General features: G+C 46.6%; 3 protein-coding genes across 5 annotated transcripts; 1 reads left to right on the forward strand and 2 right to left on the reverse strand.

Moving 5' to 3' along the window:
- Positions 1-13,481: 13,481 nt before the first annotated feature.
- C2H19orf12 (chromosome 2 C19orf12 homolog) lies at positions 13,482-18,562 on the reverse strand. The gene is made up of 3 exons (XM_077288711.1): positions 18,268-18,562; positions 15,328-15,495; positions 13,482-15,247 (listed from the first exon to the last, which is right to left on the reverse strand). The coding sequence occupies exons 1-3, from the start codon at positions 18,362-18,364 to the stop codon at positions 14,982-14,984; spliced, it is 531 nt and encodes a 176-aa protein (XP_077144826.1). The 5' UTR covers positions 18,365-18,562; the 3' UTR covers positions 13,482-14,981.
- Positions 18,563-23,932: 5,370 nt separating this feature from the next.
- LOC143807312 (uncharacterized protein F13E9.13, mitochondrial-like) lies at positions 23,933-51,189 on the reverse strand. Of its 3 annotated transcripts, none has more exons than XM_077288714.1 (7): positions 51,170-51,189; positions 32,053-32,128; positions 31,858-31,970; positions 29,229-29,409; positions 24,749-24,899; positions 24,481-24,608; positions 23,933-24,247 (listed from the first exon to the last, which is right to left on the reverse strand). In XM_077288714.1, the coding sequence occupies exons 2-7, from the start codon at positions 32,123-32,125 to the stop codon at positions 24,057-24,059; spliced, it is 837 nt and encodes a 278-aa protein (XP_077144829.1). In that variant the 5' UTR covers positions 32,126-32,128; positions 51,170-51,189; the 3' UTR covers positions 23,933-24,056. The 3 variants fall into 3 exon arrangements, with proteins under 3 accessions (XP_077144829.1, XP_077144830.1, XP_077144828.1); XM_077288715.1 differs by lacking the exon at positions 51,170-51,189 and adding an exon at positions 33,060-33,174 and having other exon boundaries at positions 31,888-31,970; XM_077288713.1 differs by lacking the exon at positions 51,170-51,189 and adding an exon at positions 33,060-33,174.
- Positions 33,167-40,371, forward strand: CCNE1 (cyclin E1). Its single transcript, XM_077288712.1, has 12 exons — positions 33,167-33,595; positions 34,070-34,112; positions 34,192-34,267; positions 34,347-34,421; positions 36,787-36,935; positions 37,101-37,236; positions 37,453-37,599; positions 37,784-37,879; positions 37,970-38,104; positions 38,993-39,104; positions 39,389-39,549; positions 39,922-40,371. The coding sequence occupies exons 2-12, from the start codon at positions 34,108-34,110 to the stop codon at positions 40,027-40,029; spliced, it is 1,200 nt and encodes a 399-aa protein (XP_077144827.1). The 5' UTR covers positions 33,167-33,595; positions 34,070-34,107; the 3' UTR covers positions 40,030-40,371.
- Positions 51,190-72,089: the final 20,900 nt, after the last annotated feature.

A 72,089-nucleotide genomic window follows, 5' to 3' on the forward strand; every position in this document is an offset into this window, starting at 1 on the left:
TCGGTCCTTCTCCACAATCTTCCTCAGGGTCCGGTCACCTCTTCTCGTTGTACAGCGTTTTCTGCCACATTGTTTCCTTCCAACAGACTTACCATTGAGGTGCCTTGATACAGCACTCTGGGAACAGCCTATTTGTTGAGAAATTTCTTTCTGGGTCTTACCCTCTTGCTTGAGGGTGTCAATGATGGCCTTCTTGACATCTGTCAGGTCGCTAGTCTTACCCATGATGGGGGTTTTGAGTAATGAACCAGGCAGGGAGTTTTTAAAAGCCTCAGGTATCTTTTGCATGTGTTTAGAGTTAATTAGTTGATTCAGAAGATTAGGGTAATAGGTCATTTAGAGAACCTTTTCTTGATATGCTAATTTATTGAGACAGGTTTTTTGGGTTATCAGGAGTTGTAGGCCAAAATCATCAGTATTAAAACAATAAAAGACCTGACAAATTTCAGTTGGTGGATAATGAATCTATAATATATGAAAGTTTAATTGTAATCATTACATTATGGTAAATAATGAAATTTAACACTATATGCTAATTTTTTTAGAAGGACCTGTACTGACAGACATGTGACACATTGCACACAGTGGGACGTTCTGTCACTAAGCATGGGATTTATGAAGGGAATTTCTTGCACCAAAATTTTTTAGGGGCTTCATCACAAAAGGGGGTGAATACATGTGCACATGCCAATTTTTAGTTATTTGATACTATTAATTTAACCCTTTCACGACATGCGCCGTACTATTACTGCGCATGTCGTGTCTCTCCCTTTGATGTGAGTTCCGGCGCTGAGCCCGCATCAAAGTCGCGACATGTCAGCTGTTTTGTACAGCTGACATGTGCGCGCAATAACGGCGGGTGAAATCGCTATTCACCCGCCGCTATTAACCTGTTAAATGCCGCTGTCAAACGCTGACAGCGGCATTTAACTACGGCTTCAGGCCGTGCGGCCGGAAATGAGCGCATCGCCGACCCCTGTCACATGATCGGGGGTCGACGATGTGTCAGGACAGTAACCATAGAGGTCCTTGAGACCTCTGGTTACTGATGCCGGCCTGCTGTGAGCGCCCCCCTGTGGTCGGCGCTCACAGCACACCTGCAATTCAGCTACATAGCAGCGATCTGATGATCACTGCTATGTAGCTGAGCCAATCAAGATGTGCCAGCTTCTAGCCTCTCATGGAGGCTATTGAAGCATGGCACAAGTAAAAAAAAAAAAGTTTTTAAAAATATGAAAAAAATATAAAAAAATATAAAAGTTTAGAACACCCCCCTTTCACCCCATCCTAAATAAAACAATAAAAAAAATCAAACCTACACGTATTTGGTATCGCCGCGTTCAGAATCGCCCAATCTATCATTAAAAAAAAAGCATTAACCTGATCGCTAAACAGCGTAGCGAAAAAAAAATTAGAAACGCCAGAATAACGTTATTTTGGTCGCCGCGACATTGCATTAAAATGCAATAACGGGCGATCAAAAGAACGTATCTGCACAAAAGTGACATTATTAAAAACGTCAGCTCGGCACGCAAAAAATAAGCCCTCACCCGACCCCAGGTCACGAAAAATGGAGACGCTTCGGGTATCGGAAAATGGCACTTTTTTTTTTTTTTTTTTTTAAAGCAAAGTTTTGAATTTTTTTTCACCACTTGGATAAAAAATAAACTAGACATGTTACGTGTCTATGAACTCGTAATGACCTGGAGAATCATAACGGCAGGTTAGTTTTAGCATTTAGTGAACCTAGCAAAAAAGCCAAACAAAAAACAAGTGTGAGATTGCACTTTTTTTGCAATTTCACCGCACTTGGAATTTTTTTGCCGTTTTCTAGTAAAAAACATGGTAAAACCAATGGCGTCCTTCAAAAGTACAACTCGTCCTGCAAAAAAAAAGCCCTCACATGGCCATATTGACGGAAAAATAAAAAACTCATGGCTCTGGGAAGGAGGGAAGTGAAAAACGAAAATGCAAAAAACAAAAAGGGCTGCGACTTGAAGGGGTTAATGTATGCCTATATTTTTCTTACTTCACCAACTTAGACTATTCAGTGCTGATGCGTCACACACAAATCAGATTACAAGAATATTTACACACAGGTTGTAGTGTAACAAAATAAATAAAAATCCAAGGGGGTGAATACTTTTGCAAGTCACTGTACAGATATAAAATACTGTCAGCAAATGCATATTTTCACACCGGGGTCCAGGGATTCTCCACACTTGCACTGAACGGTTCTTTTTCCATCAGGGACAAATTCCGTGCAGGTTGGCGGATGCTTCCAGTGCTGCACCTTCCTGCTATCTACATTTCTCTGTTGTGCAACTTCCTGCAAACTTTTCAGAAAAAGGGCTTTTTTTCCCTTCTTTTGGTTTGGTTTCACAATATTTGCAACGTTGTAATTTTTGCCCCCACTATGGAAACAATGTAAGGTCGCTGTCTTCTCAATGCTACAAGATAAGAAACTTTGTGACCACTTATAAGAAAAATCTGCTCCTTTCTCTACTTCTGAGCCATTGTTCTCGTTGTTAACTCCTCATTCACTCTGGAAATATTACTAAAATCCATCCAATATGGACTACCAGCTCACTATGGATCAGATTACAGCTGCACATTGAAGTCTATGGCGAAGGGAGCAGCAGAGTGAGGTATAGACAGACTTCCTGCTGCTGCTTTCTAATAAGTGTTTCACAGCTACACTGCTTAGTACTGTACGATGTCATTCATGCTGTTGCTTTCTAGTGTTTTATCTAGTCCCATAGCTGGATTCACAACTACACTGCTTAGTATGATGTCTTCCACCCTGATTTTTCTAGTAAGTGTTGATATAATGCGAGAGCTGGATTCATAGTTACACTGCTTAATACTGCTGTATGATGACATCCATTTTATTGGTATCTAAGGCTATGTCTCCACGTTCAGGATGGCCGGCGGTATCGCCGCAGCGGCGAAGCCGCTCGGCGCTAAGCCCCGCCCCCTTTCTGGGACGCGATCATGCCGGATGTGTTAACTCTTCACATCCGGGATGATCGCTCCCATAGGGCCCTGTGATATGCCTTGCGGGGACGCTGCGTCCCCGCAAGGTGTACGGACATGCTGCGATCTGAAAAGACGCGCAGCATGTCCGGAGTCGCAGGGCCGCCGCGTGCGGGTTTCCACGCATAGTGGAGATGGGATTTCATAAAATCCCCTCCACTATGCTGGAACATCTGGACGCTGCTTGTTTGACGCTGCAGCTCTGCGCAGCGTCAAACAAGCAGCGTTTCCTGACCGTGGAAACATACCCTAATAAGTATTTTGTCTCACTCTAGTTCTGGATCCACAGCTATACTGCGTAGTCCTGTTGCATAGATAATATCATACCGCAGTGTAACTGTGAATCCAGCTTTGGTATGAGATAATCACTTATAGCGAAGTAACGGCATAGATGACATCATACTGTTGCTTTCTAATAAGTGTTTATCTAATCCCAAAGCTGGATTTTCAGCCGCACTGCTTAATACTGCTGTATGATTTCATCCACGCTGTTACTTCCAGATAAGTATTTTGTCTCCAATGCTGGATTCACAGTTACTCAGCTTTGTACTACTGTAAAATGTCCTCCATGCTGCTGCTTAACATGTGCTAAATAGAGAAGATCTAGTCCACCCTCTATTAGAGCATGAAGGTAAGAAAAGGGGGCTTAATATAATTGGTCAATACTATTACAAAGGGTGGAGTAAAGGGAGGGTGGTCACCAGAGGCTGATATGTCCAGTAAGTGGTTGCACTACTATTATCTCCATATAGGGGGCACCATTTCTATTATCCACTCAGTAACAACTAGCACACACATCTAAGGGTAGAAGACGTCCAGGTGACGTTATCCATCAGGTATAGAAGTAGAACAGTCCACCCGACGGCATGGTCTGCGGTGGGAGAGGAATGTCGGTCTCTGCACAATAGATTGCTCTGTGTCCCTGAGATGTGTGGGATTTCTGCTGAGAACACATTATGCACAGTGATGTAGCACGCCGGCTCCTTGTGGTTCAGGCTGCATGATGGCATTCGGTGCACTCTATGGCGCTACTATGAAGGTGCAGAACAGCTGCACCCATGGCTGAGCACCGAGCCGTGCCACTGCGCTGCAATGACAGGCAGACAATAGAGGAGAAGGGAGGCGACAGGACAATCAGCACCACTGTCACGTGGATTTGTTCCATTCACGTCAACGGAAACACATTTTAAAGGGATATTCCCATCTTGTAAGGTAACAGCATATCACCGCAATATGTTACCAAATTGTCAACATTAGGGGGCGCTCTGTCACGGTCCAGAGAATAAAGGGTGTGCTGCACCACCTCCTGCACTGCCACTTCACTGCAAAGGTTGGAAGCGCCGCCATGGATGGAAAACTTTAAATGGAAGTAAGCTCTAGGTTAGTGGGGTCCAATAGGTGAGGCCCACACTATCCGCAAGTATCGGCATGCCCCGCAATCCGGCAGCGCTATACGAGAGAAATCCCCTTTAAGAAGAGGGCAGCGCCAACTGATGACTTTAGCCCATAATTAGAAATGTCTGTAAAGGGGCGATGCACCCTTTATCATTAAAGGGATAATGTATCATAGTCATTAAAGGGGAAACACATGCCAAATCATTAAAGGGGTAATGAATCTAAAATCATTAAAGGGGCACTGCACCCCAAATCATTAAGGGGTAATGCACCCCAAATAATTAAAGGCGCAATGCACCTCAAATCATTAAATGGGCAATGCACCTCAAATCATTAAAGGGGTAATGTAGCTAAAATCATTAAAGGGGCAATGCACGCCACATCTTTAAAGGAGTAAGCAAGGCACGCCAAACCATTAAGGGGTAATGCACCCCAAATCATTAAATGGGCAAAGCACCCCAAATCATTAAAGGGGTAATGCACACCAAATAAACGAAGGGTCAATGCACCCGAAATCATGTGGCCACTAATGGAATCACAATGTGGACACAACCCTTTGCGACAATGTAGTGACGTTACTGGAAGTCCTATGTAAACCCTACACTTTCCATTCTCACCAGATGTCCCGCCTGCTGACTCCCTCTGCCTATACGCACATTCTTGGCACTGATGCGATTGCACTACATACCTCATAACATTGTTGGATTGTTTGCTCAGTCCGGTCACATTCAGGTTTATTTGCACAGAAAGATTGAGAAGTGCAGCCCCAAAATCTGTACACGGAGCAATAACATTAAGAAAGGCTCCATGCAGCCGATGATGGAGCCCCGCGGCCGAATGCCAGACCTTTACCGTCACTGTCAGGAATGTTTTCACTGGTTCTAAAAAAAAATTAAAATATGCAGCAGATATAACAGGTTTCCGTATATAAATATAGTGCTACATATTGCTTCCTTTCCTACACAGGAAATCCCCGGATTCACGATGTCACGTTCCGGGAATAATAAAGGGTGATTCCCAACATAAAGGTGACGCACAATATATACACAACCGTGCCGCCATAATAGTGACAATAGCGCCAGAAAATCGGCACCCCCCGCTGGCAATCTGATGTTACTGCAGTGCTGCTGGGTCAGCTGATGCAGGTGGTGACCACTCCCACCATCCTTTAAAAGGTCACTTGATGCATCAGCTGACTGTGGTGATACAGGGCCTTTCTGAAGACCATCCTAGGAGGAGCAGCTCCCTGGTGTCAGCCATGTCTGGTGATTGGAGTCCAGTTGCTGTTATTATCTGCGGTGTGGAGCTTAGCAGCGGGGTCCATAAGCTAAGTGTGGTGTTTGTATTACCTTGTCCCTTTGGTGATTGTCACTTCCCCCTGTGTGTATTATCTGCAGAGGTGAGTCTAGTGCTCCTTACTGGCCAGTGTACTAGCCAGAGCAGTAATAAGTGACTACTAGGGAAGAGGTATCCTGATGGCGGGGGGAAGGACCCGCATAGGGCATTAGAGGAGTGCAGGGACAGGCTCAGGTTTGAGCTCAGGTGGTGACCATTCTCCATTCCTTATGTGTAGGGCCTTCCTCTCACCTTTTCCATCTCGTTAGTGAGTTGTGCTGTCCGTTGACCGATGGGTCGGGTCACACGTGACACAATAGTGCTATAGACTGAGTCCACAACAGATATAATCCAGCACATAAGGCTTCTTTCACACTAGCGTCGGGCTCGGCCCGTCGCAGTACGTCGGGCCGAGGTCCCCGACGCTAGCGCTGTCTCCGGCGCACAACGGGGGCAGCGGATGCATTTTTCCAGCGCATCCGCTGCCCCATTGTGAGGTGCGGGGAAGTGCGGGGAGGTGGGGGCGGAGTTCCGGCCGCACATGCGCGGTCGGAAAAAGCGGACCGTCGGGAGCAAAAAACGTTACATGTAACGTTTTTTGGTCCCGACGGTCCGCCACAGCACGGTGCAACCGTCGCACGACGGTTGCGACGTGTGGCAATGCGTCGCAAATGCGTCGCTAATGTTAGTCAATGCTGAAAAAACGCATCCTGCAAGCACTTTTGCAGGATGCGTTTTTTCGGCAAAACGACGCATTTGCGACGTATTGCAGTTAACGCTAGTGTGAAAGTAGCCTAAGTGTATCATAATGTGCCAGTGTCAGCAGTATCATTTAGTTATATCCTTGTACATAGGGAGCAGTATTATAGTAGTTATATTTTTGTACATAGGAACAGTATTATAGTAGTTATATTCTTGTACATAGGGAGCAGTATCATAGTAGTTATATTCTTGTACATAGGGAGCAGTATTATAGTAGTTATACTCTTGTACATAGGGGCAGTATTATAGTAGCTATATTATTGTACATAGGGGGCAGTATTATAGTAGTTATATTCTTGTATATAGGAGCAGTATTATAGTAGTCATATTCTTGTACATAGGGGCAGTATTATAGTAGTTATATTCTTGCACATAGGAGCAGTATTATAGTAGTTATATTCTTGTACATAGGGAGCAGTATTATAGTAGCTATATTATAGTACATAGGGGGCAGTATTATAGTAGTTATATTGTACATAGGGGCAAGTATTATAGTAGTTATATTCTTGTACATAGGAGCAGTATTATAGTAGTTATATTCTTGCACATAGGGAGCAGTATTATAGTAGCTATATTATTGTACATAGGGGGCAGTATTATAGTAGTTATATTCTTGTACATAGGAGCAGTATTATAGTAGTTATATTCTTGTACATAGGGGCAGTATTATAGTAGTTATATTCTTGTATATAGGAGCAGTATTATAGTAGTTATATTCTTGTACATAGGAGTAGTATACTAGTTATATTCTTGTACATAGGAGCAGTATTATAGTAGTTATATTCTTGTACATAGGGGCAAGTATTATAGTAGTTATATTCTTGTACATAGGAGTAGTATTATAGTAGTTATATTCTTGCACATAGGGGCAGTATTATAGTAGTTATATTCTTGTACATAGGGGCAGTATTATACTAGTTATAATCTTGTACATAGGAGCAGTATTATAGTAGTTATATTCTTGTACATAGGGGGCAGTATTATAGTAGTTATATTCTTGTACATAGGAGCAGTATTATAGTAGTTATATTCTTGTACATAGGAGCAGTATTATAGAGTTATATTCTTGTACATATGGGCAGTATTATAGTAGTTATATTCTTGTACATAGGAGCAGTATTATAGTAGTTATATTCTTGTACATAGGAGCAGTATTCTAGGAGTTCTATTCTTGTACATAGGGGCAGTATTATAGTATATTCTTGTACATAGGAGCAGTATTATAGTAGTTATAATCTTGTACATAGGGGCAGTATTATAGTAGTTATATTCTTGTACATAGGGGCAGTATTATAGTACTTATATTCTTGTACATAGGGGCAGTATTATAGTAGTTATATTCTTGTACATAGGGGCAGTATTATAGTAGTTATATTCTTGTACATAGGAGCAGTATTATAGTAGTTATATTCTTGTACATAGGAGCAGTATTATAGTAGTTATATTCCTGTACATAGGGGCAGTAGTATAGTAGTTATATTCTTGTACATAGGAGCAGTATTATAGTAGTTATATTCTTGTACATAGGGAGCAGTATTATAGTAGTTATATTCTTGTACATAGGGGCAGTATTATAGTATATTCTTGTACATAGGGGCAGTATTATAGTAGTTATATTCTTGTACATAGGCGACAGTGTTATATTAGTTATATTCTTGTACATAAGGAGCAAATTATAGCTTTTTTTTTTGCCATAATATTGGCTCTATAATTTTTACCACGACTGAGAAACAATCTTTGCCCCCTCTATGATTATATCAGTCGTTACCGCTGTATATCTGCTCTTCTCTGGTCAGGATCTTGATCAGGTCAGTAATGTTGTTTTGCAGAGATTTGGCTGGAATTAGATGTCACAAGGTCTGCTCTGTGAAACAGATTTTGGCTGCTTTGGCTTAGGCTCTGCGCCAGAGCAGCTTCATTCTGAGAATTTAGTGTACAAAAAAATATATATATAATCAGTAAAACATCCTGCAGCAGCCGACACTGACGAATCCCACAGAGGATTGGAAGGATTAGTACAAGATGTTAACCCTGTTTTCCTGGGCAGGAATTACAAAAATTAGGCTCACACTTTTATTTAAAGTGATGCCTCTCCTTTCTTCCTGAAAGTAACGATCTGAGAGATATAAAGTTATGAAAAGCCAATCCTTTAGTTGTCAATAATTCATGCCCCCCATCTCCCCTCGAAACAAGACCTAATTGTGTGTAACCCCTTGTCGCCCACTTGCTTGTAACGTCTGTGCCCAATAAAGAGATACCGTAGATAATACCAAAGATGGAATATATATATATATATATATATGTATATATATATATATACTAGCTGTACTACCCGGCTTCGCCCGGGTTAATGACTGCTGTTAGCAAAATAGAATGTGTTAACAAAAATTTATTCTGCACACAAAAACCACAAAACAAATAGATAGAAATGTAATTATTAAAAGGCAAAAACTAAGCAAATAGAAGCATTTCACAACATATATTAGCTTTGTTATACTGAGAATGTCTTTGTTGCCTATATTAACCAATCAGAGCTCAGGTTAATTAACTGTAGCAAAATAGAAGCTGAGCTGTGATTGGTTGCTATTGGCAGCCTGATAAATCCCCAGCCAACAGGAAGCCCTCCCCCCTGGCAGTATATATTAGCTCACACATACACATAATAGACAGGTCATGTGACTGACAGCTGCCGTATTTCCTATATGGTACATTTGTTGCTCTTGTAGTTTGCTTATTAATCAGATTTTTATTTTTGAAGGACAATACCAGACTTGTGTGTGTTTTAGGGCGAGTTTTATGTGTCAAGTTGTGTGTGTTGAGTTGCGTGTGGCGACATGCATGTAGCGACTTTTGTGAGATGAGTTTTGTGTGGCGACATGCGTGTAGCAACATTTTGTGTGTTGAGTTGCATGTGACAGGTTAGTGTAGCAAGTTGTGTGCAGCAAGATTTGTGCATGGCGAGTTTTGCGCGTGGCGAGTTTTATGTGTGGTGCATTTTGAGTATGTGCAAGTTTTGTGTGAGGCAACTTTTGCATGTGGTGCAACTTTTGTACATGTGGCAATTTTTCTGTGTGTGCAAGTTTTGCATGAGGTGAGTTTTCCATGAGGTGAGTTTTGCACGTGTGGCGAGTTTTGCGTGAGCCTAGTTTTGCATATGGCGAGTTTTGCATGTAGCGAGTTTTGAGTGGTGACTTTTGTGTTTCGACTTTTATGTGGCGAGGTTGGTGTGTGTGTGTGGTGAAATGTGTGCTGAGGGTGGTATATGTGTTCAAGCACGTGGTAGTGTGTGGCGCATTTTGTGTTTGTGTTCATATCCCCGTGTGTGGTGAGTATCCCATGTCGGGGCCCCACCTTAGCAACTGTACGGTATATACTCTTTGTCTCCATCGCTCTCATTCTTTAAGTCCTCATTGTTCACATCTGGCAGCTGTCAATTTTCCTCCAACACTTTTCCCTTCACTTTTTCCCCATTATGTAGATAGGAGCAAAATTGTTTGGTGAATTGGAACGCGCGGGGTTAAAATTTCACCTCACAACATAGCCTATGACGCTCTCGGGGTCCAGACGTGTGACTGTGCAAAATTTTGTGGCTGTAGCTGCGACGGTACAGATGCCAATCCCGGACATACACACATACATACATACACACATTCAGCTTTATATATTAGATATACCTGTATGTAATCTCCTGTATATAGTATATACCTGTGTGTCATCTCACCTATATATAGTATATATCTGTGTGTCATCTCCTGTATATAGTATATACCTGTATGTCATCTCCTCCTATACATAGCATATACCTGTGTCATCTCCTCCTGTATATACTATATACCTGTAGGTAATCTGCTCCTGTATATAGTATATACCTGTGTGTCATCTCCTCCTGTATATAGTATATACCTGTATGTCATCTCCTCCTGTATGTAGTATGTACCTGTATGTCATCTCCTCCTCTATATAGTATATACCTGTGTGTCATCTCTCCTGTATATAGTATATATCTGTGTGTCATCTCCTCCTGTATATAGTATATACCTGTGTGTCATCTCCCCTGTAAATAGTATATACCTGTGTGTCATCTCCTGTATATAGTATATAGCTGTATGCCATCTCCTCCTGTATTAGCCCTCGTTCACACGTTATTTGGTCAGTATTTTTACCTCAGTATTTGTAAGCTAAAATGGCAGCCTGATAAATCCCCAGCCAACAGTAAGCCCACCCCCTGGCAGTATATATTAGCTCACACATACACATAATAGACTGGTCATGTGACTGACAGCTGCCGGATTCCTATATGGTACATTTGTTGCTCTTGTAGTTTGTCTGCTTATTAATCAGATTTTTATTTTTGAAGGATACCAGACTTGTGTGTGTTTTAGGGCGAGTTTCGTGTGTCAAGTTGTGTGTGTTGAGTTGCGTGTGGCGACATGCATGTAGGGACTTTTGTGAGATGAGTTTTGTGTGGCGACATGCGTGTAGCAACTTTTTGTGTGTCGAGTTGCATGTGACAGGTTAGTGTAGCAAGTTGTGTGCAGCAAGTTTTGCGCATGGCGAGTTTTGCGCGTGGCGAGTTTTATGTGTGGTGCCTTTTGAGTATGTGCAAGTTTTGTGTGAGGCAACTTTTGCATGTGTTGCAACTTTTGTGCATGTGGCAATTTTTCTGCGTGTGGCAATTTTTCTGCGTGTGCAAGTTTTGCGTGTGGCGAGTTTTGCACGTGTGGCGAGTTTTGCATGTGGAGAGTTTTGCGCGTGGCGAGTTTTGAGCGGCGACTTTTGTGTTTCTACTTTTATGTGGCGAGGTTGGTGTATGTGTGGTGAAATGTGCACTGAGGGTGGTATATGTGTTCGAGCACGTGGTAGTGTGTGGCGCATTTTGTGTGTGTGTTCATATCCCCGTGGTGGTGTGATTATCCCATGTTGGGGCCCCACCTTAGCAACTGTACAGTATATACTCTTTGGTGCCATCGCTGTCATTCTTTAAGTCCCCCTTGTTCACATCTGGCAGCTGTTAATTTGCCTCCAACACTTTTCCTTTCATTTTTTCCCCATTATGTAGATAGGGGCAAAATTGTTTGGTGACTTGGAAAGCGCGGGGTTAAAATTTCACCTCACAATATAGCTTTGACGCTCTCAGGGTCCAGACGTGTGACTGTGCAAAATTTTGTGCCTGTAGCTGCGACGCCTCCAACACTTTTCCTTTCACTTTTTCCCCATTATGTAGATAGGGGCAAAATTGTTTGGTGAATTGGAAAGCGCGGGGTTAAAATTTCACCTCACAACATAGCCTATGACGCTCTCGGGGTCCAGACGTGTGACTGTGCAAAATTTTGTGGCTGTAGCTGCTACGGTTCAGATGCCAATCCCGGACATACATACATACATACATACATACACACACACACACATTCAGCTTTATATATTAGATATATATATATATATATATATATATACACATATTATGCAGAAAACAGGGCATTTTCTTGGCTTCTACAGACCCCATAGCTGTGCCTAAAACTACAGAATTGTATGGTGGTTGCCCTACTTGGTTAAGCTTCCCTTAAAAGGTAGAAGTAACCTAAGGTCATGAATAGTGATGAGCGAATATACTCGTTACTCTAGATTTCCCGAGCACGCTCGGGTGTCCGCCTAGTATTTGTAAGTACTCGGGAGATTTAGTTTTCTTCACCTCAACTGAATGATTTACATCTGTTAGCCAGCTTGATTACATGTGTGGATTCCCTAGCAACCAGGCAACCCCCACATGTACTCAGCCTGGCTATTAGCTGTAAATCATTCAGCTGAGGTAACGAAAACTAAATTTCTGAGCACTAAAAAATACTCGGAGGACACCCGAGCGTGCTTGGGAAATCTCAAGTAACGAGTATATTCGCTCATGACTAGTCATGAAGGATGTTTGGCAGACATCACATGAACATTTATGCAACAGTAAAGATATGGGGTAGTTATGGACCCCATTACAGTACCATTTAATGTGTGATGGTTTCCATACATGGTAAATCCTATTTAATAAGTTGTGGAAGAGGTATCCCATAGGGTCATCAGGTCATTTAATTGAGGGGCATAACCCAGAGCGATAAAGAAATTCTGGAGAAAAAATAAAATATATATTTTTTATTTTTTTTTAGGCCAAGAAAAAAGACGATTTGATAAATTGCTTCAAAAACATTTGATTTTGCTTTGCTGTCTTCTTGAGGGTTAACCATAAATATGTTAATTTCCCAAAAAAAAAAAAAAAAAAAGAGAATTCGCCCCATCTGCCGCGCTCCGCTGAGACCCGAGCTCATAAATGACAGCAAAACAGATGGTTTGCGTTTTACAAACAGCGAGCGGACTGTCCCGAGGACGGTGACTGTGCTGCGGTTGGCGATTTTCTTTTTTTATTTGCTGTTTCCAAGACGACTGTTCCTCACAAGCAGCTCTGGCGCTGAACAGCTGGACGGATATTTAGGAGCTGTGTGCGCCCAGTGCCAGAACTCCTATCCAGCACCGCGGATCTCTCCGGGCAGATGCTGAATACACGGGAAGACGACGGGAATGATAAATGTTTACAAATTGCAATTTGTATGGTTGATTTTGTTATGTCAGTCCCAAAAGAAGAAATTTTCCAGAGTTTTGTGTCGCTGATTCACCGCCTCATCCAGGATTGCAGTTTCATTTTAATACTGCAGTACCAGGCATGGCCTATTGATAAAAGTGGCGCTATTGCGGAAAGATCAGGCAATTCTGCTTTTTTGTTGATTGTTTTTGTTCTAGTACTTTCAAACCTAATTTTCCATTATTAATTTGACGAGCCCCATTTTGGTCAATGGGACCCTCATGATTTGCTCGATATAGCTAGCATGGCACGGTTATCAGATAGTAACCTACAAAAAAATATTAGTTTTGTTATTTTATTTTACCAGAAATCTACAAACATACAAGCAGACACGTGAGGAATAAAATTCTCATTTTATTAACAGAAACTGTTATAAATCCTTCACAAAGAGAATAAATTATTACACACAAAAAATAAGGCCGTTCATGGTGTCCAGATAATGAGATCAACCTTCACTCCAGTCAAAAATACTATTAATTAAAAAAAACAACACACAGCTAAAATCCACATCCAGAGAGGATACGAAGAGTGTCACTTTCTTCGAAGGACCTACTTTAATAAGATAGGTGTAATACTCTGCTTCACCTGCGGTGACACTGTAGAGAAACTGAATATCTGCTGACAGGTTCCAGCACAGGCGATCACAGTTATCAGCTTATTGTTGAGATGCACTCCTAAGAAAAAGGGGATGGTCGAAAGTGGATAATGCCTATAGGAAAGCTCTGATTGTAGCCCGTTTGTCCAGAATGATTGTTACGGTGCACAAAGACAGCTAGGGCATTGCAAAAATAGCACCCCCAGTGGTGAAACACTATAAACTTAATTTCTCTTCCAGCCCAAGAGCAGTGCTTTAATTTTCAGCTCCTAGGGGGAGGGGTTACAAGTAGGAACCGCCCCTGCTTATGTTTAAAGTCTGCGGTTTTCTGAAACAGTGTGATATATTATAATATACGGTCAAAAAAAGAATTAAAAAAAAAAAAAGGAAAGATGAGGATAATATTACAGGAAACGTCTGAGAAGGCAGCAGAGGTCTCCCTGCCTCTCTGTAATACATAGCGACAAGGAACTAGTCCCGATCATGGCTCAGGTGGGAGAAGCCCTGCACAAATGTATGAAGAGCAGCAGCAGCATAGTCTGAGGTTTAAAGGGGGTCGTCCTCCTCACCTGACAACCTCCTTCCATATATTCCGTTAGGACAAAGAGGTGTTAGCTTTAGGTGTGGGTCCCCCCCCCAAAATAGATTACATTGGGGAAGGTGGCGTGTAATAAAATATTTAATTATTATTAATGTCAGTCTCCAGCATTAACCCCTACTAGTCTGGATCCGGTCTCAAAAATAGGGCCTGGCACCGGGGCATGCTGGTTGTTGTAGTGTCTCCAATGTTTTAACACTAGCTGCTTGAGGTATGGTATAAATACAGGTCTACAAGTCATGCGTGAGAGGCTCTGGTCACTAAGAGGTTAAAGGCAGATAGTCAGAAACTATTAAAATTCCTTTAATCCAGAAAAAGACGCTAATACGTCGTTATGTATCAAGTTTAGAAGATTTCTGATAATCCAGACCATTTTATACAAGACTCCGGAGTAAAGGAATTGCACCTGTATGAGACCCCGGCGGTTTTATCACGTCCTTAGCACACAGCAATCACTCGAATACCCATATAAATACTCCGAGACACAGCAATATGAAGTCATTTCTGTCAGTTGCATATTGTCCTATCTTGTGCCATGTACAGCGCCCCCCCCGGTGGCAGATTGCACTCAGCAAGGTACTATTGCATCAGTCATCATCCTAATTATGTCCGTGCCGGTCACGTGAGCGCCACTCGATATTCTAGTCCCCGTACTGGATTTCGGCTTTCAGCTCCTGAGACACATAACTGATGAGCGCTGCTGCCACCTGCTGCTGTAACGCGGCATTGCCGGACACCAGCATGATGAGGTGCGTTGCGTCCGTCCAGTCCAGGTTTCGGATGATGGCGAAGATCTGCTCGCACAGTCTCTGCTGCTGCACGGGCGGCAGCTCCAGCAGGATCTGAGGGATGGGCCTGAACTGACCGTTCGTCATCCAGGCTCCTAGGACGCCCCCTAGAGCGCCGCCTGCAAAACACAAGTAAAAGAGTCATAGTCAGTATGAGAATGTGAACATCAGGGTGGCCAACCCCAAATCTGCACCTTACCCACAGCGATCCCTGGGGGGCCTCCTAATAATCCCCCCACAAAGGCTCCAGCGCCAGCGACCACGGCCCCCCTGGCAGAATGCTTGATGGCCGCCTTCATTTTCTGCTCCGTCGCCAGGTGGCACAAAAGGCGCAAGATGTCGTCCACGTTCACCGGCATTTTCAGGCCTGCAACAGTAAGACAATGGTGACAAGATACAGAACAGGAGGAGCCCCCCTACAGGCCGTCATGTGCAATGCTTCCCAATGGCTGTCAGCCTGATCTGCATTAAAGGGGCGTGATGGACACACGAGTTATGGAGGTCCGGCACCGGGCAGCTCCATCAGCACAGAGTCATTGTCACAGCAATGCTCAGTACACCGCGCAGTGGCCGATCTCAGGTACTGCATGGAATCACAGCTGCAGTACCAACAACGGCCACTGCGCGGTGTCTGAACTCTTCACTGGGTACGTCTGCTGCTGGGAAGTAGGGCCAATCAGATACCGATAAAGAACCTAGGGTTGGTCAGCCTTATCCCAGCATTAGACAATCCCTTTAACCCCTTTCTCTACTCGGACAGAATAGTACGCCAATGTCAGTATCCACGCTTTGAGGTGGGCTCCGGCGGTGAGCTTTTTTTTTTTACCACTTAGATACAAAAGAACCTAGACATGTTTGGTGTCTGTGAACTCATAATGACCTGTAGAACCATAATGGCAGCTTAGTTTCATCATTTAGTGAACCTAGCAGAAAACCGAATCAAACAAAAAAGTGTGGGATTGCAGTTTTTTTTGCAATTTCATCGCCCTTCAAATTTTTTTCCAGTTTTCTAGTACACGACATGGTGAAATCAATGGTATCGTTCAAAAGTACAACTCGTCCCGCAAAAAATAAGCCCTCACATGGCCATATTGATGGAAAAATAAAAAAGTTATGGCTCTGGGAAGGAGGGGAGCGAAAAACGCAAAAAGCTCCGGGGGTGAAAGGGTTAAGGCCACATTCGCTTTGAGATTTCTAAAGAAGGTCATATATATGAAGGGCGCGAGTCACATGACCAGCGCCAGCACAAGGCATGATGGGACAGCGCGATGCTGATCTCCACCCTCCGTCATCTGCCTTATCTCACAGGAGGGAAATCCCGGCCACGACACTGCGGGGAGGACAAGGTCCAAATCAGCCCGAAGAGGGGGGGAGATCAGCAGCTGCCAGATCCTATACCCCCGGGGGGACACAGGAGACCCCCACATACCTCATAGGCCCAACAACACCCCGGGGGGACACAGGAGACCCCCCACATACCTCATAGGCCCAACAACACCCAGAGGGGACGCAGGAGACCCCCCATACATCACAGGCCCCACAACACCCAGGGGGGACGCAGGAGACCCCCCATACATCACAGGCCCCACAACACCCAGGGGGGACGCAGGAGACCCCCCATACATCACAGGCCCCACAACACCCAGGGGGGACGCAGGAGACCCCCCCATACATCACAGGCCCCACAACACCCAGGGGGGACGCAGGAGACCCCCCATACATCACAGGCCCCACAACACCCAGGGGGGACGCAGGAGACCCCCCATACATCACAGGCCCCACAACACCCAGGGGGGACGCAGGAGACCCCCCCATACATCACAGGCCCCACAACACCCAGGGGGGACGCAGGAGACCCCCCCATACATCACAGGCCCCACAACACCCAGGGGGGACGCAGGAGACCCCCCCATACATCACAGGCCCCACAACACCCAGGGGGGACGCAGGAGACCCCCACATACATCACAGGCCCCACTACACCCAGGGGGATGCAGGAGACCCCCACATACATCACAGGCCCCACAACACCCAGGGGGGACGCAGGAGACCCCCCATACATCACAGGCCCCACAACACCCAGGGGGGACGCAGGAGACCCCCCATACATCACAGGCCCCACAACACCCAGGGGGGACACAGGAGACCCCCACATACATCACAGGCCCCACAACACCCAGGGGGACGCAGGAGACCCCCACATACCTCACAGGCCCAACAACACCCAGGGGGACGCAGGAGACCCCCACATACATCACAGGCCCCACAACACCCAGGGGGGACGCAGGAGACCCCCACATACCTCACAGGCCCCACAACACCCAGGGGGGACACAGGAGACCCCCACATACATCACAGGCCCCACAACACCCAGGGGGGACACAGGAGACCCCCACATACATCACAGGCCCCACAACACCCAGGGGGGACGCTGGAGACCCCCACATACATCACAGGCCCCACAACACCCAGGGGGGACGCAGGAGACCCCCACATACATCACAGGCCCCACAACACCCAGGGGGGACGCAGGAGACCCCCACATACATCACAGGCCCCACAACACCCAGGGGGGACGCAGGAGACCCCCACATACCTCACAGGCCCCACAACACCCAGGGGGGACACAGGAGACCCCCACATACATCACAGGCCCCACAACACCCAGGGGGACGCTGGAGACCCCCACATACATCACAGGCCCCACAACACCCAGGGGGACGCAGGAGACCCCCACATACATCACAGGCCCCACAACACCCAGGGGGACGCAGGAGACCCCCACATACATCACAGGCCCCACAACACCCAGGGGGACGCAGGAGACCCCCACATACATCACAGGCCCCACAACACCCAGGGGGACGCTGGAGACCCCCACATACATCACAGGCCCCACAACACCCAGGGGGGGACGCAGGAGACCCCCTGCCCCCTGAATATATAAACTCTCAGAGCCGAAAAATCAGGATCCAGGTCAGATAAAAGCAGCAAAGACAAAAAAAACCGCAGGAGGAGAATTGAGGAACAATGTCCCAGGTGAGAAGGGGTTAATGGAGGAAATGCAGAAGACACACAAGTCTCAGCATACCCAGAGAGACAGTGCTGGGACTTCTGGTCCTCGGCGCTCTGCACTCACCGTCACCCCGGTCCGATGTCTGACACCTTGTATCTGATGACAGCAGACACCCGACCATGTGACAGCAGAACGGGGCGGGGCTAAGCCTCACAGACATGCCATTGGTTAATAAACTCAAATGGCGGGACAGAAAACGTCACTTCTGGTTACAACGAAATTGACGTCATGACGGTGGCCCGAGAGGAAATACTAATATTTAGCTCTGACAATCGTATTTCACTCCCGAGTCCCGATAATGAGACACTGGACGGAGCTCCACAGGCGGACTGTACCGGAGCGGAGCTGCAGCAACTGTATACAGCAGGAAGGTGACAGTGCCGTGCGCCGATAGGCTGAACACAAACATGTCAATTGGCTGAAAAACTTTGGTAGCCGTCGCCTCCCGCATTGAAATTCTTCTAACTGATTTCACAGATGTCGCCCGCTAGTGGTTAGAGAGTGGAACTACTGTTCAGACAGATCTGGATAAACTGTGCGCCTATTATACAGTATAGCAGAATAGTGAGTGCAGCTCTGGAGTATAATACAGGATGTAACTCAGGATCAGTAATGTAATGTATGTACACAGTGACTACACCAGCAGAATAGTGAGTGCAGCTCTGGAGTATAATACAGGATGTAACTCAGGATCAGTAATGTATGTACACAGTGACTACACCAGCAGAATAGTGAGTGCAGCTCTGGAGTATAATACAGGATGTAACTCAGGATCAGTAATGTAATGTATGTACACAGTGACTGCACCAGCAGAATAGTGAGTGCAGCTCTGGGGTATAATACAGGATGTAACTCAGGATCAGTAATGTAATGTATGTACACAGTGACTGCACCAGCAGAATAGTGAGTGCAGCTCTGGGGTATAATACAGGATGTAACTCAGGATCAGTAATGTAATGTATGTACACAGTGACTGCATCAGCAGAATAGTGAGTGCAGCTCTGGAGTATAATACAGGGTGTAGCTCAGGATCAGTAATGTAATGTATGTACACAGTGACTGCACCAGCAGAATAGTGAGTGCAGCTCTGGGGTATAATACAGGAGGTAACTCAGGATCAGTAATGTAATGCATGTACACAGTGACTGCACCAGCAGAATAGTGAGTGCAGCTCTGGGGTATAATACAGGATGTAACTCAGGACCAGTAATGTAATGTATGTACACAGTGACTGCACCAGCAGGATAGTGAGTGAAGCTCTGGGGTATAATACAGGATGTAACTCAGGATCAGTAATGTAATGTATGTACACAGTGACTGCACTGGCAGAATAGTGAGTGCAGCTCTGGAGTGTAATACAGGATGTAACTCAGGATCAGTAATGTATGTACATAGTAACTGCACCAGCAGAATAGTGAGTGCAGCTCTGGAGTATAATACAGGAGGTAGCTCAGGATCAGTAATGTAATGTATGTACACAGTGACTACACCAGCAGGATAGTGAGTGCAGCTCTGGGGTATAATACAGGATGTAACTCAGGATCAGTAATGTATGTACACAGTGACTGCACCAGCAGAATAGTGAGTGCAGCTCTGAGGTATAATACAGGATGTAACTCAGGATCAGTAATGTAATGTATGTACACAGTGACTGCACCAGCAGAATAGTGAGTGCACCTATGGAGTATAATACAGGAGGTAACTCAGGATCAGTAATGTATGTACATAGTAACTGCACCAGCAGAATAGTGAGTGCAGCTCTGGGGTATAATACAGGATGTAACTCAGGATCAGTAATGTATGTACATAGTAACTGCACCAGCAGAATAGTGAGTGCAGCTCTGGAGTATAATACAGGATGTAACTCAGGATCAGTAATGTATGTACATAGTAACTGCACCAGCAGAATAGTGAGTGCAGCTCTGGAGTATAATACAGGAGGTAGCTCAGGATCAGTAATGTAATGTATGTACACAGTGACTACACCAGCAGGATAGTGAGTGAAGCTCTGGGGTATAATACAGGATGTAACTCAGGATCAGTAATGTAATGTATGAACACAGTGACTGCACCAGCAGAATAGTGAGTGCAGCTCTGGAGTGTAATACAGGATGTAACTCAGGATCAGTAATGTATGTACACAGTGACTGCACCAGCAGAATAGTGAGTGCAGCTCTGGAGTGTAATACAGGATGTAACTCAGGATCAGTAATGTATGTACACAGTGACTGCACCAGCAGAATAGTGAGTGCAGCTCTGGAGTATAATACAGGATGTAACTCAGGATCAGTAATGTAATGTATGTACACAGTGACAGCACCAGCAGAATAGTGAGTGCAGCTCTGGGGTATAATACAGGATGTAACTCAGGATCAGTAATGTATGTACACAGTGACTGCACCAGCAGAATAGTGAGTGCACCTATGGAGTATAATACAGGAGGTAACTCAGGATCAGTAATGTATGTACATAGTAACTGCACCAGCAGAATAGTGAGTGCAGCTCTGGGGTATAATACAGGATGTAACTCAGGATCAGTAATGTATGTACATAGTAACTGCACCAGCAGAATAGTGAGTGCAGCTCTGGAGTATAATACAGGATGTAACTCAGGATCAGTAATGTATGTACATAGTAACTGCACCAGCAGAATAGTGAGTGCAGCTCTGGAGTATAATACAGGAGGTAGCTCAGGATCAGTAATGTAATGTATGTACACAGTGACTACACCAGCAGGATAGTGAGTGAAGCTCTGGGGTATAATACAGGATGTAACTCAGGATCAGTAATGTAATGTATGAACACAGTGACTGCACCAGCAGAATAGTGAGTGCAGCTCTGGAGTGTAATACAGGATGTAACTCAGGATCAGTAATGTATGTACACAGTGACTGCACCAGCAGAATAGTGAGTGCAGCTCTGGAGTGTAATACAGGATGTAACTCAGGATCAGTAATGTATGTACACAGTGACTGCACCAGCAGAATAGTGAGTGCAGCTCTGGGGTATAATACAGGATGTAACTCAGGATCAGTAATGTAATGTATGTACAGATAGACTGCACCAGCAGAATAGTGAGTGCAGCTCTGGAGTGTAATACAGGATGTAACTCAGGATCAGTAATGTATGTACACAGTGACTGCACCAGCAGAATAGTGAGTGCAGCTCTGGAGTGTAATACAGGATGTAACTCAGGATCAGTAATGTATGTACACAGTGACTGCACCAGCAGAATAGTGAGTGCAGCTCTGGAGTATAATACAGGATGTAACTCAGGATCAGTAATGTAATGTATGTACACAGTGACAGCACCAGCAGAATAGTGAGTGCAGCTCTGGGGTATAATACAGGATGTAACTCAGGATCAGTAATGTATGTACACAGTGACTGCACCAGCAGAATAGTGAGTGCACCTATGGAGTATAATACAGGAGGTAACTCAGGATCAGTAATGTAATGTATGTACATAGTAACTGCACCAGCAGAATAGTGAGTGCAGCTCTGGGGTATAATACAGGATGTAACTCAGGATCAGTAATGTATGTACATAGTAACTGCACCAGCAGAATAGTGAGTGCAGCTCTGGAGTATAATACAGGATGTAACTCAGGATCAGTAATGTATGTACATAGTAACTGCACCAGCAGAATAGTGAGTGCAGCTCTGGAGTATAATACAGGAGGTAGCTCAGGATCAGTAATGTAATGTATGTACACAGTGACTACACCAGCAGGATAGTGAGTGAAGCTCTGGGGTATAATACAGGATGTAACTCAGGATCAGTAATGTAATGTATGAACACAGTGACTGCACCAGCAGAATAGTGAGTGCAGCTCTGGAGTGTAATACAGGATGTAACTCAGGATCAGTAATGTATGTACACAGTGACTGCACCAGCAGAATAGTGAGTGCAGCTCTGGAGTGTAATACAGGATGTAACTCAGGATCAGTAATGTATGTACACAGTGACTGCACCAGCAGAATAGTGAGTGCAGCTCTGGGGTATAATACAGGATGTAACTCAGGATCAGTAATGTAATGTATGTACACAGTGACTGCACCAGCAGAATAGTGAGTGCAGCTCTGGGGTATAATACAGGATGTAACTCAGGATCAGTAATGTAATGTATGTACACAGTGACTGCACCAGCAGAATAGTGAGTGCAGCTCTGGAGTATAATACAGGAGGTAACTCAGGATCAGTAATGTATGTACATAGTAACTGCACCAGCAGAATAGTGAGTGCAGCTCTGGAGTATAATACAGGAGGTAGCTCAGGGTCAGTAATGTAATGTATGTACACAGTGACTGCACCAGCAGAATAGTGAGTGCAGCTCTGGAATATACCCAGTGAGTTGTTTTCCCCAGTATCTGTTGTTTCGGACTGTGTGTCTATGATGGTGTCAGTTGTTAGTGATTGTCGTGGTGGTTGTTAGTAATAGTGGTGGTTGTTAGTGATGGTGGTGGTTGTTGGTGATGGTTGTTAGTGGTGGTTGGTGATGGTTGTTACTAGTGATTGTTGGTGATGATGGTTGTTAGTGATGATGGTGGTTGACGGTGGTGGTTGTTAGTGGTGGTTATGATGGTGGTTGTTAGTGATGGTGGTGGTTGTTGGTGATGGTGGTTTTTAGTGATTTTGGTTGTTAGTGATCGTGGTTTTTAGTGGTAGATGTTGGTGGTGGTTGTTGGCGATAGTGGTGGTTGTTAGTGATGATGGTGGTTTAGTGGTGGTTGTCTGTGATGATGGTGGATGTTAGTGATGATGGAGGTTGTTAGTGATGATGGTGACGGTTGTTAGTGGTGGTGTTAGTAATGATGGTGGGTGGTGCTGGTTGTTGGTGATGGTGGTTAGTGATGATGGTGGTTTTTAGTGGTGGTTGTTAGTGATGATGGTGGTTTTTAGTGGTGGCGGTTGTTGTTAATGATGGTGATGGTTAGTGATGATGGTTGTTAGTGGTGGTTGTTAGTGATGATGGTAGTTGGTGGTAGTTGTTAGTGATGGTGGTGGTTGGTAGTGGTTGTTGGTAATGATGGTGGTTGTTGGTGATGCTGGTGGTTGTTAGTGATGATGGCGGTTGTTAGTGATGGTTGTTAGTGATGATGGTAGTTGGTGATGGGGGTGGCGGTTGTTAGTGGTGGTGGTTGTTAGTGATGGTGGCGGTTGTTGTTAATGATGATGGTGGTTGTTGGTCGCCTCCATGCTCTGTACCATACTGTGCAGTCTCTAGTTTGGGCACAGGTTGATGCTCCATGGGGACATTGTCCTGGTAGAATTCCTGAAGACATCCGTCCCTCAGCTCCTCACCCGGAGGTGATTGTCGGCTGGCTCTGCCCCCGGTCCGGTCACACCGGTACATATTAATGGTGGTCCTGTCCCGCACTTTACTCAGGGCTGAGATGACCCCTGGGACCCATCGCTGCCATCAGGGTGGGTGTGAAGTTTTCATTACCGGGGATCAGATGTCTCCTGAAAGAATCAGAGAGTGGAGGACTGAGCCGATGTGACGGGAATGTCCCCTAATATCCGCTGGTCACAGGGCGTGATACTGTGGAGACACCAGAGATGTCGGGGTGGCGCTATTTTTTTTTTTTTTTTAAGGCCGATCTATTTCTGTAATCCTGGATTAACCCTTTAATATCGCTCTGCAGTGACCACCGACAGATTTACTAGAAGATAGAACCACGATTGATAATTTGTATCTAAAGTCATAAAACAAACACAAACATATTCAACAGTTTAATATTTATTTTTCTAGTGAAAAATATATATGTATATATAAAATAAATCTGATTTGTATAAAGTGAGAGATAAAAATGTATTGGGGGCATCACCCCACCAGTAGGGGGCAACATCAGCCCCGCAGCTCGCTGATCCTCTCCATGAACGCCACCACTCTGTCATAGTCAACGCTCTTCCTCCAGTCGCCGCCATGTTTGAAGTGGGAGCCGACGATCATGGCGCTGGCCTCCGCGTATGTCTCCACATTGTCCAGCGTCACCCCAGATCCGACGAGCGCGGGGATGCGGACGGAGCGCTGCACCTCTAGGATGCAAAGAAAAGGGTCAGAAAACAACTTTTTCCCACAATTTTCAAAGCCTCCTGAGAATCTGCCACTGATACTTCTCACAGCTGGGAGTTTGTTACAATGTATCAGCGCAGGGAAAGTGCAAAACACAAGAGAACGTCACTGGACAGTCGGGTTGTATCTGCGCTGATGCAATAGTAGCGAAGCCCCAGCTGTGAGGCAGCAGCTGTCATTGATCCCCGTACTCCACCTTTCAGTTCCGCCGGATCGGCTTCTTGCCCGGTCGTAACTCCAGTCAGTATGACGCCATCCGCTAAGAAGAACTCCGCCGCCCTCGCCATCTCCGAGATCGAGACGTCAGCCGTCACGGCGTGGGAGCTGAGAACAGACATTGCCTTAAAGGGGCCATCCGAAAAAATTAGCCGCACAACGCTCTCATAGTTTTTTTCCTTTTTTCAGGATCTCCGCTTGCTGTAAACAATCTGGTTGCGGGTCACCCACCGTCCGCTCACACTGACCTGTGCTTCTTCTTAATGTCGGCAAAGACCTGGATGTGTTCAGCACCGATCTCCTTGCGATAACGCAGCAGATCCCCGGCGCAGGCGTTCACCAGGCCTTCATCAGCAACGTGAGAGAAGACAAAGCCCTCGGCTCGGATGAAGTCCAGCCCTGCACCACAGCAAAGATCAGGGGTCAGCTGGGAGTCACGTACCTGGGGGTCCTGGTCTGAGAGGGGTGGTCACCCAGATTTCCCAGGAGTAGATATAATAGGGAGGCGGTGGAGGGTCAATAGCACATGAGCGGGGTCACCATCATCATCGGACCGAGCCCTGATCTATCAGCTGAATGATTTGTTCCAATGTATCAGGAGGAAGACTGTCTGCAGGACGAGGTCAAGATGGGCTCTCACCCTCCAAATGTAAGCCAAACTGCCTAGGTTTGCCATCGAGGAAACTGGGAAAGCTGGGTTACAGCCTAGGTTTGCCATTGAGGAAACTGGGAAAGCTGGGTTACAGTACTAGGTTTGCCATTGAGGATACTGGGAAGGCTGGGTTACAGCCTAGGTTTGCCATTGAGGAGACTGGGAAAGCTGGGTTACAGTACTAGGTTTGCCATTGAGGAAACTGGGAAAGCTGGGTTACAGTACTAGGTTTGCATTGAAGATACTGGGAAAGCTGGGTTACAGCCTAGGTTTGCCTTTGAGGAAACTGGGAAAGCTGGGTTACAGTACTAGGTTTGCATTGAGGATACTGGGAAAGCTGGGTTACAGTACTAGGTTTGCATTGAGGATACTGGGAAAGCTGGGTTACAGCCTAGGTTTGCCATTGAGGAAACTGGGAAAGCTGGGTTACAGTACTAGGTTTGCATTGAGGATACTGGGAAAGCTGGGTTACAGTACTAGGTTTGCATTGAGGATACTGGGAAAGCTGGGTTACAGTACTAGGTTTGCCATTGAGGAAACTGAGAAAGCTGAGTTACAGCCTAGGTTTACCATTGATGATACTGGGAAAGCTGGGTTACAGCCTAGGTTTACCAATGAGGATACTGGGAAAGCTGGGTTACAGCCTAGGTTTACCATTGATGATACTGGGAAAGCTGGGTTACAGCCTAGGTTTGCATTGAGGGAAAGCTGGGATAAAACTAACCCCCACTAACACCCCCCATTTCAAGCTACAAAGTGGAAAAACAATGGGTAAACGTGGATTCACTCTGCGCTGCTGAATAACTGGAAGTCCGGGCATATTATCAATATAAATTGTGATTTTTTTACTCATTCTGTGTCATTTTGTGGTGTTTCCTGATGAAGTCTTAGAACTTTGAAATGCGTTGAATGAATAAAACCCACAATTTATATTGATAATACGCCCGGACTTCCAGTTATTCAGCAGCGCAGAGTGAATCCACATTTACCCATTGGTTTTCCCTTCGGTTGGTCATCATTGGACCTGTGGATCTGCTGCAGAGAATACGTCTATAAGCTAAATTTTAGCTCCATCTGATGAGTTCAATTAAATCATTTTAAACCACTAGCTGAAGAGCCCGGCGTTGCCCGAGCATAGTAACCAACTGTTGTTAGCTATAGCAAATTATAATGATTATCCTCCATCCCATGCCCATATACCCATCACACACATCCTCCATCTCATAGTCCTGTGCCCATATACCCATCATACACATCCTCCATCCCATAGTCCCGTGTCCATATACCCATCACACATCGTTCATCGCATAGTCCTGTGCCCATATTCCCATCATACATATCCTCCATCCCATAGTCCCATGCCCATATTCCCATCATACACATCCTCCATCCCATAGTCCCGTGCCTGTATACCCATCACACACATCCTCCATCCCATAGTCCCGTGCCTGTATACCCATCACACACATCCTCCATCCCATAGTCCCGTGCCTGTATACCCATCACACATCCTCCATCCTGTAGTCCCGTGCCTGTATACCCATCACACACATCCTCCATCCCATAGTCCCGTGCCTGAATACCCATCACACACATCCTCCATCCCATAGTCCCGTGCCTGTATACCCATCACACACATCCTCCATCCCATAGTCCCGTGCCTGTATACCCATCACACATCCTCCATCCCGTAGTCCCGTGCCTGTATACCCATCACACACATCCTCCATCCCATAGTCCCGTGCCTGTATACCCATCACACACATCCTCCATCCCATAGTCCCGTGCCTGTATACCCATCACACACATCCTCCATCCCATAGTCCCGTGCCTGTATACCCATCACACATCCTCCATCCTGTAGTCCCGTGCCTGTATACCCATCACACACATCCTCCATCCCATAGTCCCGTGCCTGAATACCCATCACACACATCCTCCATCCCATAGTCCCGTGCCTGTATACCCATCACACACATCCTCCATCCCATAGTCCCGTGCCTGTATACCCATCACACATCCTCCATCCCGTAGTCCCGTGCCTGTATACCCATCACACACATCCTCCATCCCATAGTCCCGTGCCTGTATACCCATCACACACATCCTCCATCCCATAGTCCCGTGCCCGTATACCCATCACACATCCTCCATCCCATAGTCCCGTGCCCATATTCCCATCGCACACATCCTCCATCCCATAATCCTGTGCCCATATTCCCATCATACACATCCTCCATCCCATAATCCTGTGCCCATATTCCCATACATATTCTCCATCCCATAGTCCCATGCCCATATACCCATTATGACATCATCTTCGCCATGGCAACCATTATGACATAACCGTCACCACTGCAACGTATTATGACATCATCGTCGATACATACACTCGTTTGTATATAAACTGGTCAAAAAAATAAAGGGAACACTTGGAAACAACAGAATATAACTCCAAGTAAATCAAACTTCTGTGAAATCAAACTGTCCACTTAGGAAGCAACACTGATTGACAATCAATTTCACATGCTGTTGTGCAAATGGAATAGACAACAGATGGAAATTATTTGCAATTATAAAGACACCCTCAATAAAGGAGTGGTTCTGCAGGTGGGGACCACAGACCACATCTCAGTACCAATGCTTTCTGGCTGATGTTTTGGTCACTTTTGAATGTTGGTTGTTCTTTCACACTCGAGGTAGCCTGAGACGGACTCTACAACCCACACAAGTGGCTCAGGTAGTGCAGCTCATCCAGGATGGCACATCAATGCGAGATGTGGCAAGAAGGTTTGCTGTGTCTGTCAACATAGTGTCCAGAGGCTGGAGGCGCTACCAGGAGACAGGCCAGTACACCAGGGGAGATGGAGGGGGCTGTAGGAGGGCAACAACCCAGCAGCAGGACCGCTACCTCAGACTTTCTGCAAGGAAAAGCACTACCAGAGCCCTGCGAAATGACCTACAGCAGGCCACAAATGTGCATGTGTCTACACAAACGGTTAGAAACCGACTCCATGAGGATGGTCTGAGGGCCCGACAGATGGGGGTTGTGCTTACAGCCCAACACTGTGCAGGACACTTGGTATTTGCCACAGAACACCTGGATTGGCAAATTCGCCACTGGCGCCCTGTGCTCTTCACAGATGAAAGCAGGTTCACACTGAGCACATGTGACAGACGTGACAGAGTCTGGAGATGCTGTGGAGAGCAATCTGCTGCCTGCAACATCCTTCAGCATGACCGGTTTGGCAGTAGGTCAGTAATGGTGTGGGGTGGCATTTCTTTGGAGGGCTGCACAGCCCTCCATGTGCTCGCCAGAGGTAGCCTGACTGCCATTAGGTACCGAGATGAGATCTTCAGACCCCTTGTGAGACCATATGCTGGTGTGGTTGGCCCTGGGTTCCTCCTAATGCAGGACAATGCCAGACCTCATGTGGCTGGAGTGTGGCAGCCGTTCCTGCAAGATGAAGGCATGGAAGCTATGGACTGGCCTGCCCGTTCCCCAGACTGGATTCTGATTGAACAAATCTGTGACATCATGTCTCGCACCATCCACCAACGTCACATTGAACCACAGACTGTCCAGGAGTTGGCGGATGCTTTAGTCCTGGTCTGTGAGGAGAACCCTCAGGAGACCATCCGCTGCCTCATCAGGAGCATACCCAGTCATTGTAGGAAGGTCATACAGGCACGTGGAGGCCACACACACTACTGAGCATCATTTCCTTGTCTTGAGACATTTCCACTGAAGTTGGATCAGCCTGTAATTTGATTTTCCACTGATTATCATTCCAAATCCATGATGTTAATTTTGATTTACATTGATAATTTTTATGTTTTATTGGTCTCAACACATTCCACTATGTAGTGAAATATTTTATTCAGTGATATCGAGGATGTAGGATTTTAGTGTTCCCTTTATTTTTTTGAGCAGTGTATACAGATTTGTATCCCAGATAAGACCCTATTTGCACTATTTTCTCCAGCAGCACTTATAAGCTACAAAGTGGATGATACCCAGCTTTCCATGGCTTCTGAATGCACACAATGGACATACTTCTCTCACTGATGTTTACCTGCCGCCAGTGCAACCGCCAGGGCCTGCTGATTGCCGCAAGCGAGAACCTGAACACCGAGAGGGAGTCGTGGGCATGTCTGCCTGACCGCGGCACAGACAGCGGCCATGGATGCTGTAACCTCCGGTCCGATATGAAGGGTGTACGGGACGTCATTCATGTTCTCCACTATCAGGCCATCCTGATAAGAGAAAAATCCCCGATTTCAGTGACCGCTCAAACAATCCACAGTGCAGGTCACTCTCCAATGTCACAGTCACTGCACCACTGATCAACAAACAGATAGATGCCAAGCAGAGTGAAACGCCAGCAAAGGGGTGATGTCTACTGCTTAGAGTTACAAAGGATTGCTATGCTCATTTCTGCTGAGATGGTGCTATAGTGTTCTGCAGAGATACATGGTAAGATCCTGTCTGCAGCCACCACTAGGGGGAGCTCCCTGTATACAGAGATACATGATAAGATCCTGTCTGCAGCCACCACTAGGGGGAGCTCCCTGTATACAGATACATGATAAGATCCTGTCTGCAGCCACCACTAGGGGGAGCTCCCTGTATACAGAGCTACATGGTAAGATCCTCTCTGCAGTCACCACTAGGGGGAGCTCCCTGTATACAGAGATACATGATAATACCCTGTCTGCAGTCACCACTAGGGGGAGCTCCCTGTATACAGAGATACATGATAAGATCCTGTCTGCAGCCACCACTAGGGGGAGCTCCCTGTATACAGATACATGATAAGATCCTGTCTGCAGTCACCACTAGGGGGAGCACCCTGTATACAGACATACATGATAAGACCCTGTCTGCAGCCACCACTAGGGGGAGCACCCTGTATACAGACATACATGATAAGACCCTGTCTGCAGCCACCACTAGGGGGAGCTCCCTGTATACAGAGATACATGGTAAGATCCTGTCTGCAGCCACCACTAGGGGGAGCTCCCTGTATACAGAGATACATAAGATCCTGTCTAAAGTCACCACTAGGGGGAGCTCCCTGTATACAGAGATACATGATAAGATCCTGTCTGCAGTCACCACTAGTGGGAGCTCCCTGTATACAGAGATACATGGTAAGATCCTGTCTGCAGTCACCACTAGGGGGAGCTCCCTGTATACAGAGATACATGATAAGATCCTGTCTGCAGCCACCACTAGGGGGAGCTCCCTGTATACAGAGATACATGATAAGATCCTGTCTGCAGCCACCACTAGGGGGAGCTCCCTGTATACAGACATACATGATAAGATCCCATCTGCAGCCACCACTAGGGGGAGCTACCCGTATACAGACATACATAAGATCCTGTCTGCAGCCACCACTAGGGGGAGCTCCCTGTATACAGAGATACATAAGATCCTGTCTGCAGCCACCACTAGGGGGAGCTCCCTGTATACAGAGATACATGGTAAGATCCTGTCTGCAGCCACCACTAGGGGGAGCTCCCTGTATACAGAGATACATGGTAAGATCCTGTCTGCAGCCACCACTAGGGGGAGCTCCCTGTATACAGATACATGATAAGATCCTGTCTGCAGTCACCACTAGGGGGAGCTCCCTGTATACAGACATACATGATAAGATCCTGTCTGCAATCACCACTAGTGGGAGCTCCCTGTATACAGAGATACATAAGATCCTGTCTGCAATCACCACTAGGGGGAGCTCCCTGTATACAGAGATACATGATAAGATCCTGTCTGCAGCCGCCACTAGGGGGAGCTCCCTGTATACAGAGATACATGATAAGATCCTGTCTGCAGCCACCACTAGGGGGAGCTCCCTGTATACAGAGATACATAAGATCCTGCCTGCAGCCACCACTAGGGGGAGCTCCCTGTATACAGAAATACATGATAAGATCCTGTCTGCAGCCACCACTAGGGGGAGCTCCCTGTATACAGAGATACATGATAAGATTATGTATACAGAGCTACAATATAACTTGATGCTATGGGATTGTACAGTGAACAAGTTTTATATTAACTGAAAAAAAAGAAAAGCTTTGAAGACTTTTCAGTGAAGGATAGATTTAGGGCCCCTTCACACTGGTCGATTCTGCTACGATTACGACGCATTTGCGTCATATTCGACATCGCAGTACGAGCTCGTAGCCAGCGGTCACACTCTACGATGTTAACGCTTTTTCTGACGTAGTTGCGATGTGAACGTCACGCGTCGCAATCGTACGCTACCCTTCACACCGCCATAGTCCTACGACTCCGAGCGTGACGTATTACCAGCATGGGCGTGCTAAAACGTCACGCCCAATCAGGAGACAGGTATGCGGAAGCCCAACCCACGTAGTCGCATTACGAGCTCGTATGACCGCCGTCACATACTACGATTTCGACCGCCACAGCGAGACATTTACGACGAAAGAAAGTTCTGCTCTTTCTTTCACATCGTACGATGCTGGGCTGCGTCGCAGATCGTAACGCCATGTCACACTTTGCAACCTCGGAACGAGGACGGATAAACGTCACAAATCGAACGCTCGTTCAGACTTTGATTGCACAGTGTGAAGGGGCCCTTAGAGGAGCGAGGTTGTTAGTTAGCAGGGAAGGTGTCCATACCAGTCTCCAATGTCATCTGAAGATGGCGAGGAATGTAAACATGTCACCTGAATAACAAAAGACAAGGCATTGCTTACAATCCCAGCCTTCCTGTAGACCTCTGCCTCCTTACACGCCTGCTCCACGACCTGCCCCACAGGTAATGTACAGCCTGGCGATCCTATTCATCAGGACAATAGACAATAGATATTAGCATAACAATAAAAAAATTAGCATCACAGCCCCCCAGCCTGGACGCCCACCTGGTAAAGCTTTCAGATGCACCATGCCTATGACAATGGACCTCCACCTTCCAAAGAGTTGCAAAAACGTCATTGCCTACAATAAATAAATACAGAATTTGGATCTCACTGGTTCCCACAGCAAAAAACTGTAATGAATCCATTCGTTGGGCAAATACTTGTCAGCCCAAAGTGTGGGAATAGTGGGGGATGATCAGTGCTGCGGGGGCTTCAAAAGGGGGTGAATGATCCAATATTAGAAGGTATGGGGACCCCTATATTTCAAGAAGGGCTCCACTTCCTTCAAGTATACCCCCAGATAAGAAGGGGAGGGGGTCACAGTACATTTGTAGACCTGAAATTCCAGTCTCAGGAGGTAACATTGGTGTTTTTGCTTTCTCTGTCTTATCTCCGGCTATCAAGGTGACTCTCCTTGGCCCAGGACAGAACTGAAACAAACGCACATGAATAATAAGCTCAGATCTGGTCCAAACTGATTTTGGACAAAATCCTACGTGTGAAAACTTTCACTACAAGGACCTGCACAGAGCCCCCAATCCCAGAAAAGGCAGAAAAGGTCTGTGTGCCTGCGGGAGATCGTCCGTGTGACATCCGTTTTTGTACTGCAATCAAATAGTTTCCCGGGGTGATAATTGGAGTTTATAGGCAGAAAGTAGAGGCCACCTGGCGGGTGCACATATACATATATATATATATATATATATATATGTATACGCACGCACATAGAATAGTGCAGCCCTCCTGAACTACAAAACGCTGGTGTGAACAAGCCCTAAGCCTGAGGAGCCGTTTCGCAGATTAACCCTTAATAATCCTTGATTCCATCTCCTTTGTTTTTCAGCCCCATTAATCTGTGTTAGGAAATGTGATCAGAGCTGAAAGCTTAGAGCATGAGTGGAATGGAGGGGGCCCGGAGTCCTGCGTGACACCGTGGGAGGAGGATCAGGGGGAGATACAATGTATCAGGCTGTAGACCGCGGTATAAGTGATAGAATCTCTCCCCTCACCCCAATATTCCGGGACCCCCGGCTCCTCGCTGTTTACATCCAGCAGCCCACGTGTTCTGCCCACTTCCAGGTTCCTGTCCCGCCTCCCCCACTCCACGCCCTGGGCGCCAGTCCCTCCCTGCGATCCCCGGTCCCGGCTGCCAGTGTTTATAACGGGGGAGGCCGGGGATTGCCTGAATAGCCCCCCGAAAAGCCCATAACGCCTGATGCTCACCCCCAAGGACCGGTGCCCCCCATTTTCTAGATTTAGCTCCACTTCTTTTTCTGGGGCTTTACCTGCTTCTTAGGGGGTCTCCTGCCTGCCCCCCAGCTTCTCTTAGGGGCACACCATTACCTGCTGGTCTGTAGCCACCATGCAGCTGTGCAGTCATTCTCCATGAGACCCCCTATTTCTCTGGTGCCCCCCACTTTTCTGCCCTTTTAAACTAATATATTTATTTTTCCCTTTTAATTCAGACTTTTTACTAACTTGCCCCCTCGATTACCGAAGTAAAAGCCGCCCCCCTTGCTCAGCATCCTGCACCCCAACATCTGTGGTAAGTTCTTGGTACGGATTTTACACTTTTAGGGGGTCCCCATAGTTTATTTGGGTGGGGGGTGCTAACTTGTTATATGGGGGTCTCCAGTAAAGAGCTGCCTGGTTGCTGTGCATGTGGCAATGTAGGCCTCACCAGGCTTGAAATGGTTAATGCTTAGACCCTGCCAAAGGGGATAGCCCTGCTGGCCTTATCTATTGGCATGCAAGAGGGTCAATTTTGCAAATGAGGGGGGTGGGGGGTGAAAATCACGCCCTCCTCTCCTCCTGTATAAACTTTGCAGCCATTCTCCAGCTTGGCTCACTTTTTTGGGGGGCTATGTAGGAGGCCAGCACTTTGGATTAAGGCTCTGGTGAAGGCAATGTCCTGAGATCCAGCTGCCCAGCACAGAACTTCTGCACTTTCACCCTTCTTACCTGAGACCCCAGCTGCCCCTAAATGTAAATATTCTCCCCCTGCTTCTCTTAATTTCAGCTACAACTCCTGCTAAGTCCACCCCTGGGACGCCCACTATGAGGTAGGTGCAGAGCCCCCCATCCAGTCCTGCACCCCCCCCTCCTGTGACATATTTATTAATATTTTATTATTAATTTCAGTAAATGCATAAAAGAAAATCCTACAAAGGAGGAGAGGACCGAACACTCCAGGAAGAGGAAGGCAGATGTGGCCACTGTAAGTGTGGGGTATATGGGGGGCTGCTGTGGGGGGCTGCTGCTCACTGTCTGCTACTTATTGTCATTGCTCTCTGCAGTTTCTGCAAGATCCAGGAGAAAACTTAGCCATGGAGCTGATGGAAATGAACAGGAAGAAGCAGTTTGAGCCGCAGGTAATGGCCGGATACTTTGTATCAGTTCCTACAGATTTGTTTGTAAATAGAACGTTGTTTGTTTTGTGCTCTGGATACATTGTATGGGAATGTGCTGCCCCGATTCCTCCCTGCATTTCCCCCTCCAAAAAACAACTAACCCTTCATGTTGTGAACACCTGATTAGATGCAGTCCTGTGATGTATGCCCACACTGGTCTCTCTGATGTCCATCCTGCACATTATGTGGATTTGTTGTAAGGGCTTATACTGTAAATCCATTTACCCTGATAATAGATGGCAGCACTAAAAGGACCGGGGGCTTTACAGCAAAGTGGGCATCCATGTTACAATGTAACTTTCTCTTCACCTGGAACACATAGGCGAAGACACACACATTTGTGTCTCATTGTACACTTTTTTTTTTTTGCACATTCTGTAGTGTTTGTGTGTCATTTGGGGCTATCAAATATTTTTTATTTTTATAGCACTTTTTTTCACCTTTAAGTGTGTGCTGCCTCCATTTTGTGTATATATATATATATATATATATATATATATATATATATATATATATAAAAAAGGGGTTTTTTTAATTAATGTATTGCTGTGTTTTAGCCCATGTGCTGCTGCATAGACTTGCCCCTATTGACCCCCTTCCCGGCTGCTGAGTGGAGGGGCTTTATAGCAATGCTAATGGTTTACCTGGCATATACGTTTTCTACCTGCATAAACACAGTTAAAAGTGCCAGGCACACACTATCATTTAGGCTATTCCTATATTACTATTATTGATTATTTAATATTATTGATGTTACTTTTTAATATATTTAATAATGGTAATTTATGAGTATTCTAGATTATATACTATTAGTACTACAATAAAAACATATTAGTACTTTGTATAATATTAGTGCTATTGTTTTTTAATATTTATCTTTTATTATATAATCTCTGGGCCCCCCCTTTTTTCGGCCATGTTCACAGATTCAGTATTTATAATTATAAGCCAAAGCCAGGCTTTCCCTCTGATCATTCCTCTCCTGGTTTTGACTTATAAATACTGATGTAAAATACTGACCTTGTGAACATGGCTTTCTTGTGATAATTAGGGATCCCAGCCTAGGTGTCTCCAGAGACGACTTCTAACCTCTCCTGTGTTCAGTTACTGGGTGATAATTAAGTTTCAGTAGATGAGATTAAACTATGGCTGCCAGGAAGTTTGGGCCATCCATCCTCACACCCCTATGGCTCCAACCCTGCAACAATGTATCACTAAAGGCTGAGTCACACACAACGATATCATTAACGATATCGTTGCAACGTCACGCTTTTGGTGACGTAGCAACGATCCCCCTAACGATCTCGTTATGTCTGACAGTGACCAACGATCAGGCCCCTGCTGGGAGATTGTTGGTCGTTGGGGAATGATCAGGACCATTTTTTGGTCGCTGATCACCCGCTGTCATCGCTGGATCGGCGTGTGTGACGCCAATGCAGTGATGTGTTCACTTGTAACCAGGGTAAATATCAGGTTACTAAGCGCAGGGCCGCGCTTAGTAACCCGATATTTACCCTGGTTACCATTGTAAAGGTAAGAAAAAAAAAAAAAAAAACAGTACATATTCACATTCTGATGTCTGTGACGTCCCCCGGCGTCCACAGGGTTAAAACTGCTTTCGGCAAGAGCGCTGCTAATATGCACGCGCTCCGGCCGAGAGCTTCCCTGCACTGACTGTCAGCGCCGGCCGTAAAGCAGAGCACAGCGGTGACGTCACCGCTGTGCTCTGCTTTACGGCCGGCACTGACAGTCAGTGCGGGAAGCTGACGGCGGGGGACGTGACAGACATTGGAATGTGAGTATGTAGTGTTTTTTTTACTTTTACAATGGTAACCAGGGTAAATATCGGGTTACTAAGCGCGGCCCTGCGCTTAGTAACCCGATGTTTACCCGGGTGCTGCAGGGGGACTTCGGCATCGTTGAAGACAGTTTCAACGATGCCGAAGTCGTTCCCCTGATCGTTGGTCGCTGGAGAGAGCTGTCTGTGTGACAGCTCCCACAAAACGTCTTGCCAACGATCGCATCGCTGGTCGTGATCGTTGGTAAGTCGTTTAGTGTAACGGTACCTTTACTCCTCTCCAGCTGCCTCTATAAGTGTAGTCTGATCTGGTGTCTGCTCCTCACAGGGCGAGATGCTCTGAAGCTTGGGAATCCATGGGAGTTGTAGTCCAGTGACCTCCTTGTACATTAGAGCCGGTCTTGTTCTAGGAGCATTAGGGGCCTTCATCATGTGTAGGGGCAGGGTGCCACACTGACCAATATGCCAACACAGAGATCAGATGACAAGAGGTAATAAAGCAGAAATAATACATTTTTCCCGTTTTAGGCTGATCAGAGCTTTAGTTTGTGGCAACGCAACAACCAGTTCATCCCTAGACCCCAGAGACAACCCTGGGCCCCATACATTACCCCTGGTCCCGAATACGCCAGCCTGAGATTCCGGTGGTCTTCATTCTCTCCTCTTCCACCTCTCAGGTATGCAACTAAGTTCCATAGTGGATTGTATCAGTGGGCTGCAGTCCTAACTGCTCGGACATCGTGGGGGATATGAAGTTTAGTGTTTATATATTACATTTTTATGGTGCTTATGATCATTTATATATTTATGATTATATTTATTTTTTATTTTTATTTTTGCAGCTGGGCGAACCCGGATGATGTGTGGCGGAACTTGCTGCTCAAAGATGCAATATACGTAAGGGACAAGAATGTCTTTCAAAGACATCCGGATATGGACGAGAGCATGAGGTCTGTGCTGCTGGACTGGCTGATGGAGGTGAGTATGCTGCGCCCCACGTGTGTGTGTGTGTGTGTGTGTGTTTGTCATTTTTTTTTGTTCCTGGCAGTCTCGCCCATAGATCTTAGTGATTGGATACTCGGTTAGGACATTATTTTATTTATTTGGCCACTGTGCTTCTCTGATAATTGGCGGATGCCGCACCTCTCGGTGGGATGCCGTACCATCTCACAGCCGATCCCTTTTCATCCTTAGGTTTCCGAGCTTCATAAGCTGCACAGAGAGACTTACTACCTGGCACAAGATTTCATCGACCGCTTTCTGGCGACACAAGCGAACGTGAGGAAATCCAAGCTGCAGCTCATCGGCGTCACCTCCCTATTCATCGCTGCCAAGATGGAGGTAGGTGCTTTCTCTTGCCTCCTTTTTGATCCCGTGGATCTCTTGACTGGCGGAGTCCCCCCCTACCCTGTAGTGTGCTCACCTTGTGGCGCTGGTTGGCATCATCTAAAATCCAAAGCTTCACTGATTGTAAATTCCATCTTCTGCAAATCCGTCAGTAATTGTCTGAATTCTGGTATTTTAGGAGATCTACCCTCCGAAGCTCCATGAGTTCTCCTACTACTCAGACGGCTCCTGCACCGAGGAAGAGATTATGAAAATGGAGCTGATAATCATGAAGGTAAGGCTGGTGGTCTGGGGCGTGACCTGTTCGGTTTATTGATGTATGACTGGCCCTTTAAGTGATGGGTTAACCCTTTCCTCTCCTCAGGCACTTAATTGGTGTTTGACTCCGATCACTGTGGTCTCCTGGTTGAACATTTACTTACAAATGGCGCACAGCAAAGAACTGCAGCACTTTCTCCTTCCCCAGTATCCACACATGACCTACTTAAAGATAATGGAGGTATGGTGGGCTCCTGTGTGACTTAGGGGGGGGGGTCTTTAGTACTCTCCCCGCTCCAATCTGTCCTGAATGCTGCTGCCAGGATCATATTCCTCGCCAACCGTTACACCGATGCCTCTACCTTGTGCCAGTCATTACACTGGCTACCCATCCAATCCAGAATCCAGTACAAAACTACTACCCTCATCCACAAAGCACTCCATGGCTCAGCACCACCCTACATCTCCTCTCTGGTCTCAGTCTACCACCCTACCCGTGCCCTCCGCTCCGCTAATGACCTCAGGTTAGCATCCTCAATAATCAGAACCTCCCACTCCCGTCTCCAAGACTTTACACGTGCGGCGCCGATTCTTTGGAATGCACTACCTAGGTTAATACGATTAATCCCCAATCCCCACAGTTTTAAGCGTGCACTAAAAACTCATTTGTTCAGATTGGCCTACCGCCTCAACGCATTAACCTAATTATCCCTGTGTGGCCTATTAATAAAAAACAACAACATAATCACGTTCCTCCATCATGTTCTCATACACTTTATGCAGTTAATAGCCCTCTGTGTCTGTACTGTTACATACTTAGGCTGATAACTGGTTCATGCAGCTTTACATGAACACCCGAGCCTTACACTATGGCTGGTCCAAATAACTAAAGCAATTGTTACCATCCACCTCTCGTGTCTCCCCTTTTCCTCATAGATTGTAAGCTTGCGAGCAGCAGGGCCCTCATTCCTCCTGGTATCTATTTTGAACTGTGATTTCTGTTATGCTGTAATGTCTGTTGTCTGTATAAGTCCCCTCTATAAGTTGTAAAGCGCTGCGGAATATGTTGGCGCTATATAAATAAAAATTATTATTATTATTAATATTATCTAACTGTCCTGTCTTCCAGCTCCTGGATTTATGTACCCTGGACGTCCAGAGCCTAGAATATTCCTACCGCATCCTGGCCGCCTCTGCCCTCTATCACTGCACCAACGAGCAGTATCTGCAGGAGATGACGGGTACGTCTGTGGGTGGGTGTGGAAAATGATGGGGGGGGCAGCTCTATTTTGTGGCCTAATGTCCGCCATTCTCCAGACTCCCCCTGCTGTCTGGAGATGAGACACTTTACAGCTGCAGGTGCAGAACTCGTGGTGAATGATATATTGTATCTGCCGGCAAATGTCAGATCTGTATCAAAGCTCCAGTCACTGCCAGCAGCCGGTGCAGGTGGCTCAGTGTGCCAGATGTTGGGGTTTTGCGTTGGTCTTCACACCCTCACCTTCTTGTCTGTCTTTATTTCCAGGCTATAAGTGGACGGACCTTCAGAAGTGCATTCAGTTCTTGTTACCTTTTGCGATTGCGATCACAGACACTGGGAGGTCCACAAGACTGGAGTTTTTCGCAGGGGTGGATGTTGCGGAAATGCACACGATCCAGACATACCGGGACCGTGCCGAGCTGCTGGTGAGTGTAGCGTCATCTGTGTGACCCTGGAGCACCAGCCGAGCAGTCGGCACGTGGGGGCTGCTTGGCGCCCCCCCTATATATGGTCTGCGTGGCGCCCCCTGTATGTGGTCTGCACGGTGCTCTCCTATACGTGGCCTGCGTGGCGCCCCCTGTATGCGCGGCGCTCCCCCAGATGTGTGGTCTGCAGACACTTGTGCGTTATGATTGCCGGAGGTGCACTATAAGGGGGCACCATTCCTCTTCCTTTCCTCCCCCCCCCAACGTTATTGGGCGGTGGTCCTGTATCCTTAGACTACACAATTCCCCAGCGTCTCCCCCACTCCGGTCCGTTTTTGTTTTTTTCCTGTGTTTTTTATATTTTTATTTCAGGAAAATGCCCGAATTATAGGCAGAATGATGGAAATGAAAAACGCTGAGGACCACCACTACAGTGTCCTAACGCCCCCACTAACCGTCACGAAACCGTGGACCGACTAGTCTGTCTGAGCCATGTGGGCTGTGCCAGGCAGGGCCGCTGATGAACTGGACCTGCTGGTCTTTTAGAGGCTTTTATGAACTCCTGAGGGGGCCGCTCAGGCTGGAACGAGACCCCCGAGACTTTATTACTTTTTGCTGCTATGAAAAATGCTGCTGGAGGCAAAGTAACGTGTGGGGGAGGGGCGACTACTCTAAGGATAGTGTTGGGTGTCAGGTTTACTACTCAGTGTGCAATCTCTCCTTCCAATCTGTAACCTTTTTATATTAGTTTTAGAGATGCTGCTATATCTTTTAAAATAAAAAAAAAAATGCCATCTGCACGATGGTGAGGTTTTACAATAACATTTTGTTTTTTGGGGTTTTTACTGCTTCAAAAGCTGCTCTCAAAATTGTGTTGGAACTCTCACCATGATCCACTAGACAGCCCAGGCTGTAAAACAGAACAGTGAGTTCAGCTCTGGGGGATAATACAGGATGTGGCTGGCGTCACACTAGCGAGTTTTACGCATAACACACGGCCCAATGAATCTCTATGGCCCTGCTCCTATCTGCCGTATTTTACGCATCCGTATTATACAGTCTTCTACGGCCGTAGGAAATCGCAGCATGCTGCGTTTGTCACCGTATTGCGCAAAAAAATCGCCAATGAAAGTCTATGGGGGCGAGAAAAATACGGATTACACACGGACCATGTGTGTGACTTGCGAGAAATACGCAGCGGTGTTAGAGAAAAGCCGGCAATTCAGTGCGGTGTACAGTAAAATCACACTGACAGAATAGAATAAATGTCTACACCTAGAATAGGTATGTGTGTGTATATATTTCATACAGCGCTAGATATCATAAAAGTCGGTAATTCAATTGCCGGCTTTTCATTTTTCCTTCACAAACCCGACAGGATATGAGACATGATTACATACAGTAAACCATCTCATATCCCCCCCCCCCTTTTTTTTTTGCATATTCCACACTACTAATGTTAGTAGTGTGTATGTGCAAAATTTGTGCGCTGTAGCTGATAAAATAAAGGGTTAAATGGCGGAAAAAAATTGGCATGGGCTCCCGCGCAATTTTCTCCACCACAACGGTTTACCGAACATTTGAGCCCATAAATCCATTAGTTGACGGTTTTGCAAGCCTGCGAGAAAATATCGCAGTACGGATGCCATACGGATTACATACGGAGGATGCCATGTGCAAAATACGCTGACACACCCTGCCTACGGATGACATACGGATCACTATTTTGGGAACATTTCTGCGTATTACAGTCGTATTACGGCCCGTATTGTCTTACGCCCAGTGTGACGCCGGCCTGTAACTCAGGACCAGTAATGTATGTACAGTACACAGTGACAGCACCAGCAGAATAGTGAGTGCAGCTCTGGGGTATAATACAGGATGTAACTCAGGGTCAGTAATGTAATGTATGTACACAGTGACTGCACCAGCAGAATGAGTGCAGCTCTGGGGTATAATACAGGATGTAACTCAGGATCAGTAATGTAATGTATGTACACAGTGACTGCTCCAGCAGAATAGTGAGTGCAGCTCTGGAGTATAATACAGGAGGTAACTCAGGATCAGTAATGTATGTACACAGTGACTGCACCAGCAGAATAGTGAGTGCAGCTCTGGAGTATAATACAGGATGTAACTCAGGATCAGTAATGTATGTACACAGTGACTGCACCAGCAGAATAGTGAGTGCAGCTCTGGGGTATAATACAGGATGTAACTCAGGGTCAGTAATGTATGTACACAGTGACTGCACCAGCAGAATAGTGAGTGCAGCTCTGGAGTATAATACAGGAGGTAACTCAGGATCAGTAATGTATGTACACAGTGACTGCACCAGCAGAATAGTGAGTGCAGCTCTGGAGTATAATACAGGATGTAACTCAGGATCAGTAATGTATGTACACAGTGACTGCACCAGCAGAATAGTGAGTGCAGCTCTGGGGTATAATACAGGATGTAACTCAGGATCAGTAATGTATGTACAGAGTGACTGCACCAGCAGAATAGTGAGTGCAGCCCTGGGGTATAATACAGGATGTAACTCAGGATCAGTAATGTATGTACACAGTGACTGCACCAGCAGAATAGTGAGTGCAGCTCTGGGGTATAATACAGGATGTAACTCAGGGTCAGTAATGTATGTACACAGTGACTGCACCAGCAGAATAGTGAGTGCAGCTCTGGAGTATAATACAGGAGGTAACTCAGGATCAGTAATGTATGTACACAGTGACTGCACCAGCAGAATAGTGAGTGCAGCTCTGGAGTATAATACAGGATGTAACTCAGGATCAGTAATGTATGTACACAGTGACTGCACCAGCAGAATAGTGAGTGCAGCTCTGGGGTATAATACAGGATGTAACACAGGATCAGTAATGTGGGGGGACCTGGTGAAATGTTTGCGTATTTCTATGATTTTCTCTTCGCTCGCCACCTTTCCATTGTATTGATAGACGTTTTTGTCTTCGGTGCAGGTAATTAACCACCAGAAATGCGCATTCTTCATACCAGCTGATTGGATTTGTAGGTGAAAAACCTCATTAACCTTTTGGGCCGGGATGTGACAAAATGCAGATTCATGTGGTGACCTGTGAAATTAGGAAACTGCTTAATTATGGAGAGTGATGTGCGGAGGGAGATGATGGCGGTGGGGTGTGTGATAGGAACCATGGCGCGGGAGGGGGGAACGCAGTAGTGATCTGTCTCCCACCCATCAGATGATTTGTCCAAACACAAGGGGCAATTAAAAATGATATTGAAACAATAATCTATTAACACAATTGATGCTTTGTAACAAAACACGCCGGTACAAAGCTCCACATCCCCTGCGGAGACATGGCGTAAAGTCACCACTAGAGGGAGCTGCAGAGTTCTTGAATACCACTAGAGGGAGCTGCAGAGTTCTTGAATACTGCCAATCAAATGGATAAAATGTAGTTATTTAGGAATTGTTCTGAGAGCAATGATCAACCTCTAATTACACTACAAGTCTCAGCATGCTATGGCAGACACTGCTGGGGGTTGTAATTTCACAACTGCTGCTCATTGTAGATAAGTGAATAAGGAAAATAGAACAGGAAATGCGGCAGTGTGAAACGGGAGGTGCCGCGGTGTTATAGCACTGCACATCCTGATCTTCCTGGTTCAGGAATGAAATTCTAGACCTGAAGTGAATATTGACACATGAGGATCAGGAAAAAAAACTTAACAGTAGTCGGGTTACTTGTCATAGGGAACCAGAATAATGGGACGTCTCTTGATTTGTATTTGGATAGAGGAGCAGTCACACAATAGATGGCGCCATTGTAGGAGCAGCTGTGGAGTTGTACACTGAGCGCTGACCGTACAGCAGGTGTGCCATCACCTTCACAGCAGCGCCCACAATGCTGCCGGCCTTGAGAAGGAAAGCTAAGTGACAGCCCCATAACAGAGGCGTCTGTCACTGGGAAAGGTGACCACCAACAGAGCGCCATTACTGCGGTCACCCAGCGTTCCCAGGATCCTGACAGCCACATCTGCCTTTTCTGTAGCCATTCCGTCTTCACCCTGCTGACTGCTCCTGTGATAACGGTCAGGCCAGCTGTCGCCCAGCTTTCCCAGCAGCAGATATTGGATGTACGGGGAGCTCTCATCTTCTTACACTATGGACTCCCGAGTGCAGTGGGACAAGTGACCCTGCCTACCGAAGTCCTCCTGCCTGCCGATGTCCTACCGACGTCCTCCTGCCTGCCAACGGGCTGATTTTCTAAATTCGGCACCAGCAGGGATGATTTTTGAGATTCGGCACCCACGGGGCTGATTTTTGAGATTCGGGACCCCGCTGGGCTGATTTTCGAGATTTTGCACCTGCGGGGGTGATTTTTGAGATTCAACACCCGCAAAGCTGATTTTCGAGATTCTGCACCTGCGGGGCTGATTTTCCAAATTCGGCACCCGCGGGGCTGATTTTCGAGATTCGGCACCCACGGGGCTGATTTTCGAGATTTTTCAGCTGCGGCGGTGATTTTCGAGATTCGGCAGTCGCGGCGGTGATTTTTGAGATTCGGCAGCCGCGGGGCTGATTTTCGAGGTTTTTCATCCGCGGAGGTGATTTTTGAGATTTTTCAGCCATGGCGCTTATTTTCGAGATTTTTCAGCCGCGACGGTGATTTTCGAGATTTTTCAGCTGCGGCGGTGATTTTCGAGACTCGGCAGCCGCGGGGCTGATTTTCGAGATTTTTCAGCCGCTGCAGTGATTTTCGAGATTCGGCAGCCGCGGGCTGATTTTCGAGATTTTTCAGCTGCGGCGGTGATTTTCGAGATTTTTCAGCCGCTGCGGTGATTTTCGAGACTCGGCAGCCGCGGGGCTGATATTCGAGATTTTTCATCCGCGGCGGTCTTTTATGAGATTTTTCAGCCGCGGGGCTGATTTTCGAGATTTTTCAGCCGCGGCGGTGATTTTTGAGATTTTTCAGCCGCGGCGGTGATTTTCGAGCTTTTTCAGCCGCGACGGTGATTTTCGAGATTTTTCAGCCGCGACGGTGATTTTCGAGATTTTTCAGCCGCGGCGGTGATTTTCGAGATTTTTCAGCTGTGTCGCTGATTTTCGAGATTTTTCAGCCACGGCGCTTCTTTTCGAGATTTTTCATCTGCGACGGTGATTTTCGAGATTTTTCAGCCGCGGGGCTGATTTTCAAGATTTTTCATCCACGGCGGTGATTTTCGAGATTCGGCAGCGGCGGGGCTAATTTTCGAGATTTTTCATCCGCAGCGGTGATTTTTGAGATTTTTCAGCTGTGACGGTGATTTTCAAACTTTTTCAGCAGTGGCGGTGATTTTCAAGATTTTTAACCCCTTTCTGACATCGGACGTCCAGCGTGATCTGCCGCGTTCACGGGGGGAGCGCGGCCGGGTGTCGGCTGACTGTCGCAGCTGACATCCGGCACTATGTGCCAGGAGCGGTCACGGACCACCCCCGGCACATTAACCCCCGGCACACTGCGATCAAACATGATCGCAGTGTTCCGGCGGTATAGGGAAGCATCGCGCAGGGAGAGGGCTCCCTGCGGGCTTCCATGAGACCCCCGGAGCAACGCGATGTATTCGCGTTGCTCCGAGGGTCTCTTACCTCCTTCCTGCAGCAGGCCCGGATCCAAGATGGCCGCGGCATCCGGGTCCTGAAGGGAGGTGGCTTCACTGAGCCTGCTCAGAGCAGGCGCCGGGAAGCCTCCAGGAGCTGTGCACATCAGATCGCCGATCTGACACAGTGCACAGCAAAGTGTCAGATCGGCGATCTTACACTATAACATCATGCCCCCCCGGGGCAATGTTATAGTGTAAAAAAAAAAAAAAAATTCAAAATGCAAAAAAAAATATATATTGTTCCTATAAATACATTTCTTTATCTAAATAAAAAAAACAATAAAAGTACACATATTTAGTATCGCTGCGTCCGTAGCGACCCGACCTATAAAACTGTCCCACTAGTTAACCCCTTCAGTGAACACCATTAAAAAAAAAACGAGGCAAAAAACGCTTTATTATCATACCGCCAAATAAAAAGTGGAATAACACGCGATCAAAAAGACATATAAATAACCATGGTACAGCTGAAAACGTTATCTTGTCCCGCAAAAAACGAGCAGCCATACAGCGTCATCAAAGAAAAAATAAAAAAGTTATAGTCCTCAGAATAAAGCGATGCAAAAATAATTATTTTTTCTATAAAATAGTTTTTATCGTATAAAAGCGCCAAAACATAAAAAAATGATATAAATGAGATATCGCTGTAATCGTACTGACCCGAAGAATAAAACTGCTTTATCCACTTTACCAAACGCGGAACGGTATAAACGCCTCCCTCAAAAGAAATTCATGAATAGCTGGTTTTTGGTCATTCTGCCTCACAAAAATCGGAATAAAAAGCGATCAAAAAATGTCACGTGCCCGAAAATGTTACAAATAAAACGTCAACTCGTCCCACAAAAAAAAAGACCTCACATGACTCTGTGGACCAAAATATGGAAAAATTATAGCTCTCAAAATGTGGTAACGCAAAAAATATTTTTTGAAATAAAAAGCGTCTTTCAGTGTGTGACGGCTGCCAATCATAAAAATCCGCTAAAAAACCCGCTATAAAAGTAAATCAAACCCCCCTTCATCACCCCCTTAGTTAGCAAAAAATTAAAAAAATGTATTTATTTCCATTTTCGGGATAGGGCTAGGGTTAAGGCTACAGTTAGGGTTGGGGCTAAAGTTAGGGTTAGGGTTGGGGCTAAAGTTAGGGTTAGAGTTTGGATTACATTTACGGTTGGAAATAGGGTTGGGATTAGGGTTAGGGGTGTGTCGGGGTTAGGGGTGTGGTTAGGGTTACCTTTGAGATTAGGGTTAGGGATGTGTTTGGATTAGGGTTTCAGTTATAATTGGGGGGTTTCCACTGTTTAGGCACATCAGGGGCTCTCCAAACGCGACATGGCGTCCGATCTCAATTCCAGCCAATTCTGCGTTGAAAAAGTAAAACAGTGCTCCTTCCCTTCCGAGCTCTCCCGTGCGCCCAAACAGGGGTTTACCCCAACATATGGGGTATCAGCGTACTCAGGACACATTGGACAACAACTTTTCGGGTCCAATTTCTCCTGTTACCCTTGGGAAAATACAAAACTGGGGGCTAAAAAATAATTTTTGTGAAAAAAAAAAGGATTTTTTATTTTCACGGCTCTGCGTTATAAACTGTAGTGAAACACTTGGGGGTTCAAAGTTCTCACAACACATCTAGATAAGTTCCTTGGGGGGTCTAGTTTCCAATATGAGGTCACTTATGGGGGGTTTCTACTGTTTAGGTACATTAGGGGCTCTGCAAACGCAATGTGACGCCTGCAGACCAATCCATCTAAGTCTGCATTCCAAATTACGCTCCTTCCCTTCCGAGCTCTGCCATGCGCTCAAACGGTGGTTCCCAGCCCCACATATGGGGTATCAGCGTACTCAGGACAAATTGTACAACAACTTTTGGGGTCCAATTTCTTCTCTTACCCTTGGGAAAATAAAAAATTGGGGGCGAAAAGATCATTTTTGTGAAAAAATATGATTTTTTATTTTTACAGCTCTGCATTATAAACTTCTGTGAATCACTTAATGGGTCAAAGTGCTCACCACACATCTAGATAAGTTCCTTAGGGGGTCTACTTTCCAAAATGGTGTCACTTGTGGTGGGTTTCAATGTTTAGGCACATCAGGGGCTCTCCAAACGCAACATGGCGTCCCATCTCAATTCCAGTCAATTTTGCATTGAAAAGTCAAATGGCGCTCCTTCGCTTCCGAGCTCTACCATGCGCCCAAAGAGTGGTTTACCCCCACATATGGGGTATCGGCATACTCAGGACAAATTGTACAACAACTTTTGGGGTCCATTTTCTCCTGTTACCCTTGGTAAAATAAAACAAATTGGAGCTGAAGTAAATTTTTTGTGAAAAAAAGTTAAATGTTCATTTTTATTTAAACATTCCAAAAATTCCTGTAAAACACCTGAAGGGTTAATAAACTTCTTGAATGTGGTTTTGAGCACCTTGAGGGGTGCAGTTTTTAGAATGGTGTCACACTTGGTTATTTTCTATCATATAGACCCCTCAAAATGACTTCAAATGAGATGTGGTCCCTAAAAAAAAATGGTGTAAAAATGAGAAATTGCTAGTCAACTTTTAACCCTTATAACTCCCTAACAAAAAAAAAATTTGGTTCCAAAATTGTGCTGATGTAAAGTAGACATGTGGGAAATGTTACTTATTAAGTATTTTGTGTGACCTATCTATGTGATTTTATTGTATAAAAATTAAAAGTTGGAAAATTGCAAAATTTTCGCCAAATTTCCGTTTTTTTTCACAAATAAACGCAGGTAATATCAAAGAAATTTTACCACTATCATGAAGTACAATATGTCACGAGAAAACAATGTCAGAATCACCGGGATCCGTTGAAGCGTTCCAGAGTTATAACCTCATAAAGGGACAGTGGTCAGAATTGTAAAAATTGGCCCGGTCATTAACATGCAAACCACCCTTTAAGGTTAAGGGGTTAAGTCGCAGCGGTGATTTTCGAGATTTTTCAGGCGCGGCGGTGATTTTCGAGATTCGGCAGCCGCGGGGGTGATTTTCGAGATTTTTCAGCCGCGGCGGTGATTTTCGAGATTCGGCAGCCGCGGGGGTGATTTTTGAGATTTTTCAGCCGTGGCGGTAATTTTCGAGATTTTTCAGGCGCGTTGGTGATTTTCGAGATTTGGCAGCCGCGGGGCTGATTTTCGAGATTTTTCAGCCGCTGCGGTGATTTTCGAGATTTTTCAGCCGTGACGGTGATTTTTGAGATTTGGCCAGCCGTGGGGCTGATTTTCAAGATTTTTCATCCGCATCGGTGATTTTCGAGATTTTTTCAGCCGCGGCGGTGATTTTCGAGATTTTTCATCTGCAGGGCTGATTTTCTAGATTTTTCAGCCGCGGTGGTGATTTTTTAGATTTTTCAGCCGTGGTGGTGATTTTCGAGATTTTTCAGCCACGGCGCTTATTTTCGAGATTTTTCATCCGCGGTGGTGATTTTTCGAGATTCGGCAGCTGAGGCGGTGATTTTCGAGATTTTTCAGTCGTGGCGGTGATCTTCAAGATTTTTCAGCCGCGGGGGTGATTTTCGAGATTTTTCAGCCGTGGCGGTGATTTTCGAGATTTTTCAGCCGCAGCAGCGGTAATTTTCGAGATTCGGCACCCGCAGCTGTGATTTTCCAGATTCGGCACCCACTGGGCTGATTTTCGAGATTCCACACCCGCGGGGCTGATTTTCGGGATTCGGCACCCGCAGCTGTGATTTTCCAGATTCAGCACCCGCGAGACTGATTTTCGAGATTCAGTACCCGTGGGGCAGATTTTCGAGATTCGGCACCCTCGGGGCTGATTTTCGAGAGTCTGCAGGCGCGGGGCTAATTTTCAAGATTCGGCACCCTTGGGGCTGATTTTCGAGATTCGGCACCCACTGGGCTGATTTTCGATATTCGGCACCCGCGGGGCTGATTTTCGAGATTCGGCATCCGCGGGGCTGATTTTCGAGTGTCGGCAGCTGCGGGGCTGATTTTCGAGATTCGGCACCCACGGGGCTGATTTTCAAGAATCGGCAGCTGAGGGGCTGATTTTCGAGATTCAGCACCCACTGGGCTGATTTTCGATATTCGGCACCCGCGGGGCTGATTTTCGAGATTCAGTACCCGCGGGGCTGATTTTCGAGTGTCGGCACCCACGGGGCTGATTTTCGAGATTCGGCACCCACGGGGCTGATTTTCGAGATTCGGCACCCACGGGGCTGATTTTCGAGATTCGGCACCCGCGGGGCTGATTTTCAAGAGTCGGCAGCTGAGGGGCTGATTTTTGAGATTCGGCACCCTCAGCGCTGATTTTCGAGATTCGGCACCCACTGGGCTGATTTTCGAGATTCGGCACCCGCGGGGTGATTTTCTAGATTCGGCACCCGCGGGGCTGATTTTTGAGATTCGCCACCAGCGGCTGTGATTTTCCAGATTCGGCACCCCACTGCCGACGTCCTCCAGATGTCCTCCTGCCTGCCGATGTCCTACCGACGTCCTCCTGCTTGCCGACGTCCTCCTGACGTCCTCGTGCCTGCCGACGTCCTCCTGCCTGCGGATGTCCTACCGACGTCCTCCTGCCTGCCGACGTCCTCCTGCCTGCCGACGTCCTCCTGCCTACCGACGTCCTCCTGCCTGCCGACGTCCTCCTGCCTGCCGACGTCCTACCGACGTCCTCCTGCCTGCCGATGTCCTACCGACATCCTCCTGCCTGCCGACGTCCTCCTGCCTGCCGATGTCCTACCGACGTCCTCCTGCCTGCCGATGTCCTACCGATGTCCTACCGACGTCCTCCTGCCTGCCGACGTCCTCCTGCCTGCCGATGTCCTACCGATGTCCTACCGACGTCCTCCTGGCTGCCGACGTCCTCCTGCTGTCCTCCTGCCCACTGATGTCCTACTAATTACAGCTATGCTCCTGCCTACCTATCTGCCTGATGTCCTCCTGCTTACTGATGGTTTCCTTCTACCTGCTGGCATCCTATAGATTTCATCCTATCCACTGGTGTGCGCCTTCTGACTAATGTCCTACCGCCGTCCTCCTGCCTGCCGACGTTCTACCGACGTCCTCCTGCCTGCCGACGTCCTACCGACGTCCTCCTGCCTGCCGATGTCCTACCGATGTCCTACCGACGTCCTCCTGCCTGCCGACGTCCTCCTGCCTGCCGATGTCCTACCGATGTCCTACCGACGTCCTCCTGCTGTCCTCCTGCCCACTGATGTCCTACTAATTACAGCTATGCTCCTGCCTACCTATCTGCCTGATGTCCTCCTGCTTACTGATGGTTTCCTCCTACCTACTGGCATCCTATAGATTTCATCCTACCCACTGGTGTGCGCCTTCTGACTAATGTCCTACCGACGTCCTCCTGCCTGCCGACGTTCTACCGACGTCCTCCTGCCTGCCGACGTCCTACCGACGTCCTCCTGCCTGCTGATGTCCTACCGACGTCCTCCTGCCTGCCGATGTCCTACCGACGTCCTCCTGCCTGCCGACGTCCTACCGACGTCCTCCTGCCTGCCGATGTCCTACCGACGTCCTCCTGCCTGCCGACGTCCTACCGACGTCCTCCTGCCTGCCGACGTCCTACCGACGTCCTCCTGCCTGCCGATGTCCTACCGACGTCCTCCTGCCTGCCGACGTCCTCCTGCCTGCCGATGTCCTACCGACGTCCTCCTGCCTGCCGACGTCCTACCGACGTCCTCCTGCCTGCCGACGTCCTACCGACGTCCTCCTGCCTGCCGACGTCCTCCTGCCTGCCGACGTCCTACCGACGTCCTCCTGCCTGCCGATGTCCTACCGACGTCCTCCTGCCTGCCGACGTCCTCCTGCCTGCCGATGTCCTACCGACGTCCTCCTGCTGTCCTCCTGCCCACTGATGTCCTACTAATTACAGCTATGCTCCTGCCTACCTATCTGCCTGATGTCCTCCTGCTTACTGATGGTTTCCTCCTACCTACTGGCATCCTATAGATTTCATCCTACCCACTGGTGTGTGCCTTCTGACTGATGATCTCCTACCTGCTGCTGTAGTTCTGGGCTCCATGCTGTGACCAGACCTATGGAGGGTCCATCAGTGATGCCCAATGTCAGACACTTAGCCCGTTTCCCTACTTAAAGGGATAGACCATCATCTGCAGATCCCACACACACGGCCTCCTGCACTGGAGTCTAACACTGCACAGAGCTGAGCCAAAACTTGGAGCAGTCACCTCCAGCCTCAGCACTCTGCAGCTCTCCTCTCAGCGCTGCCAATTGCCAAAACGTTTCTGCCTCCTAATTGGCTACTAACCTAACCCAGTCACTTGATTGGCTACTTGACTTCCGCATTCTGTGATGTGCCAGCTCCTCCCCCCGCGCTGTTAGACGCGTCACCACGTGGTCCGCAGCCACGTGCTTCTGTTTACTCAGGTGACCTGGCTGACAGCTGCTGAAAGCGTGGATTAATGACACGCCCCTGTAATGGGATGACGTCACTGGAGGAGGTGTGGCTACAGTCTCTCTATATAAGCCCGGCCTTCCGCTCGCTCTCTCGCTGCGGGGGGTGTTCGTGCAGAGCTGTTAGTGGCGCTTAAGAAAATATTTTGGTTCTGGCATGGCACAACCTTTAAGTGATGCGGGCGGGCAGATTAAAATGTGCACATTGTCTCGCCTGCTGAGACTTGTGGTGCGGTGTCCCTTGTGAAGGGGGAGGGTTATCTATTTGCTAGTGAATTGAATGGGAGACTAAGCAGATCATTTCAGCTATGATAGAACGGTGTCAGCCTATGCAGAGCATCACAGCTATGATAGAACGGTGTCAGCCTATGCAGAGCATCACAGCTATGATAGAACGGTGTCAGCCTATGCAGAGCATCACAGCTATGATAGAACGGTGTCAGGCTATGCCAAGCATCACAGCTATGATAGAATGGTGTCAGCCTATGCAGAGCATCACAGCTATGACAGAGCGGTGTCAGGCTATGCAGAGCATCACAGCTATGATAGAATGGTGTCAGCCTATGCAGAGCATCACAGCTATGACAGAACGGAGTCAGGCTATGCAGAGCATCACAGCTATGACAGAACGGAGTCAGGCTATGCAGAGCATCACAGCTATGATAGAACGGTGTCAGGCTATGCAGAGCATCACAGCTATGATAGAACGGTGTCAGGCTATGCAGAGCATCACAGCTATGATAGAACGGTGTCAGGCTATGCAGAGCATCACAGCTATGATAGAAAGGTGTCAGGCTATGCAGAGCATCAGAGCTATGACAGAACGGTGTCAGGCTATGCAGAGTATCACAGCTATGACAGAACGGTGTCAGGCTATGCAGAGCATTGCAGGTATTACAGAACAGTGTCAGGCTATGCAGAGCATCGCAGCTATGACAGAACGCTGTCAGGCTATGCAGAGCATCAGAGCTATGATTGAACGGTGTCAGGATTAGAGATGAGTGAATTTGCTCAAATTCACTCATCTCTAGTCAGGATGTAAAGGAGAAGCCCGGGCACCGGGTCCAGGACTGCTGGGGCCGAACCTCCTGTTGCACGGGGGAAGGAGATTAGAGACGGGCCATCTGGTAAAGCAGAGGGGGCTCCCACCAGAGAGCAGTGAGAATGCGGCCCTGTGTCGCGCTGTGGGTAGTGTTTGGCTGCACAGCAGCGAAAGAGGGCGAGTGCAGGAAGGACCGGAGAGCGTCGCCGAGCGCGCAGGGCAAAGCACACCGAGCGGGAGGTTGTTGTGAAAGACTCCCGGCCGCCAGGCAGTTGAATGGACTAGGGGCTCAGTGGGCAAAACCGGTGATCGCCCGCTGCCCCCAGATAACAGGATCGTTTGTCACAGGTGGAGAAGCCGGAAGACTCGGCATCGGCCCCAGCCAGACAGCCATCGGACTCTGAGAGAGAAACGGACGACTCAGTTGCGATAAGTGAAACTGATACCAGGGCTGTTGAGTCAGAGTTGTGGAGTCGGAGTTGGAGTTAGTTTTGGTTGGAGTCGGAGTCGGTAGAAATGTACCGACTCCAACTCCAGCTTTAAAAAAAAATGTATTAATATTTCATAATTGAACTTTCATATGAATTTTATAAATGTTACTCAAATATATATGTTCTATCAAACTATGAACAACAGTGATAAGCAGTTCTGCTGGAGGTAGAGACATTTCTTACTTCTTATGTGTCACTGTTCTCCACTGCCCTTATCTAATCTTATACTTGGTTAACCTCATGGTGCCCCAACCCCCCCTACTTACAATGTATGAAAGTGAAAATATGTTGCAAATTCTTAGTAGTAAAGCTCCTCATCTAGACTAGATGTTTACTAGGTGTGCGTCTTCCAAGCATCTCACAGCTGCTACTCAGAAGAGGAAGACTGTAAGAAGTATTATCCTTTCAACAAACTTTGCATCAGTTAACTGTGAGTACATGAGGAATAACAGTATTACTGACCACTATATCAGTTGTACGACCTGGCAATAATTTTGTACAATTGTTTTTAGGAAAAACAATTGTCATTTGGATTGTGAATGCAGAATTAAAAACCTGAGAATGTCAAAAAAGCGTCATATTAAATCAGCTGTATTTGAACATTTCACCATCACTCAAGATAGAAAACATTATGTCTGTCAGTGTATGACAAATGATCCAGACGAAAACAAATGCTGTGAAGCCAAGCTCAGTGCATATTCAGGCAAAGATAAAAATGCTCCTACCAGAGCTTCTAATCTAAAGAGACATTTACAGCTCTTTCATCCAGAAGTACTGAAAGCAGTGGATGAGAAAGACTGCATCCAAACCAATGAACCAGTGCCCAGCTCTTCCAGCCAAACAAAGGAGCGAGCAGAGAACTTTGCAGCCATCAGTTGCAAGATATTTTGTCAGTGACAGTTCCTGTGACAATGACAGTAGATACATTTAAAAAACAGATCATAGAGCTTGTTGTAAAGGATAGTGTGCCTATTTCATTATTTTCACGACCAGCTTTTATGTGTCTGAATGGTGAAATGGCCCGCAAGCTTGGTGTTTCTCTGAAGAGAGAGAGTATTAGAAAATTAGTAATCGAAGAAGCTTTAAACAAAAGGAAGAACTTAAAAAAACTCTCAAGGGACTCTTTCTGTTTCTTAAAATGGATGCCTGCACACGTCACAGAGTGAACTATTTTGCTATCAATGTCCGATCTGTTTGTGAGAAAAATGAAATAGTTACCAAGACATTGGCAGTAAAAGACACCAAAGCTCATCACACCAGTGAGTTTCTCCAGGTCTTGGTGGAAAAGGTTCTGCAAGACAATGAACTTAAAAAAGAGCAAGTTCTTTCTGTCGTAACTGACAATGCTTCAAATATGATAAGTACTATTAAGCTAATGAATGAGAGTAATGATGGTGACTAGCAGCTAGAAGAACATTCTGGGTCCACAGACACAGAAATGTTTGAAATAGAGGAACACAGTATTGTAACTGAGGAGCAAACTGAAGTTGCTTCAGATGAACAGCAACATGATAGTTTAGATGATCTTGTTGAAACTGTGTCAATACGTTCTTTCATCCATCACATGCGCTGTGTTGTGCATACGCTACAGCAGGCTATAAGAGACAGTCTGCAAGAAGGACATGCTGCTGCACTGATTGGCAAGGTGAGAAAATTGGCTACTGTTGCCAGAACCCCTAAAGTTGACTCAATTTTGAAGAGACGTGCTGGAAAAGGGGCAATTATTGATCAAGCCACACGATGGGGCAGTACTTACTTAATGATTCAGCGCTTGGTTGAACTGAAAACCTTTCTTGTAGACATGGCTAACCCTCAACTGACGCTAAATGAAAGTCAGTGGAATCAGGTGACTGAGCTGGAAAAATTGCTAGAGCACCCATTTACAGTGACTAAAAAATTACAAGCAGAGGACTTAACTCCAGGTATTTTCTTATAGGAGTGGAAGAACCTGATGTTTCGCCTGTCCCAAAGAGGAGGGTTAATTGCAAGTGGCATTGCTACATCAATGAAATGGAGAGAGGAGCTACTATTACAAAATAACATTCTTTTGGCAGCTGTTTATGTAGACCCAATGCATCAGATTCTTCTAGATGATCAACAGCTAACTAAAGGAAAAGAAGCTCTGTTTGAAATAGCAGTAAGGATGAAAGGGTTGCAGAACAGTCAGGAGGACCAAGAAGAATTTGGTCGTCCTGCCACATCTTCACCCTCATCAACTGATGAAGAATTTCATTTTGAAAAATATTTGGATCACAAGGACCGTGCAAAGCGTTCCCGCATAGAAGAAGAGTCATCCCCATCAAAGAACACAGCCAGTACATTTCAGCAGAATTTTTCATGTGCACTAAAAGAAATTGAGAAATTTGACCGTTCATCAAAAATAACAGTGCAACAAGCGATTCCTCTGTATCCTGACATTGTCAGAGATGTTGCCCGAGTGGTTACTGCTTTGCCACCAACGCAAGTTAGTGTAGAGAGGTTGTCCTCTGCTCTCAAAATAATTAGATCAGATTTGAGGGCATCCATGAAGGAGGATCTGACAGAGGCAATACTTGTTCTGAGGACAAATTTATAGATTTCTTCTTATTAACTGCATAACAGTGTTTTTTGCATATTTACTTACAAGAGTTTAGAAAAGTTTATAAAAGTTATTTGCTATATTCTAATTGTATTCTAATAAATATAGTTTTTGCTCTAAAGGCCCCGTCACACATAGCGATTTACCAACGATCACGACCAGCGATACGACCTGGCCGCGATCGTTGGTAAGTCGCTGTGTGGTCGCTGGGGAGCTGTCACACAGACAGCTCTCTCCAGCGACCAACGATCAGGGGAACGACTTCGGCATCGTTGAAACTGTCTTCAACGATGCCGAAGTCCCCCTGCAGCACCCGGGTAACCAGGGTAAACATCGGGTTACTAAGCGCAGGGCCGCGCTTAGTAACCCGATGTTTACCCTGGTTACCAGCGTAAATGTAAAAAAAAACAAACAGTACATACTCACCTTCTGATGTCCGTCAGGTCCCTTGCCGTCTGCTTCCTGCTCTGACTGAGTGCCGCCGTACAGTGAGAGCAGAGCGCAGCGGTGACGTCACTGCTGTGCTGTGCTCTCACTGTACGGCCGGGAGTCAGTCAGAGCAGGAAGCAGATGGCAAGGGACCTGACGGACATCAGATGGTGAGCATGTACTGTTTTTTTTTTTTTACATTTACGCTGGTAACCAGGGTAAACATCGGGTTACTAAGCGCGGCCCTGCGCTTAGTAACCCGGTTTACCCTGGTTACCAGTGAAGACATCGCTGGATCGGTGTCACACACACCGATTCAGCGATGTCAGCGGGACCTCAACGACCAAAAAAAGGTCCAGGCCATTCCAACACGACCAGCGATCTCGCAGCAGGGGCCTGATCGCTGGTACGTGTCACACATAGCGAGATCGCTACTGAGGTCGCTGTTGCGTCACAAAACTTGTGACTCAGCAGCGATCTCGCTAGCGATCTCGCTATCTGTGACGGGGGCTTAAGTGGTCTGATTACTTATATGATGGTGAGAAACTGAATAAGCACGATGTTAATATTTTACAACAGTAAATTTATTGTTACGAATTGGCCATTTATGAAGGAGTCGGAGCCGGAACCTGATAAAATCCAGGAGTCGCAACTGTGGCTTACTGACTCCACAGCCCTGACTGATAGACTGTAAGGGTACTGTCTCACAGTGGCACTTTGGTCGCTACGACGGCACGATCCGTGACGTTCCAGCGATATACTTACGATCTTGCTGTGTCTGACACGCTACTGCGATCAGGGACCACGCTGAGAATGGTACGTCGTAGCAGATCGTTTGAAACTTTCTTTCGTCGTCAGATCACCCGCTGTCAACGCTGGATCGTCGTGTGTGACGCCGATCCAGCGATGTGTTCACTTGTAACCAGGGTAAATATCAGGTTACTAAGCGCAGGGCCACGCTTAGTAACCCGATATTTACCCTGGTTACCATTGTAAAAGTTAAATAAAAACACTACATACTCACCTTCTGATGTCTGTCACGTCCCCCGGCGTCCACAGGGTTACGCGCTGCTGCCGAGAACTTCCTGCACTGACTGTGTCAGCGCCGGACGTAAAGCAGAGCACAGCGGTGACGTCACCGCTGTGCTCTGCTTTATTGCTGGCGCTGACACATTCAGTGCAGGAAGCTCTCGGCAGCAGCGCGTAACCCTGTGGACGCCGGGGGACATGACAGACATCAGAAGGTGAGTATGTAGTGTTTTTTTTTTTAACTTTTACAATGGTGTTATGATCCCAGTGGTAGAGGATCTCTGATATTCCGGCAAGATAGCAAAAACATAAATACTGCTCTAGGGAGGTGGAAACTGGGCTAACCGCATACCTGATCCTAACACAAACAACTAGAAGCAGCCGGTGAACGTGCCTACGTTGGTTCTAGACGTCTCGAGCCAGCCGGAGAACTGACTACCCCTAGAGGGAAAATAAGACCTCACTTGCCTCCAGAGAAATTGAACCCCAAAGATAAAGAAAGCCCCCAACAAATAATAACGGTGAGGCAAGAAGAAAACACAAACGTAGAGATGAACTAGATTCAGCAAAGTGAGGCCCACTAGTCTAGATAGGCAGAAAATAGATAGTGGACTATGCGGTCAGCAGAAAACCCTACAAAAACATCCATGCTGAACATTCAAGAACCCCCACACCGACTGACGGTGAGGAGGGAGAATATCAGCCCCCTAGAGCTTCCAGCGAGCCAGAAAATCCAATATTAAGCAAGCTGGACAAAAACACAGAAAAATGCAAACGATCCAAATTATTCAAAACGGACTTAGCTTTTCTTGCATGAGACAGACTGAAAGGAATCCGGAGGAGACCATATAGGTCTGGATACAACGATGCCAGGCAAGAGACTGAGTCCAGAGGAGACTTAAATAGGGAACACCCGCTGCTTAACGACACAGCTGGAGCTCAGGCCTGCAACAAGACATGCCTAACACAATACCGTTAGTGACCACCAGAGGGAGCCCAGAAACACAGTTCACAACACAATGGTAACCAGGGTAAATATCGGGTTACTAAGCGCGGCTCTGCACTTAGTAACCCGATGTTTACCCTGGTTACCAGGGTGCTGCAGGGGGACTTCGGCATCGTTGAAGACAGTTTCAATGATGCCGAAGTCGTTCCCCTGATCGTTGGTCGCTGGAGAGAGCTGTCTGTGTGACAGCTCCCCAGCGACCACACAACGACTTACCAACGATCACGGCCAGGTCGTATCGCTGGTCGTGATCGTTGGTAAGTCTTTTAGTGTAACGGTACCCTGAGGGTATGTGCACACATCAGGATTTCTTGCAGAAAATTCCTGAAGAAAACCGGAAATTTTCTACAAGAAATCCGCATTTTTTTTTTTGCGTTTTTTTCCCGTTTTTTCCCCATTTTTTTTAGCATTTTGCAAGCGTAATTAGCTTGCAGAATGCTAAAGTTTTCCAAGCGATCTGTAGCATCGCTTGGAAAACTGACTGACAGGTTGGTCAGGTTGGTCACACTTGTCAAACATAGTGTTTGACAAGTGTGACCAACTTTTTACTATAGATGCTGCTTATGCAGCATCTATAGTAAAAGATAGAATGTTTAAAAATAATAAAAAAATGGTTATACTCACCCTCTGCAGACAGCCGATATCCTTAGCGGCGTCCGTTCCTATAGATGGTGTGGTTCAGGACCTTCGATGACGTCGCGGTCACGTGAGCGGTCACATGACCGGTCTCGCAACCAATCACAAGACAGCGACGTCATCGCAGGTCCTTCACCACACCATCTATAGGAACCGAAGCGGCAGCATGCAGCGGTGAGAGGCGGGAACACTCCGGGGGCCATCGAAGGTGAGTATATGACTATTTTTTATTTTAATTCTTTTTTTTTTTACCAATTATACTGTGCCCAGTCCGTGGAGGAAATTCTCCTCTCCTCCACCCTGGGTACCAACCGCACATAATCTGCTTACTTCCCGCATGGTGTGCACAGCCCCGTGCGGAAAGTAAGAAGATCAATGCACTCTTAGGTGTGCGGAATCCCCGCAATTCCGCAAATTTAATGAACATGTTGCTTTTTTTTTTGCTATGCGATTTTTTCGCGGAAAAAAATGCAGCATGTGCACAAAATATGCGGAATACACTGAAAATAATGGGAGGCATATGTAAGCGTTTTTTCGCGTTTTTTTCGCGTTTTTATCACGTTTTTATAGCAAAAAAACGCGAAAAAAACGTGAAAAATACTGAACGTGTGCACATGGCCTTACTCTGAAGCACTGTTATCCTGATTAACCCTCAGCCCTGTAACTGCATTTCCCTTGTTTTCTCCCTGTGAGGACGTTATTCCTGTGTTGATAAAGGGAATATTTGTTTAACCCTTGCTTTGTGCGTCTGTGTCGCTGCATCCGTGTACATGCATTACAAGGACAAGCAGAGCATTGCAGCTATGATCGAAAGGAGTCAGTACACAGAGCACTGCAGCTATGATAGAAAGGTGTCAGGACACACAGAGCACCGCAGCTATGATAGAAAGGTGTCAGGCAACGCAGAGCATCGCAGCTATGATAGAAAGGTGTCAGATCACACAGCAGCACAGCTATGATAGAAAGGTGTCAGGACACACAGAGCATCGCAGCTATGATAGAAAGGTGTCAGATCACACAGAGCATCGCAGCTATGATAGAAAGGTGTCAGAGCACCGCAGCTATGATAGAAAGGTGTCAGATCACACAGAGCATCGCAGCTATGATAGAAAAGTGTCAGGACGCACAGAGCATCGCAGCTATGATAGAAAGGTGTCAGAACACACAGCACAGCAGCTATGATAGAAAGGTGTCAGGACACACAAAGCACTGCAGCTATGATAGAAAGGTGTCAGGACACACAGAGCACTGCAGCAATGATAGAAAAGTGTCAGGACACACAGAGCACCGCAGCTATGATAGAAAGGTGTCAGGACACACAGAGCATCGCAGCTATGATAGAAAGGTGTCAGGACACACAGAGCACAGCAGCTATGATAGAAAGGTGTCAGGACACACAAAGCATCGCAGCTATGATAGAAAGGTGTCAGGACACAGAGAGCACCGCAGCTATGATAGAAAGGTGTCAGGACACACAGAGCATCGCAGCTATGATAGAAAGGTGTCAGGACATACAGAGCACCGCATCTATGATAGAAAGGTGTCGACACACAGCACTGCAGCTATGATAGAAAGGTGTCAGATCACACAGAGCATTGCAGCTATGATAGAAAGGTGTCAGATCACACAGAGCATCGCAGCTATGTTAGAACGGTGTCAGATCACACAGTGCATCGCAGCTGTAATTGAAAGGTGTCAGTACACACAGAGCACCGCAGCTATGATAGGTTTCAGATCACACAGAGCATAGCAGCTATGATAGAAAGGTGTCAGGACACACAGAGCATCGCAGCTATGATAGAAAGGTGTCAGGACATACAGAGCACCGCATCTATGATAGAAAGGTGTCGACACACAGCACTGCAGCTATGATAGAAAGGTGTCAGATCACACAGAGCATTGCAGCTATGATAGAAAGGTGTCAGATCACACAGAGCATCGCAGCTATGTTAGAACGGTGTCAGATCACACAGTGCATCGCAGCTGTAATTGAAAGGTGTCAGTACACACAGAGCACCGCAGCTATGATAGGTTTCAGATCACACAGAGCATAGCAGCTATGATAGAAAGGTGTCAGGACACACAGAGCATCGCAGCTATGATAGAAAGGTGTCAGGACACACAGGGCATTGCAGCTGTGATAGGTGTCAGATCACACAGAGCACCGAAGCTATGATAGAAAGGTGTCTGATGACACAGAGCACCGCAGCTTTGATAGAAAGGTGTCAGGACACACAGAGCACTGCAGCTATGATAGAAAGGTGTCAGAACATACAGAGCATCGCAGCTATGATAGAAAGGTGTCAGGGCACACAGAGCAACGCAGCTATGATAGAAAGGTGTCAGGACACACAGCATTGCAACTATGATAGAAAGGTGTCAGGACACAGAGCATCGCAGCTACGGTAGAAAGGTGTCAGGACACAGAGCACTGCAGCTATGATAGAAAGGTGTCAGAACACATAGAGCATGGCAGCTATGATAGAAAGGTGTCAGATCACACAGAGCATTGCAGCTATGATAGAAAGGTGTCAGATCACACAGAGCATCGCAGCTATGTTAGAAAGGTGTCAGATCACACAGTGCATCGCAGCTATGATTGAAAGGTGTCAGTACACACAGAGCATTGCAGCTATGATAGAAAGGTGTCAGATCACACAGCATTGCAGCTAAGAAAGGTGTCAGATCACTTAGTGTATCGCAGCTATGATTGAAAGGTGTCTGATGACACAGAGCACCGCAGCTATGATAAAAAGGTGTCAGGACACACAGAGCACCGCAGCTATGATAGAAATGTGTCAGGACACACAGGGCATCGCAGCTATGATAGAAAGGTGTCAGAGCACACAGAGCAATGCAGCTATGATAGAAAGGTGTCAGGACACACAGCATCACAGCTATGATAGAAAGGTGTCAGGACACAGAGCATCGCAGTTATGGTAGAAAGGTGTCAGGACCCACAGAGCATTGCAGCTATGATTGAAAGGTGTCAGGACACAAAGAGCACTGCAGCTATGATAGAAAGGTGTCAGGACACACAGAGCACCGCAGCTATGATAGGTGTCAGATCACACAGAGCATAGCAGCTATGATAGAAAGGTGTCAGATCAAACAGAGCATCGCAGCTATGATAGAAAGGTGTCAGGACACACAGAGCATCGCAGCTATAATAGAAAGGTGTCAGGACACACAGAGCATCGCAGCTATGGTAGAAAGGTGTCAGGACACACAGAGCATTGCAGCTATGATAGGTGTCAGATCACACAGAGCACTGCAGCTATGATAGAAAGGTGTCAGATCACACAGAGCATCTCAGCAATTATAGAAAGGTGTCAGATCACACAGAGCATCACAGTTATGATAGAAGGGTGTCAGATCAAACAGCAGCGCAGCTATGATAGAAAGGTGTCTGATCACACAGAGCACCGCAGCTATGATAAAAAGGTGTCAGGACACACAGAGCACCGCAGCTATGATAGAAAGGTGTCAGGACACACAGCATTGCAGCTATGATAGAAAGGTGTCAGATCACATAGGGCATTGCAGCTATGATAGAAAGGTGTCAGGACACACAGAGTATCGCAGCTATGATAGAAAGGTGTCAGGACACACAGCATTGCAGCTATGATAGAAAGGTGTCAGATCACACAGGGCATTGCAGCTATGATAGAAAGGTGTCAGGACACACAGAGCATCGCAGCTATGATAGAAAGGATTCAGGACACACAGAGCACCGCAGCTATGATATAAAGGTGTCAGGACACACAGAGCACCGCAGCTTGATAGAAAGGTGTCAGGACACACAGAGCATCACAGCTATGATAGAAAGGTGTCAGGACACACTGCATCGCAGCTATGATAGAAAGGAATCAGGACACACAGAGCATTGCAGCTATGGTAGAAAGGTGTCAGGACACACAGGGCATTGCAGCTATGATAGAAAGGTGTCAGGACACACAGAGCATTTCAGCTATGATAGAAAGATGTCAGATCACACAGAGCATTGCAGCTATTATAGAAAGGTGTCAGGACACACAGAGCATCGCAGCTATGATAGAAAGGTGTCAGGACACACAGAGCACAGCAGCTATGATAGAAATGTGTTAGGACACACAGAGCATTGCAGCTATGATAGAAAGGTGTCAGGACACACAGAGAACAGCAGCTATGATATAAAGGTGTCAGGACACACAGAGCACCGCAGCTATGATAGAAAGGTGTCAGGACACACAGAGCATTGCAGCTATGATAGAAAAGTGTCAGATCACACAGAGCACCGCAGCTATGATAGAAAGTTGTCAGATCACACAGAGCATCACAGCTATGATAGAAAGGTGTCAGATCACACAGAGCATCGCAGCTATGATAGAAAGGTGTCAGGACACAGAGAGCATCACAGCTATGATAGAAAGGTGTCAGATCACACAGAGCATCACAGCTATGATAGAAAGGTGTCAGATCACACAGAGCATCGTAACTATGATAGAAAAGTGTCAGGGCACACAGAGCACCGCAGCTATGATAGAAAGGTGTCAGGACACACAGAGCACCGCAGCTATGATAGAAATGTGTCAGGACACACAGCATCGCAGCTATGATAGAAAGGTGTCAGAACACACAGAGCATCGCAGCTATGGTAGAAAGGTGTCAGGACACACAGAGCATTGTAGCTATGATAGAAAGGTGTCAGGACACACAGAGCACTGCAGCTATATAGAAAGGTGTGAGATAACACAGAGCATGGCAGCTATGATAGAAAGGTGTCAGATCACAAAGAGCATCGAAGGTATTGTAGAAAGGTGTCAGATCACACAGTGCATCGCAGCTATGATTGAACGGTGTCAGGACACACAGAGCACCGCAGCTATGATAGAAAGGTGTCAGGACACACAGAGCACCGCAGCTATGATAGGTGTTAGATCACACAGAGCACCGCAGCTATGATAGAAAGGTGTCAGATCACACAGAGCATCGCAGCTATGATAGAAAGGTGTCAGTACACACAGAGCATCGCAGCTATGATAGAAAGGTGTCAGGACACACAGAGCATTGCAGCTATGATAGGTGTCAGATCACACAGAGCACCGCAGCTATGATAGAAAGGTGTCTGATCACACAGAGCATCTCAGCTGTTATAGAAAGGTGTCAGATCACACAGAGCATCACAGCTATGATAGAAAGGTGTCAGATCACACAGCAGCGCAGCTATGATAGAAAGGTGTCTGATGACACAGAGCACCGCAGCTATGATAGAAAGGTGTCAGCACACACGGAGTATCGCAGCTATGATAGAAACGTGTCAGGACACACAGAGCATTGCGGCTATGATAGAAAGGTGTCAGGACACACAGCATCGCAGCTATGATAGAAAGGTGTCAGGACACACAGAGCATCACAGCTATGGTAGAAAAGTGTTAGGACACACAGAGCATTGCAGCTATGATAGAAAGGTGTCAGGACACACAGAGCATTGCAGCTATGATAGAAAGGTGTCAGGACACACAGAGCATCGCAGCCATGATAGAAAGGTGTCAGGACACACAGAGCACAGCAGCTATGACAGAATTGTGTTAGGACTCACAGAGCATCGCAGCTATGATAGATAGGAGTCAGGACACACAGAGCACCGCAGCTATGGTTGAAAGGTGTCAGGACACACAGAGCATTGCAGCTATGATAGAAAGGTGTCAGTACACACAGAGCATTGCAGCTATGATAGAAAAGTGTCAGATCAGACAGGGCACCGCAGCTATGATAGAAAGGTGTCAGATCACACAGAGCATCACAGCTATGATAGAAAGGTGTCAGGACACACAGAGCATCACAGCTATGATAGAAAGGTGTCAGGACACAGAGCATCACAGCTATGATAGAAAGGTGTCACATCACACAGAGCATCACAGCTATGATAGAAAGGTGTCAGATCACACAGAGCATTGCAGCTATGATAGAAAAGTGTCAGGTCACACAGAGCACCGCAGCTATGATAGAAAGGTGTCAGATCACACAGAGCATCACAGCTATGATAGAAAGGTGTCAGATCACACAGAGCATCGCAGCTATTATAGTAAGGTGTCAGGACACACAGAGCATCACAGCTATGAAAGGTGTAAGATCACACAGAGCATCACAGCTATGATAGAAAGGTGTCAGATCACACAGAGCATCGCAGCTATGATAGAAAGGTGTCAGATCACACAGAGCATCACAGCTATAATAGGTGTCAGATCACTCAGCAGCGCAGCTATGATAGCAAGTTGTCTGATCACACAGATCACCGCAGCTATGATAGAAAGGTGTCAGGACACACAGAGCACTGCAGCTATGATAGAAAGGTGTCAGGACACACAGAGCATCGCAGCTATGATAGAAAGGTGTCAGGACACACAGAGCATCGCAGCTATAATAGAAAGGTGTCAGGACTCACAGCATTGCAGCTATGATAGAAAGGTGTCAGATCACACAGAGCAATGCAGCTATGATAGAAATGTGTCAGGACACACAGAGCACCGCAGCTATGATAGAAAGGTGTCAGGACACAAAGAGCAACACAGCTACGAAAGCTGTCAGATCACACAGAGCATCACAGCTATGATAGAAAGATGTCAGAAGACACAGAGCATCGCAGCTATGTTAGAAAGGTGTCAGATCACACAGAGCATCACAGCTGTGATAGGTGTCAGATCACACAGAGCATCACAGCTATGATAGAAAGGTGTCAGATGACACAGAGCTTTGCAGCTATGTTAGAAAGGTGTCTGATCACACAGAGCATCACAGCTATGATAGGTGTCAGATCACACAGCAGCGCAGCTATGATAGAAAGGTGTCTGATCACACAGAGCACTGCAGCTATGATAGAAAGGTGTCAGGACACACAGAGCATCGCAGTTATGATAGAAAGGTGTCAGGATACACAGAGCATCACAGCTATGATAGAAAGGTGTCAGGACTCACAGCATTGCAGCTATGATAGAAAGGTGTCAGATCACACAGAGCATTGCAGCTATGATAGAAAGGTGTCAGGACACTCAGAGCATCGCAGGTATGATAGAAAGGTGTCAGGACACACAGCGCACAGCAGCTATGATAGAAATGTGTCAGGACACACAGAGCACCGCAGCTATGATAGAAAGATGTCAGGACACACAGAGCATTGCAGCTATGATAGAAAGGTGTCAGGGCTCACAGAGCAATGCAGCTATGATAGAAATGTGTCAGGACACACAGCATCGCAGCTATGATAGAAAGGTGTCAGGACACACAGAGCATCGCAGCTATGGTAGAAAGGTGTCAGGACACACAGAGCATTGCAGCTATGATAGAAAGGTGTCAGGACACACAGAGCACTGCAGCTATGATAGAAAGGTGTCAGATCACACAGAGCATGGCAGCTATGATAGAAAGTTGTCAGATCACACAGAGCATCGCAGGTATGGTAGAAAGGTGTCAGATCACACAGTGCATCCCAGCTATGATTGAAAGGTTTCAGGACACACAGAGCACCGCAGCTGTGATAGAAAGGTGTCAGGACACACAGAGCACCGCAGCTATGATAGAAATGTGTCAGGACACACAGAGCACCGCAGCTATGATAGAAAGGTGTCAGGACACACAGAGCATCACAGCTATGATAGAAAGGTGTCAGGGCACAAAGAGCATCACAGCTATGAAAGGTGTCAGATCACACAGAGCATCACAGCTATGATAGAAAGGTGTCAGATGACACAGAGCATCGCAGCTATGTTAGAAAGGTGTCAGATCACACAGAGCATCACAGCTATGATAGGTGTCAGATCACACAGAGCATCACAGCTATGATAGAAAGGTGTCAGATGACACCGAGCATCGCAGCTATGTTAGAAAGGTGTCAGATCACACAGAGCATCACAGCTATGATAGGTGTCAGATCACACAGCAGCGCAGCTATGATAGAAAGGTGTCTGATCACACAGAGCACTGCAGCTATGATAGAAAGGTGTCAGGACACACAGAGCATTGCAGCTATGATAGAAAGGTGTCAGGACACACAGAGCACTGCAGCTGTGATAGAAAGGTGTCAGATCACACAGAGCATGGCAGCTATGATAGAAAGTTGTCAGATCACACAGAGCATCGCAGGTATGGTAGAAAGGTGTCAGATCACAAAGTGCATCGCAGCTATGATTGAAAGGTTTCAGGACACACAGAGCACCGCAGCTGTGATAGAAAGGTGTCAGGACACACAGAGCACCGCAGCTATTATAGGTGTCAGATCACACAGAGCACAGCAGCTATGATAGAAAGGTGTCAGATCACACAGAGCATCGCAGCTATGATAGAAAGGTGTCAGGACACACAGAGCATCGCAGCTATGATAGAAAGGTGTCAGGACACACAGAGCATTGCAGCTATGATAGGTGTCAGATCACACAGAGCACCGCAGCTATGATAGAAAGGTGTCAGATCTCACAGATCATCTCAGCTATTATAGAAAGGTGTCAGATCACACAGAGCATCACAGCTATGATAGAAAGGTGTCAGGACACACAGAGCATCGCAGCTATGATAGAAAGGTGTCAGGACACACAGAGCACAGCAGCTATGATATAAATGTGTTAGGACACACAGAGCATAGCAGCTATGATAGAAAGGTGTCAGGACACACAGAGCACCGCAGCTATGATATAAAGGTGTCAGGACACACAGATCACCGCAGCTTGATAGAAAGGTGTCAGGACACACAGAGCATCGCAGCTATGATAGAAAGGTGTCAGATCACACAGAGCATCTCAGCTATTATAGAAAGGTGTCAGATCACACAGAGCATCACAGCTATGATAGAAAGGTGTCAGATCACACAGCAGCGCAGCTATGATAGAAAGGTGTCAGGACACACAGAGCATCGCAGCTATGATAGAAAGGTGTCAGGACACACAGAGCACAGCAGCTATGATATAAATGTGTTAGGACACACAGAGCATAGCAGCTATGATAGAAAGGTGTCAGGACACACAGAGCACCGCAGCTATGATATAAAGGTGTCAGGACACACAGATCACCGCAGCTTGATAGAAAGGTGTCAGGACACACAGAGCATCGCAGCTATGATAGAAAGGTGTCAGGACACACAGCATCGCAGCTATGATAGAAAGGTATCAGGGCACACAGAGCATTGCAGCTATGGTAGAAAGGTGTCAGGACACACAGAGCATTGCAGCTATGATAGAAAGGTGTCAGGACACACAGATCATTGCAGCTATGATAGAAAGGTGTCAGATCACAAAGAGCATTGCAGCTATGATAGAAAGGTGTCAGGACATACAGAGCATCGCAGCTATGATAGAAAGGTATCAGGACACCCAGAGCACAGCAGCTATGACAGTAATGTGTTAGGACACACAGAGCATTGCAGCTATGATATAAAGGTGTCAGGACACACAGAGCACCGCAGCTATGATAGAAAGGTGTCAGGACACACAGAGCATTGCAGCTATGATAGAAAAGTGTCAGATCACACAGAGCACCGCAGCTATGATAGAAAGGTGTCAGATCACACAGAGCATCACAGCTATGATAGAAAGGTGTCAGATCACACAGAGCATCGCAGCTATGATAGAAAGGTGTCAGGACACACAGAGCATCACAGCTATGATAGAAAGGTGTCAGGACACACAGAGCATCACAGCTATGATAGAAAGGTGTCAGATCACACAGAGCATCACAGCTATGATAGAAAGGTGTCAGATCACACAGAGCATCGCAGCTATGATAGAAAGGTGTCAGATCACACAGCATCACGGCTATGATAGAAAGGTGTCAGATCACACAGCAGCGCAGATATGATAGAAAGTTTGTCTGATCACACAGAGCACCTCAGCTATGATGAAAAGGCGTCAGGACACACAGAGCACCGCAGCTATGATAGAAAGGTGTCAGGACACACAGAGCATCGCAGCTATGATAGAAAGGTGTCAGGACACACAGCATCGCAGCTATGATAGAAAGGTGTCTGATCACACAGAGCACCGCAGCTATGATGAAAAGGTTTCAGGACACACAGAGCACCGCAGCTATGATAGAAAGGTGTCAGGACACACAGAGCATCGCAGCTATGATAGAAAGGTGTCAGGACACACAGAGCATCGCAGCTATGGTAGAAAGGTGTCAGGACACACAGAGCATTGCAGCTATGATAGAAAGGTGTCAGGACACACACAGCACTGCAGCTGTGATAGAAAGGTGTCAGATCACACAGAGCACCGCAGCTATGATGAAAAGGTTTCAGGACACACAGAGCACCGCAGCTATGATAGAAAGGTGTCAGGACACACAGAGCATCGCAGTTATGATAGAAAGGTGTCAGGACACACAGAGCATCGCAGCTATGGTAGAAAGGTGTCAGGACACACAGAGCACTGCAGCTATGATAGAAAGGTGTCAGGACACACACAGCACTGCAGCTGTGATAGAAAGGTGTCAGATCACACAGAGCATGGCAGCTATGATAGAAAGTTGTCAGATCACACAGAGCATAGCAGGTATGGTAGAAAGGTGTCAGATCACACAGTGCATCGCAGCTATGATTGAAAGGTTTCAGGATACACAGAGCACCGCAGCTATGATAGGTGTCAGATCACACAGAGCACAGCAGCTATGATAGAAAGGTGTCAGATCACACAGAGCATCGCAGCTATGATAGAAAGGTGTCAGGACACACAGAGCATCGCAGCTATGATAGAAAGGTGTCAGGAGACATAGAGCATCACAGCTATGACAGAAAGGTGTCAGGACACACAGAGCATCACAGCTATGATAGAAAGGTGTCAGGACACACAGAGCATCCCAGCTATGATAGAAAGGTGTCAGATCACACAGAGCATCACAGCTATGATAGAAAGGTGTCAGATCACACAGAGCATCGCAGCTATGATAGAAAGGTGTCAGATCACACAGAGCATCACGGCTATGATAGAAAGGTGTCAGATCACACAGCAGCGCAGCTATGATAGAAAGTTTGTCTGATCACACAGAGCACCTCAGCTATGATGAAAAGGCGTCAGTACACACAGAGCACCGCAGCTATGATAGAAAGGTGACAGGACACACAGAGCATTGCAGCTATGATAGAAAGGTGTCAGGACACACAGCATCGCAGCTATGATAGAAAGGTGTCTGATCACACAGAGCACCTCAGCTATGATGAAAAGGTTTCAGGACACACAGAGCACCGCAGCTATGATAGAAAGGTGTCAGGACACACAGAGCATCGCAGCTATGATAGAAAGGTGTCAGGACACACAGAGCATCGCAGCTATGATAGAAAGGTGTCAGGACACACAGAGCATCGCAGCTATGGTAGAAAGGTGTCAGGACACACAGAGCATTGCAGCTATGATAGAAAGGTGTCAGGGTACACACAGCACTGCAGCTGTGATAGAAAGGTGTCAGATCACACAGAGCATGGCAGCTATGATAGAAAGTTGTCAGATCACACAGTGCATCGCAGCTATGATTGAAAGGTTTCAGGACACACAGAGCACCGCAGCTGTGATAGAAAGGTGTCAGGACACACAGAGCACCTCAGCTATGATAGAAAGGTGTCAGATCACACAGAGCATCGCAGCTATGATACAAAGGTGTCAGGACACACAGAGCATCGCAGCTATGATAGAAAGGTGTCAGGAGACACAGAGCATTGCAGCTATGATAGGTGTCAGATCACACAGAGCACCGCAGCTATGATCGAAAGGTGTCAGATCACACAGAGCATCTCAGCTATTATAGAATGGTGTCAGATCACACAGAGCATCACAGCTATGATAGAAAGGTGTCAGATCACACAGCAGCGCAGCTATGATAGAAAGGTGTCTGATCACACAGAGCACCGCAGCTATGATGAAAAGGTGTCAGGACACACAGAGCACCGAAGCTATGATAGAAAGGTGTCAGGACACACAGAGCATCGCAGCTATGATAGAAAGGTGTCAGGACACACAGAGCATCGCAGCTATGATAGAAAGGTGTCAGGACACACAGCATCGCAGCTATGATAGAAAGGTGTCTGATCACACAGAGCACCGCAGCTATGATGAAAAGGTTTCAGGACACACAGAGCACCGCAGCTATGATAGGTGTCAGGACACACAGAGCATCGCAGCTATGATAGAAAGGTGTCAGGACACACAGAGCATCGCAGCTATGATAGAAAGGTGGCAGGACACACAGCATCGCAGCTATGATAGAAAGGTGTCAGGACACACAGAGCATCGCAGCTAGGGTAGAAAAGTGTCAGGACACACAGAGCATTGCAGCTATGATAGAAAGGTTTCAGGACACACAGAGCATTGCAGCTATGATAGAAAGGTGTCAGATCACACAGAGCATTGCAGCTATGATAGAAAGGTGTCAGGACACACAGAGCATCGCAGCTATGATAGAAAGGTGTCAGGACACACAGAGCACAGCAGCTATGATATAAATGTGTTAGGACACACAGAGCATAGCATCTATGATAGAAAGGTGTCAGGACACACAGAGCACCGCAGCTATGATATAAAGTTGTCAGGACACACAGATCACCGAAGCTTGATAAAAAGGTGTCAGGACACACAGAGCACAGCAGCTATGATATAAATGTGTTAGGACACACAGAGCATAGCATCTATGATAGAAAGGTGTCAGGACACACAGAGCATCGCAGCTATGATAGAAAGGTGTCAGGACACACAGCATCGCAGCTATGATAGAAAGGTATCAAGACACACAGAGCATCGCAGCTATGGTAGAAAGGTGTCAGGACACACAGAGCATTGCAGCTATGATAGAAAGGTGTCAGGATACACAGATCATTGCAGCTATGATAGAAAGGTGTCAGATCACAAAGAGCATTGCAGCTATGATATAAAGGTGTCAGGACATACAGAGCATCGCAGCTATGATAGAAAGGTGTCAGGACACCCAGAGCACAGCAGCTATGACAGAAATGTGTTAGGACACACAGAGCATTGCAGCTATGATATAAAGGTGTCAGGACACACAGAGCACCGAAGCTATGATAGAAAGGTGTCAGGACACACAGAGCTTTGCAGCTATGAGAGAAAAGTGTCAGATCACACAGAGCACCGCAGCTATGATAGAAAGGTGTCAGATCACACAGAGCATCACAGCTATGATAGAAAGGTGTCAGATCACACAGAGCATCGCAGCTATGATAGAAAGGTGTCAGGACACACAGAGCATCACAGCTATGATAGAAATGTGTCAGGACACACAGAGCATCACAGCTATGATAGAAATGTGTCAGGACACAC

The sequence above is a fragment of the Ranitomeya variabilis genome, chromosome 2, assembly GCF_051348905.1.
Source record: "Ranitomeya variabilis isolate aRanVar5 chromosome 2, aRanVar5.hap1, whole genome shotgun sequence".
NCBI lineage: Eukaryota > Metazoa > Chordata > Amphibia > Anura > Dendrobatidae > Ranitomeya > Ranitomeya variabilis.

Coding starts and splice junctions, on each gene's coding strand:
- C2H19orf12 (XM_077288711.1), bottom strand. CDS start 18,364: ATGTCTGTGAGGCTTAGCCCCGCCCCGTTCTGCTGTCACATGGTCGGG. Junction 15,496..18,267: donor GACATCGGACCGGGGTGACG/GTGAGTGCAGAG, acceptor TTACTGTTGCAG/GCCTGAAAATGCCGGTGAAC. Junction 15,248..15,327: donor CCCCCCAGGGATCGCTGTGG/GTAAGGTGCAGA, acceptor TGTGTTTTGCAG/GCGGCGCTCTAGGGGGCGTC.
- LOC143807312 (XM_077288714.1), bottom strand. CDS start 32,125: ATGACGTTTTTGCAACTCTTTGGAAGGTGGAGGTCCATTGTCATAGGC. Junction 31,971..32,052: donor GCATCTGAAAGCTTTACCAG/GTGGGCGTCCAG, acceptor CCTGATGAATAG/GATCGCCAGGCTGTACATTA. Junction 24,900..29,228: donor GGCGGTTGCACTGGCGGCAG/GTAAACATCAGT, acceptor GCTGTGGTGCAG/GGCTGGACTTCATCCGAGCC.
- CCNE1 (XM_077288712.1), top strand. Junction 37,600..37,783: donor TCATCGCTGCCAAGATGGAG/GTAGGTGCTTTC, acceptor CTGGTATTTTAG/GAGATCTACCCTCCGAAGCT. Junction 37,880..37,969: donor TGGAGCTGATAATCATGAAG/GTAAGGCTGGTG, acceptor TCCTCTCCTCAG/GCACTTAATTGGTGTTTGAC.